A 65,011-nucleotide genomic window follows, 5' to 3' on the forward strand; every position below is an offset into this window, starting at 1 on the left:
TCTGGATAGGGTTTACAGAAAAGAGAATAATGGCAAAAAGTGCAGAACAAAGGGAAAAAAATATATAGAATAGAGAAAACTAGACAAAAAATAGAAAGAATAGAAAATAATGAGGTGCTAAAATATAGAGAATAAATTGCTTCGCTGAGCGCAGCTGGATACGACCACAGATGTCCAACCCTGAAAACTTGAGGCCAAAATGGACACAATATATATGCTTGATACAGGTCTGAATTTAGATTGTAACTAAATTTTTGACACATAATAGGTTTCTGACACAGAATAACTGTAGTCAAAGAACTTCAAATTGGTTATATGATTTGAATTTATATTCAATTTTTTGCTTTTGTGCAATACACTATGCTGTTGCGAATTGACCCCCCCCCCCCCCCCCCAAAAAAAAAAAAAAAATTTTACCCCAGTTTTTTGCTTTTGTGCAATTCACTATGCTGTTGAATATTAACCCCCAAAAAATAATATTTGAAGAAATTTTCTTTTAATTTCTGAAATCTGAAATGAGAAAAATTGTCCCCCCTCCAATTTTTTTTACCTCCCCCCTTTCCCTTATTCCCCCCAAAAAAAATCTTTCCCTCAAGATATGGTCAGTATCTCAATTTAAATTTCTAATGAAGTTTGCAACCATAATTACCCATTTAAATACATCATAAAAGTTTTAAAATATAAAATGACATACATAGTCATGGCTAAAATTAATATTAATTAATAGTAACTGCTAAAAATAAATTGACAGCTAATCACCTCAAGACAATCTTCATTTCTTAATACATAATTTACAAGCAGTGTAAGGGAGTTAATCAAACAGTGTTCTTTTAATTGATTTGGATTACCTCCCTTACACTGCTTTTAAATTGTCTCAATTGTCCTTTAACCAGAAAAACCCTTGTTTTTGCCCCTTTTTTGCCCCTAATTACTAATTGGTTTGAGCCATAACCCCCAAAAGTCAATACTAACCATCCCTTTGTGGTATGGAAACTTTTGGTATAATTTAAGAGAGATTCATACACTTTAACACAAGTTATTGTCTGGAAACTACAAAAATTCTTATTTGGGCCCCTTTTTGGCCCCTAATTCCTAAACAGTAGGGACCATAACCCCCAAAATCAACCCCAAACTTCCTTTAGTGGTTATAAACCTGGTGTTAAAATTCTATTGATTTCTATTTACTTATACTAAAGTTATTATCCGGAAACCATCTGTCTTCGGACGACGCTGACGAATATGCCAGACGACGACAACGTGATACCAATATACGACCAAAAAATGATCTAAAAAGCTAAAAGAATATAGAAATGAAGGACCCCCCATCCAGACCCTCATACATGTATTCTGTGTAAGGCACACTCTACCCATCTCCAAAAAAGTGCTGGAAAACATCAAATCAAGATTTTTTTAATGGCCCTGTACACTGATTGTAGAATTTTGAGAATGAAGAAATGATATTCATTGTCATATAAAAGAAGGCTATTCATTTTATATTTTGTTTTATTTGCTCTGACATGTAAAAATGTATCACCAGTATCATCATAGATTTCAATAACATATTAAAAATTTACCCAAATCATACATTTTTAATATTCAATTCATTTATTTTTAAGTAATAAGGAGTTACTTGCATTTTAATAATGACAGCTTCTTTTTAATACCTGTCAAATTATTTATTTAATAACTATCTACAATATCTTCTTCATTCAATAAACTGTTAACACTGAGATATATTTCGTCGTTTTGTTATTTTGATAGTAAAATGCAAATGTTGAAATTAAAATAGCAATACTTTAACATGTAAATTATGCAAAATGTTTAAAGACAATGAATCATGATTGAAAGTACAGGGCAAAACAAATCCATGGAAATGAGATGTGCCAATGCAAATACATATATTACATACCAAATATCATTGACCTACCTCTAGTGGTTCCCCATAAACAGACATAATCACAAACTAATACATGTAAACAAAGCAAAAGTTTCAAAGTCAATAGACCATGACTGAGACAGAGGGGCAAAACAATCTCCATGGAAATGAGATGTGCCAATGCTAATACATATATTACATACCAAATATCATTGACCTACCACTAGTGGTTCCCCATAAACAGACACAATCACAAACTAATACATGTAAACTTAGCAAAAGTTTCAAAGTCAATAGACCATGACTGAGGGGGCGGGCAAAATAATCACCATAGAAATGAGATGTGACAATGCTTATATAACTGCATACCAAATATCATTGACTTACTACTAGTGATTCCCCATAAACTGACCTAATCACAAACTAATATATGTAAACTATACAAAAGTTTCAAAGCCAATAGACCATGACTGAGGCCTGAGGGGGCGGGGCCAAATAATTTCCATGGAAATGAGATGTACCAATGCTAATACAACTGCATACCAAATATCATAGACCTACCACAAGTGGTTCCCCACAAAACTGACCTAATCACAAACTAATACATTGTTGATGCCGCTGTCAGCACCGATACTGGAAACAGCATACCTATGTCTCGCTTTTTGACTCTGTCAAGGAGAGACAAAAACTGAGATGCTGTATGCATAAAATCTATTTTGCATTGCCTTACTAATGACCGTCGTAGTATGCTAATAATGGATCAGTTAAATTATTACTTTTAGGATGATTGCTATTAATTGAGGTCCAAAATAACATTGTCTAACAGTTTACCATTTTCATAATATCATGGAATATTGAGACTGATTTGTATGTCAAGTGTTTAAAATTATTTGATAAGATCTGAAACTCTCTAGATTTTCAATGTAGAGTTATGGTGAGAAATAATGTAATAATATATAAAAAGGAATGAAAGAATATGTGTTTTTTTTGTTGAATTTTTAATACCATGTTATTTGTTTAGACAATTTCACATGACTAACATTATGTTTTTTATTTCATAACGTCCCATTAATCCCAAAGCATACACAACTAAGTTTAGGTATTGCAAATCATACTTCATAGTCGGTCCCATTGGGGTGTAAGCGTGATGCGGGATGGGCCGATTTTTCATAAGCGTGACACGTGAAAGTCAAATTATTTTGCGTGAAAATGGGAAAGCGGGACACGTGAAATTACAGTCGCTATAATTGCAATGATAAGCGGGATACGGGATTCTGACAAAACAATAAGCAGGATCCGGGATCAGACACCCTTCATAGGCATTTGATGAGTGTATTAATTTTTTTTTAATATTAGGGTTTTCTTTGACATGTTTGATAGTTTTGGAGTTACTCTGGTTAATCATATCACAAAAGAGTTATAAAACAAAAATAATGGTTAAAATTAAAAAGATCAAATATCCTGAACTATTATGACTATGGAAATGCTCAGAATCAATTGTCAATCGAAGGATATCATTTTAATGGACTCTGTGATTAATAGAGACAACAAAACTAATTACAAGAGGCTCTCAAGAGCCTGAATCGCTCACCTGTATTTCAAAGGAGAAGATTTTTAAATGTTAGCAAACTTGATGAACAAATTGTGTAAAATTGTCTTTAAAGGGCAATAACTCCTTAAGGGGTCAATTGACAATTTTGGTCATTTAACTTTTTTGTAGATCTTACTTTGCTGAACATTATTGCTGCTTACAGTTTATATATATCTATAATAATATTCAAAATAATAACAAAAAACTGCAAAATTTTGTTAAAACTACCAATTCGGTGGCAGCAACCCAACAATGGGTTGTTCGATTCGTCTGATAAATTCAGGGCCGATAGATCTTGACCAATTAAACAATTTTACCCCATGTCACATTTGCTCTAAAAGATTTAGTTTTTGAGATATAAGCCAAAAACTGCATTTGACCCTTATGTTCTATTTTTAGCCATGGCAGCCATGTTTGTCGATGGATACAAACTTCAGATACAGTTTATAAACAAGATACCCTAAGAAACATTTAGTTAAAGTTTGAAGGTAATTAGCCCAGTAGTTTCAGAGGAGAAGATTTTTAAATGTTAGCAAACTTGATGAACAAATTGTGTAAAATTGTCTTTAAAGGGCAATAACTCCTTAAGGGGTCAATTGACAATTATGGTCATAATAACTTTTTTGTAGATCTTACTTTGCTGAACATTATTGCTGCTTACAGTTTATATATATCTATAATAATATTCAAAATAATAACAAAAAACTGCAAAATTTTGTTAAAACTACCAATTCGGTGGCAGCAACCCAACAATGGGTTGTTCAATTCGTCTGAAAATTTCAGAGCTGATAGATCTTGACCAAATGAACAATTTACCCTATGTCAGATTTGCTCTAAAAGCTTTAGTTTTTGAGATATAAGCCAAAAACTGCATTTGACCCCTACGTTCTATTTTTAGCCATGGCGGCCATGTTTGTCGATGGATCAAAACTTCGGATACAATTTATAAACTAGATACCCTTGAACATTTAGTTAAAGTTTGAAAATATTTGGCCCAGTAGTTTCAGAGGAGAAGATTTTTGAAATAGTTTACGACGACAGACGACGACGGACGCCAAGTGATGGCATATGCTCACATGGGGCCCTTCGGGCCCCGGTGAGCTAATAAGTTGTCATTTAAAGACTAGATCTTCAGGGGTTTTATGTGCATATATGCAAATGAGAGATCAAATTGTAAAACCATGATTTTAAATTTCCCCAAAACAACTATTCCTTATCAAGTCCCAAAAATTATACCTATAAATCAAATGAATTAACACTCATAATAGAAATATAACAATTCAACAATTAATACATATATATATATATACATGATATATATATATAAGACAATTTTCAACATTGTTAACATGAAATATCTCTGCATAAATTAACAAATGAGAGAGCCATAATACAAATACAATTGTAAAAGTTTTTAAACAACCACTTACCAATTACAACAATATAAGTATACAACTCTCTGTTATATATATTTTGATATAAAAAAAATTGGTTCATACTTTACAAGACATGTTTTATGGTGAGCTGTTCCAGTGATGGTAAGTAAAATACATTGTATTTTCTGATACAGGTTTTTGGTTACATGTTTAAAAGAATATACATTGTCTGTCTAGATACAAGTGTTCTCTTTTGACAAATCTCAAGTTTCATGGTTCTGTGTAGGCATCAAGAACCTCTTTTAAGTGGTTGTTTTTAGCCTTTATCATGTTTTTTCTCTGTTGAAGATATTGTTCTTGATGGCAGATCTTTAATATTCTCTGTTTAGTTTAAACATACTTATTGTTCAAAACGACAAATGGATAATATTCTCTATTAAATTCATTTACAATTTTTTATTTACTTACGGTTTTGTAGAGCATGACGTTTACACATACACTTTTTTTGTTGTGTAATTGGGTTGCTGTCACCTTGATGTATAGAATTAATATTGGAAATGGGGAATGTGTCAAAGCGACAACAACCCAACCATAGAGCAGAAAACAGCCCATATCTCCTAAATTTATTCATATTTTGTATACCTAAAACTTTTGAATATACTTGTCACATAATAAAAGAAGCAATGTGATTCTTTCATGTTATATATGAGGGTCTGGATGGGGGTCCTTAATTTCTGTAGTGTATTCTTTAGATTTTAGGAAATTTTTCTTTATCTTTAAAAATAACAGTTGTTCTATGAAATTCTCATGAAAATGATTTTACAATTTTTCTGTTCATCGTTCATTTCTCTAATCAGTTTATATATAGTATTAACTAATTTTTTTTATTTTTCACAGTCATTCTTTATACTTTTGCACCCCATTATTCTCTATTCTAATATTTTTTACTCATTTTTCTCTTTACATTACTTTTTTGGGGCATTATTCTCTCTTCTGTAAACCCAATCCAGACCCTCATATTTATATGATTCAATATTACAGATTTATATATCACATGATTAACATTTCCACATCGTAAATGTGATACAGTAAAATTATTTTAGTGTGTACTTTCTACATAAAGTTATTTTTGCTCTTGAACCACAAATTCTTTAAAAGCTATCATAAATATAGAAACAAAATGGCCAAACAGGTTTTTCAGTCATCCCTTGTTATCTGTCTCATGATTAGATTGGCTAGTTATAACCATAGTTACTTTACTGGAAGTAAACAATGGTAATACCACCTACCAAACAAGCAAACTTAGCTTGATTGATCTGTGTACAAACTTATGTATATCTGCTATAACAATGTACAATTGGAACATTTTCCTATGAAAATCCCTGTGTACTAGGAGGTTGAAAGTTTCCATGACTTGTCATATTGACTGGCTGATACACATTACCAGCAATAGGAACACTACCAGCTATCGGACCAGTGAAATTTTCAGGATTTCTGTTCAATAAGCCTTCATTTGTTCTTATCAACATTTCAATATTTCTCCTGACGGAACCATCATCTAAATTTTGAGGTTCCAAAACCTGCTGAAATTGTCTTTGGTTGGGTTCATCACTTGGCATAAGTCTAGGAGTGGTTTCAGAAGGGGGTTTTGGAATTTCCTTGGGTTTTGAACTTTCTTCTTTTTCTTGAATCACTATTTCATCTGTTTTCCTAGCATTAAGCAAATCCATATAGCCTTTCCCTGTCTGAAGCATGTTTTGGTGCAACTGGTTTCTTGTTACAACATCCACTTTGTGAACCAGTCTGATATGTTTATGTAAGTTTCCTCTCAGTTTACATGCATAGTCACATAGATTGCATGTGAATGGACGGTCCTCCTTTTGAAAAGAATAGCAAATATAGTATTATTTAAGATAAACATTAACGTAACAATTTGCAATCAAAGAACCATGTTTACTGTTAATACCTTTGTTTTAATGTCCCCTACTTTCTGAAGTTCTAAAATTGTTTCTATAGATGGGTATCCCATTTCAAAATGCCTTCCTTTGGTACCATGTATGATTTAATTGAACAGCTCTTAACCATGATTTCCAAATTAGGCCTTATAATGTATTTTTATATTTAACTTTTTCATTTTCAATATTTCTGACCACAAGAATTTTTGTGAAAAATAAAAGACTTGGTCTACATGGTTACTTACAGAATGTCTGGACTTAATATGGTTGTTAAGTTCCGATTTTCTCTTGCTTACATATGAACAAAGATGGCAGTCAAATGTTCTTGCTGAAATGTGATACAAAATTAAATTTATTAGACTTGCTAAAACATGTAATTAGAAAATTGACTATAATACAAGAGCCCTAGCTGATAGACTATTTGTTAAACTACTGTCTCAGGTTAGGGTGAAGATTGGCACCTGTTAAAACATTTGAACCCGCTGCATTTTTATGCACCTGTCCTAAATCAGGAGCCTGTTGTTCAGTGGTTGTCGTTTGTTGGTGTAGTTCATAGGTGTTTCTCGTTTTTCAAATAGATTAGACTGTTGGTTTTCCTGTTTGCATTGTTACAGCACTAGTTAGTCATTTTAGGGCCCTTTATAGCTTGCTGTTCGGTGCGAGCCAAGGCTCTGTGTTGAAAGCCATACTTTGACCTATTATTGTTAACTTATTATACATTGTGACTTGGATGGAGAGTTGTCTCATTGGCACTCATACCACATCTTCTTATTTATATTGTAAAGTGCAGTATGCTGATAAATGGGCATTTTAAGTTCCCAGTGTAGGCCAATTATGAATTTTTTTTGTCAGAAATCAATATAGTTAATGTTTATTCTTACCTCCATGTGTACTATTGATATGGTTAATGTTTATAATTACCTCCATGTGTACTATTGATATGGTTTATGTTTATAATTACCTCCATGTGTACTATTGATATGGTTTATGTTTATAATTACCTCCATGTGTACTATTGATATGGTTTATGTTTATAATTACCGCCATGTGTACTATTGATATGGTTTATGTTTATAATTACCTCCATGTGTACCATAGATGTGGTTTATGTTTATTCTTACCTCCATGTGTACTATTGATATGGTTTATGTTTATTCTCACCTCTAGGTGTACTATTGTCATGGTGTATGTTTATTCTTACCTCTATGTGTACTATTGATATGGTTAATGCTTATTCTTACCTCCATGTGTACCATAGATGTTGTTTATGTTTATTCTTACCTCCATGTGTTCTATTGATATAGTTTATGTTTATTCTCACCTCTAGGTGTACTATTGGCATGGTGTATGTTTATTCTTACCACTATGTGAACCTCCATGTGTTCTATTGATATGGTGTAGGTATTTTAGTACCTCTTTGTGTACTATTGATATGGTTTATGTTTATTCTAACCTCCATGTGTACTATTGATATGGTTTAAGTTTATTCTTACCTCCATGTGAACTATTGATATGGTTTATGTTTATTTTTACCTCCATGTGTACTATTGATATGGTTTATGTTTATTCTTACCTCCATGTGTACTATTGATATGGTTTATGTTTAGTCTTACCTCCATGTGTACTATTGATATAGCTTATGTTTATACTTACCTCCAGGTGTACTATTGATATAGCTTATGTTTATACTTACCTCCATGTGTTCTATTGATATGGTTTATGTTTATTCTTACCTCTATGTGTACTATTGATATGGTTTATGTTTAGTCTTACCTCCATGTGTACTATTGATATAGCTTATGTTTATACTTACCTCCAGGTGTACTATTGATATAGCTCATGTTTATACTTACCTCCATGTGTTCTATTGATATGGTTTATGTTTATTCTTACCTCTATGTGTTATATTGATATGGTTTATGTTTATTCTCACCTCCATGTGTAGTATTGATATGGCTTATGTTTAGTCTTACCTCCATGTGTACTATTGATATGGTTTATGTTTAGTCTCACCTCCATGTGTACTATTGATATGGTTTATGTTTATTCTTACCTCCATGTGTACTATTGACATGGTTTATGTTTATTCTTACCTCCATGTGAACTATTGTCATAGTTTATATCTATTCTTACCTCCATGTGTATTATTGATATGGCTTATGTTTAGTCTTACCTCCATGTGTACTATTGATATGGTTTATGTTTAGTCTCACCTCCATGTGTACTATTGATATGGTTTATGTTTATTCTTACCTCCATGTGTACTATTGACATGGTTTATGTTTATTCTTACCTCCATGTGAACTATTGTCATAGTTTATATCTATTCTTACCTCAATGTGTACTATTGATATGGTTTATGTTTATACTTACTGCCATGTGTACTATTGATATGCTTTATGTTTATTCTTAACTCAATGTGTACTATTGATATGGTTTATGTTTATACTTACTGCCATGTGTACTATTGATATGCTTTATGTTTATTCTTAACTCCATGTGTACTATTGATATGCTTTATGTTTATTCTTCCCTCCATGTGTACCCACCAGGTGTTCTATTGATATGGTTTGTGTGTATTCTTACCTCCATGTGTACTATTGATATGGTTTTTCAGCTGATGTTGGTTAAGGTAAGATTTTCCACACTGTCCACAGGTATGATTTTTCTCTCCTGTGAAAATATAGAAGAGAATGACTTAAATATAAGATTATGAAAGAACAATGCCTTGTGAGCAATAGCTCACTAATGATATATCCCTCTAAAAGATTTGGTAAGAATAAGCTTATTAGCGATTGATTCAAAAAATGAATCACATGGAATAGCATGCTCATGTGAAGTTAATACCAAATTTCAGGAAGCTCTAACTCATGGTTCCTAAGAAATGGAACAAAAATTTCCTAAAGGCCATAGTGTGTAATTATAAGAAAGTGTATAAATATTTGGTAAACATGATGCATATATCACATTGATGAATAGCATGCCTACATGAAACTTGATACCTTATTTAAGGAATCTCTGACTAGTTAATCCTGATAAAAATGCAATGACAATTTCATACATGGCCTTATGTGTTAGAATACATAAGTATTTCTATAACAAGAAATGAATGATTCATGGATGTGAATGGCCATTGGGCAAAAAGCATGTTCACAAGAAGATACCAATTTTCAGAAATTTCAGCATTGAAAGAAAAAAAATCACAAAATGTCACAGAACACACATAGGATGAGAGGATAGATGAAGCAGGGTATAATTAAGTCCCTGTTTTACTTTCATAGAACATGTCAATCATATGCATGTAATGAAAGAACAAAATGTTATTTCCATTAGACTGTTGTTACTTCTCATTACTTTTGTTTCTGGGCTACATTGATTCCAAAAGTTTTTACTAATTGATAAAATTTACACTTCTGCAGATCTAAAAATCAAAATTTGTGATTCATGTCTTTAAATGTATAGAATATACATGAAAAGCAGCAAAAAATGTGCATTTTTTCACTTTAAATTTGGATTTTATCATTTTAAAATTTCATGTTATAACAGCATAATACCTGAGTGTCTTATTTTATGGAATCTAAGTTTACTACGGTTGATACAGTAAAAGTCACACTGATCACATCTGTGTCTGAAACAATAAACACAGACTTGAGTCAATAAAATATTACGTACAAATACTGCATAAAAATGATAAATATTATACATGTTATACATGCAAGGACAGTTATACAATATTGCCATTAATTCAGAATTTTGTCTTAAAATTATTCATGTTATTAGTCATGTTAGTCATGTTAGTGGTAACATTAAGCAAGATTTTTCCAAATTTTGGGTACAACAAAATAAACAAAAATTTTGACTGACCAACAATATTTTTTAAGACCTGAGGCAGGAAACAGATATTGTTTTGCTTAATGAGACTAATACTCCTAATCGTCACTAAGAACTTGTACATTTACAGTACCCTAAACTATTTAAAATCTTACCCCGGCCAGACCTATACATACACTTTAAATACATTGAATTGACATTTGACATTTAACATTTAACAGTCATGACATTAGTAGAATGATTGATTGATTAGTGTTGATTTTTATTCTATGTTAGGGTTAGGATTTATGGTATGGGCTAAAGTAATGGTCAGCTATGGGTTAGGGTTAGGTTAAGTTTAGTATAGCTCTTCATGGGTTGGGACCCCTAATTAAAAGTATAAAAAAGACCTAATTATACAATCTTATAACTAAAAAGATTTATGCATGAAAAGACATATAATATCATTTTAAAATTTGCCACTGACTTACATCTTCTGATTTGCTGGTAATGGTTGTCCATGTTCGTGATGTAAATGCATGGTTAATTTATCTTTGTATTTTGTCTTGTATGTACAGATTTCACATAATAGATATGTTCCATGTTCCTTCATTTCATGACTCTGAAACAGAATATAAACATGATAAATAGCAAAATTACAAAGTAACAATATATATGTATATGTATAATGAGGGTCTGGATGGGGTTTACAGAATTATATAAAAATAAAGAATAGAGAAAAATGGGGTGCTACATATATAGAATAAAAAAACTTTGCAACAAAAAGCAATAAAGAAAAATGGCCCACAATTTTAAAGAATACAAAAATGAAGACCCCTATACAGTGAGACTTTCATTTATGATCTTTTCTCCTATTTTGTGGCAGAACAGGTAAACTGTATTATGCAATGAATATATATAGTGTTTGTATCCTGCTCTTTTAAAAAGATGCTAAAATATTAAATGTTTATATATCCTCTACGTGTTCTTCACCAAAGTGAACTGTGAATAATTATACCTGTATACATTAACTGTGACTAATTATACCTGTATACATTAACTGTGACTAATTATACCTGTATACATTAACTGTGAATAATTATACCTGTATACATTAACTGTGACTAATTATACCTGTATACATTAACTGTGACTAATTATACCTGTATACATTAACTGTGACTAATTAAACCTGTATACATTAACTTGAGTATTACTATTCACTCATTATACTAATAGTAGCACAATACAAGGAGATGCTATTCATATAGTATTCCGATATCCTCTTAGTACATGTATATAGTAACATGACTTATTGTCAAAAATATTAGAACTTAAAAAAAACACCAGCATACAAAGACACTACAATATGTTACAAAACGTGTTACATGCCTCAATCATAAAACCCTGTTTTTTCCTCCCTCTGCAGTGTATAAAAATGATATCTCTATATAAATTTGGTAAAATTGTTTTCCTAAGCAAGTTTGTAAGTACCAGTTAATGGCATATCAAAATCCTGTGCTTTTTAACAACAAACACATTTCAAAATTTTAAGGGAGATCACTCTTAAATTTTAAGCATTCGTGTGAAACAGAATTAAAGAAACATGTGTAACTTAAGGCAAATAAATCGAAATATTATGAAAATGGTTGACAAAAACATACCAATGATTTTTGAAGAGTTATGTCCCTCAAACTAAATTTGCCTAGGTGTAGTATTTAATCTTAATTATATATATAATAACTTACTTTCAGTTTACATTTCCAACCAAACACAGCATCACAAATATCACATTTATATATAGGATTTTCATCTGCATGTCTTAACGAGTGCTCCTTCAGTCCTCCAGCTGTGGCAAAACTTGATCCACATACATCACACAGATGCCGCACTAATCTATTGTGGCATTCTTTATGTCTGTCTAATGCATAGGAAAACAAAGTTTTAAATGTGCATCCCTGAAAGAATAAAAGTAAGCATCAAACTAATTTTTACTCTTCTTGTCCAATCTGATACAATTTATTTTGAAGAAAATATTGTTTATTCTATGAATCAATACTATCTACAATGTAAATTGAATTACATATTGATGAAAAATTTAAACCTTTCATTGTTAAAAAGGGGAGATTTTTCTATGACAAAACCTAAGCTTCCCAGCACACATGTATATAATCTAAAACATTTTGAACAGATAACATTGCATACAGGCTTATAGCATTTTGCATTCAGCCCGTATGAAATTATAAGGCGTATTACGCCTGGAAATAAGGCGTAAACCAGGCGGAAGTGGTACTTACGTGTCTAGATCCAGGCGTAAGGGAGCAGGAAACGTAAATTTGTAGTCCTTACGGGCGTAGAAAAAAGTGGCAAACCTGGCGTAAATTGAAATAAGCAAGGCGTAAATTTTCTTACGGGCGTAAAACTGTTGGTATGGCGTAAATCATAATACCCATAATGCTTTGTTTAAAGGATCATGGGAATTTTTTTCAAAATTTGGCTCTTTGGTTTTAGTTTGCAAGAGTTGGACTTATGGCAGCTTCATATGTTCAGGGATAATTAGCTTGTTTTGTGCTTTTTGAAAGAATTTGAAATTGGAAATATGGAATCAAATTGATTAATTAAAATTGTGAAAAATGGAAAGTAAAACATGGTAAATAATAATTATGTGAGTATAACCTAAGTTATTAAGTTTTAAGTTCTAACAGTAATTTTGAAATCCCAAAACCTTTAACCTTGGATAATAACATTAAAATCTTTTACATGAAGTTAAATTGCAGTATTATCATTATATTTTAAAGGACATTAATTTATAAAAAACTTAGTTAATTAAAATGCTTAAGTTTTATTTCAAGAAAAATTAATTGTCATAATTCTTATTTAAACTTTAAACTTATTTGAGCCAGTGGCAGTGACTGTCTAAAATGTATTTATTTATATATTAGCTTCTTCAATGGTTAATATTTCCAGTTTTATGTCAAACAATGAGAAATTAAAGCAACAGTACAGAAGTTTGTATTAAATACACAAAAGAACACAGCTAGGGTAATACACTGATTTGAAATAAGTGTACTATTATGTAAGGATATTACGCCTGGTTTATTTATTGACCAGGCGTACTCATTTGCATATTACGCCTGGTTTTCTCTGGACCAGGCGTACTCATTTAAATATTACGCCTAATTTTACGCCTGGTTTCCGCCTCAGTTACGCTTGGTTTCCGCCTGGTTTACGCCTGGTTGACGCCTGGACATGCATTCCTTAAACACTGCAATGACGCCCGGATAAAGTATGATTTTTACGCCTGGTTTCCGTGTCATATACGGGCGTCACAGTTCGTACAGGCTGTCTACAAATACAAATGTCTTGTAAATATGTTTTTTTTTATTATGAGCCTATCAATATTGTTCAGATAGTACATTGATTGTCAATGCATTATTTCCTCAGTTTACTATTTTATACTATATAGATATAAGAAGATGTGGTATGAGTGCCAATGAGACAACTCTCCATCCAAGTCACAATTTGTAAAAGTAAACCATTATAGGTCAAAGTACAGCCTTCAACATGGAGCCTTGCAATTGGCTCACACCAAACAGCAAGCTATAAAGGGCTCCAAAAATGACTAGTGTAAAACCATTCAAACAGGAAAACGTATACATATATAGTCCTATATGTTTAAGAATGGACTGCAATTAACATACATGTACCTGTTCAATATACTTACTGCATTGTCACATTGCAAGAGAGGATATTTATCTGGCATGATAAACATACATGTACCTGTTCAATATACTTACTGCATTGTCACATTGTAAGAGAGGATATTTATCTGGCATGATTAACATACATGTACCTGTTCAATATACTTACTGCATTGTCACATTGTAAGAGATGATATTTATCTGGCATGATAAACATACATGCACTTGTTCAATATACTTACTGCATTGTCACATTGTAAGAGAGGATATTTGTCAGGCATGATTTACATACATGTACCTGTTCAATATACTTACTGCATTGTCACATTGTAAGAGAGGATATTTATCTGGCATGATAAACATACATGTACCTGTTCAATATACTTACTGCATTGTCGCATTGTAAGAGAGGATATTTATCTGGCATGATTAACATACATGTACCTGTTCAATATACTTACTGCATTGTCACATTGTAAGAGAGGATATTTGTCAGGCATGATTTACATACATGTACCTGTTCAATATACTTACTGCATTGTCACATTGTAAGAGAGGATATTTATCTGGCATGATTAACATACATGTACCTGTTCAATATACTTACTGCATTGTCACATTGTAAGAGAGGATATTTTTCAGGCATGATTAACATACAAGTACCAGTTCAATATACTTACTGTATTGTCACATTATAAGAGAGGATATATATCTGGCATGATTAACATACATGTACCTGTTCAATATACTTACTGCATTGTCACATTGTAAGAGAGGATATTTATCAGGCATGATTAACATACAAGTACCAGTTCAATATACTTACTGTTTTGTCACATTATAAGAGAGGATACTTATCTGGCATGATTAACATACATGTACCTGTTCAATATACTTACTGCATTGTCACATTGTAAGAGAGGATATTTATCAGGCATGATTAACTTACATTAACCTGTTCAATATACTTACTGCATTGTCACATTGTAAGAGAGGATATATATCTGGCATGATTAACATACATGTACCTGTTCAATATACTTACTGCATTGTCACATTGTAAGAGAGGATATTTATCAGGCATGATTAACATACAAGTACCAGTTCAATATACTTACTGTTTTGTCACATTATAAGAGAGGATACTTATCTGGCATGATTAACATACATGTACCTGTTCAATATACTTACTGCATTGTCACATTGTAAGAGAGGATATTTATCAGGCATGATTAACTTACATTAACCTGTTCAATATACTTACTGCATTGTCACATTGTAATAGAGGATATTTATCTGGCATGATTAACATACATGTACCTGTTCAATATACTTACTGCATTGTCACATTGTAAGAGAGGATATTTATCAGGCATGATTTACATACATGTACCTGTTCAATATACTTACTGCATTGTCACATTGTAAGAGAGGATATTTATCTGGCATGATTAACATACATGTACCAGTTCAATATACTTAGCATGCTTAGCATTGTCACATTGTAAGAGAAGATATTTATCAGGCATGATTAACATACATGTACCTGTTCAATATACTTACTGCATTGTCACATTGTAAGAGAGGATATTTATCTGGCATTATTAACATCTGATGTTTACTATACATATGTAATGCCAGCTCTCGTTTCAGAAGACCAGTCCAGTCACACATTTTACAGGAGTATGGAGGATGTTTGGTTCTCAGATGTTTACGCAAATCTTTCTCTGGGAATCTGACATCACATTTTCTGCACCAGCGATGTACAACACCCCGTTTTCTTTTGGGTTTCACATTATCTTCCGTTGTTTCTGTATCTTCACTAATTTCTTCATTCTCATCCTGTTCTATCACCTGAACTTTACTTTTTTTAATTTTAATCTTCAAGTTTCCCTTGTTAGATGTTTTCTTCTTGTTCTTAGTCTTTAACCCTGTCCTTGTTGTAGTTTTATTTTTTGACCTGGTTGTAGGTTTCCTTTTTGGTTTGGATGTTGGTATATCTTTAGCACCATCACTTGTTGATTGTGAAGTTCTTCTCCTTGGTCTTTTGATTCTTGTGTCTGGGGCTTCATAATAAGGATTATGCTCTGGAGACATTAAGAACATATTAACATTTCCTTTGGCATTTGTATTTGACTGAGAGATGTTAACTTTAGGATCAAACCCTTCCTGGTTGTCCACTTTTATAATGGCTTGCTGTTTTGGTCCTTTATTCTTTATCAAGGTATCATATTCTGTTAAATCTACTGTATTTTCATCATCATCATCTTCAAAACAAGGGGGTGAATCCTGCATACTTTGATCACATGGTTTTTCATTCCCTGTATGTTCTATTATCAATTCCTTTTCCTCACATTCTGATGCTTTCAATGTTGTGAAAGATTTATTAGATTTCATTGAAAGATCGAGAGATGTTCCTGATGAGACCATATCTGCTGCATCTGACAATGTTGACAAATTATCACATGTACCCATGGAAACAGATAACTGGCTGCCATCTTGTCTTGCACTATTTAAAATGTTCTGTTGTATCATATGACTAACAAATGCATCAACAGCTTTGTCCAGTTGGAATGATTGACAGAGCTTGGTAAATGCTTTAACATTTCTTTCTTCCACTTTTATCTCCCCTGTATATAAATACCTTACAAGTGACTCAACAACTTCTTTCGAGTAATCGCTGCAGTTAATATTGGTTTTTCCGAAAAATGAAACTTTGTCTGCTACATTTACCGACTCATGAAGTGCAGGACTTTCACAAACGGCTAATATGACTTTATGTACATAAACTGTATTACTGTTTGTTGTAATTTCTACATCACAAAAACAGTTCTTACGCTGAAGTTGGTATAATGAATTTATAATGCTATCTCTGTATGAAGACACTACACACTTAGGCTCTTTACTTGTCATCATCCTTCTTATTTATATCATCCTAGAAAACACAGAAAGAGTTGATTACTGGTTGAATCATGTATACTAGCTAGCGCTGCTATGGTAGGTTGTATTCTTATTTGTGAAGGGATACATAAATGACTTGTAAGTTTTTACGTCATTCTACCTTCAATTATTGTAAGGGACATATTGTACAGACACCTGTCTATTGTTTAAGAATTTATGTCATTTTGTTATTTTTGTCTCATTGATGTTTACCCCACATCTCCTTTCATCATGTTCAATCACATCTACAATGTATAAACATGATAAAGGTGAAATATGGTTTTTTTTAACCGCTAGCAGAGTTTGGTATTTTGCAATAGAAATAATAGTGAGGACCAACAGATTTTCTTCAACATGATCATTAGGACCACCTGGGAATCTCTGCGCTTAATATTAATACATATTAAGGTAGAAAAGAAAAAAAAAACATTCCATTCATTATGCTAATGTTCATTATCATTTTTTGTTTCAGAAAGATAAAATCTTTATCTACACTACATTAGATGATTTAAACGGTGCCACATGTTGAGCAGGATCTGCTTATCCTTCCGGAGCACTGAGATCAGCCCCAGGTTTTGGTGGGGTTCGTGTTGCTCAGTCTTTGGTTTTCTATGTTGTGTTTTGTGTTCTGTTGTTTGTCTTTTTCTTTTTTAGCCATGGCGTTGTCAATCAGTCAGGGGTACTACTTATACAAGTGTTTTTTATCTACTTGTACAGGTAAAAATTTTTGGAGGTTAAGAGTTATATATTTTCTTCTACTCTTGAATTTCTCTTGACTACATTGCTCTAATAGAGTGTTTAATTGTCTGTCATCAATAGTTGTCTTTACTATTCATTTAAATTTAATTTCATGGACAATGAAAATCTCATTTGTGTGTTATCTTCAAAAATACTGCTCATTTACAAGCCTTCAGGGAGCAATTTTTGAAGGCCTTGCACAGTTACTTAACATCTTTGCGCAATGGGTTTCTTTGCTTAGTTCTTGAGAAAAAAGGTTGAACTCTAATTTAAAACTAATTAACAAACCAGAAAAATTCTATTTAGGTATGTTTTGACCTTCCAAAACTTGAGAATTTAAGGGGTTGTAAAAAAAAATTCTTGTATTTATAAGTAATTAAATTTTTGGAGAAGATTAAGGGGAGATAATTCAAAGCTTGAAAATAAAATAAAATCTAACAAATTTACTTATACAAGTAAATATATTACTTACATCTTCAAGTAAATAAAAATGACTTGTATCAGTATTACCCCTGACTGTCAGTTTATTTTCAATTTATGAGTTTGAATATGTCCCTTTGGTTTCCAATTGGTAGTCCTTCGAATTCGCCTCTCTTTTAACAATGTTTAAAGGGTGTAACTGAGTGGACAATAACAGATGTAATTCACGTGTTTGTTTATTTTTCATGTTTTGACACATACAGCGGGAACAAAAAAATTGCTAATCAAAATCTAAAAAAGATTTTATCTTTCTGAAACACAAAATGCATATAACTTTTAAATATCTAGTGGAAACTAGACCTTAAAACTTTCCAACTGCACAGGTAAGTCTGTACTCAAGAAATAATCCCTTTTGGGATTCTGAGTTTGGAGCAATTTTCTGATTTGGCAGCCTCAGAATCCCTCATCTGAAGCCATAATCAAGTCTATTCTGGAAAATTTTTGCCAACTTCCTCATCTCAATCCCTAGTCCAAATAATTATGACGTCTTGAAAGGCTATTTTAATTTTTTGCTGTGACTCCTTCTACTCAGAATCCAAAAAGGGATTATCAATCAGAGTTGTAGACTAAGTTTTTGAGGTGTAAACAGTTAGTTTGTCCATTTCTTATGATGAACCTTAAATGGTCATTTGTGGTGGGAATGATATTCACCACATGGGAGTACAGATCCACTTGTGTTAACCCAATTTGTGATATTATTTAGACATATTGCAAATGTTCGATTGTCATGCTATCTATAAATATATGTAAAAAAAATGGTGCCTTGCTTCAGTACTTCAGTCTAATCTGACATTTTTCACGTTCTCAGAAAAAAATCGCAGTTTGCATACACTTTGACACGCCTTACAAAGGCCATGGGTTATTGGGGAACCTCGGCTGCTTATGTTTATAACTTAAATCGTTATACCCAGAAGTATATATGAAAATAAACTCAACAAAAAACAGAAAAATGTAAAATGTTTGGATATTTGCCGGAAGTTAGTCCACATAGAATGGCTCTGCAAAGATTATATTCTGACAGGACCACTAAAAATAAAGTTATGTACCATAATGTTTTAAAGAAACCAACGCACAACAAGTAAAATTTCTGATCTATAATCTTCAAATGTTGTGACAGCAACAGATCACTAAAATATTTTTTTTCAATTACAGCAACAACAAAAAAACCATCTAAATGACTGGGAATACGATCTTCAGTATTTCGTGTTCAGTCATTTAGTATAACGCTCAGATACTGCTACCTTTTTCATTATGATGCATTGACTGCCTGAAAGTTTTATACTTAACAAAATCAAAAAGATGTAGTATGATTGACAATAATTAACGACGATGATTGTTTATTTATTGTAATTTACACCAGTTGATCTTAGCAAATTTGCCAATTCATACCAAAGGAACCGAGAATTGTACATCATGGAGTCGACTTTTCATTGAGACAACTTACTATTCAACAGAGACCAAAGAACGTGAATGCATTAAGCAACAGTGACTATAGTTCACCGCAAGCCTTCAACATGAGCAAACCCCATACCCTATAATGAGCTTTAAAAGCCCCCAGACATGACAAAACAAGTTTTCCAACCAATTCATTTCAAGTTCTTTTGAATAAATATGTATAAAGATAACTATCTTGCATGCTGTATGCTTTAAAGCAGTTTTTATAACTGAAAAATTCACATTTTCTCCTGTTATTGTACCCTTCTCAATAAGTGAAAGTATTAAACGCAATACTTCTAAACACTAAAATATCATAAAACAATACAAGAAGACCTATCATGTACAAGATGGAAGCATGGAGTGACAAATGGCTACTAAAATTTTACCCTGAAAAATGTAAATACATGAAAATATGTAAGAAATCAAATAGCACTGACCACTCAACAAATTACAGTCTACTTAATCTTTCAATAGCAAAGGTTCAAGAGGGAAAATATATAGGAGTCCTAATTGACTCAGAACTCACTTTTGAAAATCACATAACTTGGCGAAAAAGTGATTAAGGCCAACTCCATATTTCCATATTTCGAGCCCCCCTTTTATTGTACGATCAATGCTTTTGAATGGGGACATAAGGTTGGAACCCCCACCCCTGTTTTTAAAAAGGCACTGGCTACGGTTACATTGAAATGTAACAATAATAAAAAAGTTATTGTTACATTGGAGACTAATTGCCGGAATGCAGGGTTGAGTAAGGAACCGATTAATTACGAATGTAACAATAATATTTGCGTTAATGCACTTCATTGTATGCTGGGACTAGTAATATGTATTCAAATAAAACTTGAAAACTTTAATTTGAATTTTACAATTTTGCATACAATTTTTTTAAAATTTTTATTTACAATGGCAGTTTCTACATATCCAGTATGTTGTTTTGGGAGCATCATTCTGTCCGACGCTTTTTTTGGTGAAACCACTCTGCCGGCAGCCATCACAAACGAGTGATGCAGCAATGTGCACGTCAGTTTTACTCTCTTTACAATTCCACTCTGAAATATCCCTTTTTGAAGTTATAGACACTTTCAATGTCTGCCGTGCTTCAGGTGAAAAATATTTTTCTTAACATCGAACCATTGAACTATATTTTTCGCCTTTGACACTACTAAACTGTAGTAGTATCTTGAAGAACATTAAACTATGATAATTAATACTTAAAACTATTTAAACACTATTTGAATAATAATAATAATAATAATAATAATAATAATAATAATAATAATAATAATAATAATAATAATAATAATAATAATAATATTTGTATTATTACTATTATTATTAAGTACATATCGAAGAATTAAGTAACAAAACTATAGAAGGTTAAAGTTTGATAAATTTAACATAACATTAACATAACGTAACCGTAGACATTATATTATTGTTGCATTCGTAATTAATCAATTCCTTACCCAACCGTGCATTTCAACAATTAGTCTCTAATGTAACAATAACTTTTTTATTATTTTTACATTTCAATGTTACCGTAGCCAGTGCCTTTTAAAAATGGCTGGATCCGGCCACGTTCGGTATTCGAACTCACAACCTTTGCGTTGACAGGCTAGTGATATAGTAGTTATATACATATACACAGAAGTCCATTACTAGTCTGGTAATGGACTTCTGATATATATGTTAACATTTAAGGTGAGTTAGGATATATTGTTATTTAAAGATATATTTTAGTAACTAGTTGTATCTTATACAATCCCCACGAGGGAAAACCTGTGTATAAACATGCTTTATTTTGAACAAAAAGTAAACCCTCTACGGTCTCGTACCTGTAAAAATATAAAGAAATTATTTGCTCGTTTACACTTACCATGTGTCATATATAAAAGGTATAATAAAATCAAAGCATCAAATTGTCAAAGGGGGGCCTACAAATTTATCAACTTTTCAATGCAGATCAGTAGAAGTCCATTAGGAAAATATTATAACAGCTGTATAAGGAAAACAGGAAAAGCGCACAGGCATTTGACTTGTCTTTGTAAAACAATGCTTTCAAGTTCAAAGTTCAAAAGCTTTATTTATAGACGAATATTAGAATACAGAAAACATAATCTCTATTGTCAGTATGATTGAGCTTTTATATCGTCTTATTTATTCAAACAGAACATTTAAAACAAGCATGTTTATTAAAGGGCCTTTATTAAAAACAAAAAAAAAGCACTACAGTACAACACACACGAATTCTAGTCACTTTGGCACCTGGTTAAATTGGCACCTTGTCAAATTGGCACCCAGTATAGTCAATTCGGCACCTAATCACTTCGACACCTGGTTAAATCGGCACCCGAAGTAGTCATTTTGGCAACCATCACTACCCATGTTAAATATGTTGAATATATATCTTTTGCAATATTTTAACCCTCTTGCTGCCAAAGGGACATTTATGGCTTCTACACACAAATCTTGTTGATTGTGTAGAACGTCAAAGGTCCATGGTAACGTCACAAAACTGAGGGGCACTGACAACGTCAAAAGACGGCGCCAAAAGGACGATTTTGGCGGGAATGAAGCAAACTGAATAAAATGCATTATTTGTATACTTAAGACGGATGTCAAAAATTGATACAGGATCATAAGCTTGTTAGTACTAAAATACCAACTTATTTAACGTGTTTACTAGTTCGTCATTTTCATGTAAAATGTTGCATACTTTCGAGAAATTTGTTAAACGTTTTTTTCATACATCTTTCAATCAGAATATCTCATATAATAATCGCATTCCTAATAAATAATCATAGAAAAGGTAACTGTTATACTTGATTACGCAAAATATTAATATTCACAATACACGCTTTATTTAAGAGAACTGGAAAATTTCTTTAGGGCTCAAATGCCGCGATTGAATTCTCAGTGAAGATTTTTTTTGTAAAAGTACACAAATGTTACCCAATATACTTGTATTGCCATACGATATTTCAATACATTTTATACCCGTTTCATCATTGAAGCACTAATCTAAAAATATTTATTTTCATTCGAAATGGGGGTGTTAAATTAGTAGGTGACCCAATGATTTCTTTTCCTATCCTACATATCATCATTTCCCAGTGGCAACCTCAATTTTCAGCCATTCATCACAGATCTTTTACTTTGTAGGACCCACTGAGCAACAGATTTTTTGTACATTAAATTTCAGACGTCCTTAATATTGCATGAAACACTTGCCACTGAAAGTTGAGAAGAGAACAATTTATCAATCAACAGATTTTAAAAGATATTTCGTGTATGCCAATTACAGTGTGTACTTCATCATAGAAAATGAAAAGGAATTATTATTGATTCAGGTTCATTTGTAGACAATAGAAATTAATTTTAGAGATTTTTTTCCCTCGCTTTTCTGGGGTTTTTTTTAATTCGTATTTTCAAACATTGCTCTAAAATTTTGAGCAATAAGTGTTCAACAAAATAATAATAAACATGATTAAAAAATAAACAAAATGAATATGGATAATAACGTCTATAAAAATTATTTTCTCGCCTACCGAAACAATGCTCCGTGTTGAAGGCCGTACCTTGACCTATAATGGTTTACTTTTATAAATTGTAACTTGGATGGAGAGTTGTCTCATTGGCACTCATACCACGTCTTCCTATATCTATTGGAATGAAAATTTAATTCTGACACGTTTGATACTTTACAACAAGAAGTAGTTCATAGAATCGGCTGCTCGGAGTTTTTATTTATTTTTATTTGTACACGCATTGTTTTTATTTTAATTTTTATTGGGGGCCGTTGTTTTGTTTATATAATTATTTGAGAGATTTTTTTTACTGTATTTATCAATTATAACAAGTTATACTAAGCTAATCGGATAACAAGTATAAATATATTTTAATATTTTAGAGGTGGTTAAGAATCAGTTATGCATTTCACTTGACAAAGATAAAACAAAAGCGCTTATAAAGCTAGTAGCAATGGGTATATTATTTGCATTTTTTTAAAGACAAGAAAGATAAAAAAAAACTTTATTGCAAGGTTATTTTTAAATAATATTGTATTAAAAACATCGTTTATAACAATCTTAGAGCAATAGTTTTCATAAAATTACTTTTACATCGCTTTTCATAATTACGGCTACATTGACGCGGGAAAAATTATGGACGGCGGGAAAGCGCTGTTCTACAGAGAGGCACAAGTTTTGCAACGTCACAGATATGAAACGTCAAGATGCTTTTGGCGCGACAAAGCAATAAAAAAAACTCGGCAGCAAGAGGGTTAAACAAAAATATTGAAATAAAGAAGGGGACAGGAATGGCCAGAATTATTGTTTATTATCAATTTCTTTTCCTGGTAACGACCTTAATTGCTGATTCGTCATTCAAACACTGTAGCAACTTCATGAATACTATACAATACAATACAGGTATAGGGGGAGGGTTGAGATCTCAAAAAACATGTTTAACCCCGCCGCATTTTTGCGCCTGTCCCAAGTCAGGAGCCTCTGGCCTTTGTTAGTCTTGTATCATTTTTAATTTTAGTTTCTTGTGTATAATGTGGAGTTTAGTATGACGTCCATTATCACTGAACTAGTATACATATTTGTTTAGGGGCCAGCTGAAGGACGCCTACGGGTGCGGGAGTTTCTCGCTGCATTGAAGACCCATTGGTGGCCTTCGGCTGTTGTCTGCTCTATGGTCGGGTTGTTGTCTCTTTGACACATTCCCCATTTCCATTCTCAATTTTAATATTTTATTTTTCCAAATTAAAGGGCCCATTAAGAGCATAACATTAATAACAACATGACATAAACATTACAGAGTGATTAAAGAAACATAAAATAATAGTTCAAATGCACAAGGAAAAGGTCAGTGGTCAAGGGGAGATAATTTTGCTATCTATTTAACTAATTTTCTGATTTTCTAAGTTGCAGGCCTTTATCAAGGTATGCACAAAAAAAAAGATAAAAAAAAGTTCTGCTTTCTTCATTACTCATGATCCATGTAAAAAGATCATTTCTGTTTAAATTAACTAAACTGGGGTATTTTTTGATATAATCAGTCATATCTCTTCTGAGGTTATTGTAAAGAGGGCATTCCAGAAGAAAGTGCATTTCATTTTCAATAGAATTTGAATTACAATATAAACATATCCTCTCATGTCGAGGTAATATTTCATATTTACCACATACATTGATAAAACGTTCATGTCTGCCAGTTTCTATTCTTAAACAGTGATTGCTGAGTCTGTATTTTGTTAACAAATGTTTTTGGGGGTGCTTTAAATCTAAATAATTTTCATAGTCAAATGACCTCTTGAATGAAAAATAAGTGTCCAATTTGCCTTGATTCTGTAAATAAAAATCTCGCATTTTCTCCCAATCATTTTGAAAATTTAATTTGAGCTGTTTTTTTCAGTAAATTTTTTAATTTATTTTTGCCTAAATTTTACATATATTTAGGTTAATACCCAATTTTTCGCTGTAGAAAATGATATTAGAGAGCCTGGTACATGTGCATTTTAATACAGTAGATAAGATAAATTTTCTTTTCTATATTTAAACATATACCTTCACTATTTGTGTTCACTGTAAAACTGAAGCCAATATTGTTTTTTATTTAAGTTTTTGAAGAAAAACCACCAATAACTACCTGTATAGAGGTTCAAACATCAAACATGTTAATTATTTAATTGATGTAAGTTATGAATTAATTAATTGAAAAGAAAACAAATCAAAACATCAGTCATAGAATGTTGAGAAAACTACAAATAATTAACTTATGTATTCTAACTGCTTAATAACATGTGATGATTTTTAACTGGATTTTCGAAGGAAGGAAAATCGGTTATTGATTTGGGGATGTACGGCGGCCATGTGGGCAGGTGGCTGCCAAACAGTGTACGCTCATTAACATGAAAACCCTTTGACGAAGTTTTTTCAAATTTAGATATGTTGTTTCCTGTGACTAAATGAAGGTCAAGTTCAATTTTCACAATTTTAGCTTTTCTGGTTTTTGAGTTATTTCCCTTTCCAATAGTTAAAAGTGGTAATTTTTATGTGATTGAGTTTTCCCTTTGAACAGAAATGGTTAATTATACATATAAAGTTTGATTACACTTATAGATAAGTTTTATAGATTTTTAAAAGACATTGTATTAATGATAAATGACATTTTCGATTGTTTTTCTTTTCTTTGGTAAAATGTTTGAGGAATTTTGTGGTAGGTTTGTTTGTTTGTTCTGTATAAACTAATTTTCTGAATGCTATATATATATATATATATATATATATATTTTTTGATGAAGTGAACTTTAAAAACTAAGCTTAAATTGTCAATTAATAAACATATATTTTGGTTTAATTTCATCAAAAATTGAATTCTTGGGGTTCTTTGATACAATGTTAGTAGTTAAATCATATCTAATTTTATTGATTATAATTTGAAAATAGATATATATAACATCATATCTAATTTTAGAGAACTATTTTGTAGTGGTTAAATCATATCTAATTTTAGAGAACTATGTGTTCATTATTTATTCAGTTTGAGTTATTTCCCTTTGAACAGAAAATTATATGGATAATATTAAACTGTGTTTCATTTCAACATAAATTAAATATATATAGGGTACTTTCAAATGCTGAATCTAAACCTGTATTTAAATATTAGATTTTTGGGCCCAGTTTTCAAGTTGGTCCAAATCGTAGTCCAAAATTAAACTTTGTTTGATTCAACAAAAATTGAATTTATGGGGTTCTTTGAAATGCTGACTCTAACCATGTATTTAGAGATTTTGGATTGTGGGCTCCTTTATCAAATTAGTCCACATTGAGGCCCAAAGGGTCCTAAATTAAACTTTTGTTTGATTTCATCAAAAATTGAATTCTTGGGGTTCTTTGATATGCTGATTCTAACAATGTACTTAGATTTTGGATATTGGACGGTAAATGTCCAATTTCAAATTTTTCAGTTCTTTGACCACATTCATTTTTAAAGATGTACTAAACAAAATAAAATTCAACCCCCAAATTTTTTTAAATAATTAAAAAAATTATATACCTTTGCTGTTTGAATACATTAGTGGCACGGGGGATATAAAAATACCTAGCTTCTGTCCATCCTTCCTTATGGTCCTGTAAGCATTCTCACATATAATTCTTGACTGCATAGTGCATAACAATTTCAATATAAAATTAACTGGCTGAGGACTTGAAATTGAAGTAGCCCAGATTAAATAAGTTATCTTAAGAACAAATTGTGATAATATGACTCTTACAAAAATATATAGATGACTGAAACCAACAGTTGACTCCTTATAGCATGTATAGATATTTTTTGCAAAAAATAAGAATTTTAGCCAATTTTATCGTCTGTCCATTATCTTGAAAACTATACAATAGCTAGATAAACAGAAATGTTATTAAAAAAAAAAATTATCAGCAAAATAAGATCCACAAAAATGACAGTATGACTGAAACCATCAATTGACCCCTCATACATTTCATATGAGCAATTACCATTTGAAGACATGTTTACCAACTTAAGCATTCTGCCCATAATTAGAACTATTGTTGATTATCCAACTATTAAGACTTTAAACAGCAAAATTGAACATTGAGGCATATCCCATTTTATCTGAAATTTAAGACAAACCATTGATAGATCAGGTCCAGTTTGCTTTGAATTGGCTCTAAGTACATTGTAGTATCTGAGCAGAAAACCTTGCAAATGCAAAAAAAAATAAAACAGGCAAAGATAGTCACTGAAGGATTATAACCATGATAACTCCAATTCTAATGCAACATCGTTTGTAACGTTCATTTTGATTGAATAAAGTCACCAATTTTCATGGCATCAATTCACAATGGATGCTATGAAAACGTACGCGCAAGCGCAGACAATGTATGACAGATTTTAAATGTATGATTTGACATGGTTTTCTGTCAGTTTTAATAGAATGGAGATAACAATATTGTATTTTAAGCTCCGACGGCATACAATTGGTGATTTGATGGTTGCAAATACCCATTTACTGTCTCCGCATATGCACCTCCAGTAAACTTACTTTGCGACCATCAAATCACCAATTGATGTGTCGGAGCTAAAAATACAATACAGTTATCTCCTAATTAACTAACAATTGACAGTTTCCATCATCTGAATTTGAAAAATCATTATTAATCATGTTAATTGTGGGGTACCTTAGTCATTGTCAATGATTTTGAACAGTCAGGGGTAATACTTATACCAGTGTTTTTTATTTACTGGTACAGGTAAATTAATTTGGAGGTAGAGACTTATATCCCTTAGACATTCAAATTTTTTTTTTACTTATATAAGTAAAAAAGTCTTATTTCTTCTACTCTTGAATTTTTCTTGACTACATTACTCAAATAGTGTGTTTAGTTGTCTGTCATTAATAGTTGTCTAAAAAATCCATAAAAAGTATAATGTCATGGACAATGAAAATCCCATTCAATGTCTGTTATCTTCAAATACTGCTCATTTACAACCAGGGAGCAATTTTTGAAGGCTTTGCACAGTTACTTAACATCTTTGTGCAATGGATTTCTTTGCTTAGTTCTTGCGATAAAAGGTTGAACTCTTAATTATAAATTAATGAGCAAACCAGAAAAATTATGTTTAGATATGTTTTGACCCCCCAAAACTTGAGAATTAAAAGGGATTGTAAAAAAAATTTACTTGTATAAGTAAATTTTCGGAGAAGATTAATGGGAGATAATTCAAACCTTGAAAATAGAATAAAAATCTTACAAATTTACTTATACAAGTAAATATTACTTACATCTTCAAGTAAATAAGAATGACTTGTATTACCCATTGTTACCCCTGACTGTTGAAGGTGTAGATAAACAACAAATTGGAATGTAGAACAAAGTATAAATTTTCTATACATACTTATCATGCTTATCATCATGAAATCAAATATCCACAAAATACAATTTTTCCTCAATCCACATAAATATGAAACTACAGAAATAAATGATTATCAGTAATACATACATATAATAGGTATGGTTTTATCTTTCACTTTTTGATAGATCTTCATTTTAATTCTATCTACAAACATCTCTAATATAATGCCTTGAAATAAAACAGAAAAACAACATCTAATATAAAGCCTTGAAATAAAACTTACAGGAAAACAAGGAATTATTTGAATCTGGAATCATTTTGAATTCTGGAAAATTAATAAGAAATGTATGATGAAAACTTAAACCCAATTAAGGAGGGTTATCCATACATGCATGTCTAAGTGGGGTCAGTTAGTTCTTAAGTACTACAATGTACTAAAATATCAGTGAAAGCAACCAAAACCTTAGCTATGCAAGCATGGCTAATCCTCCTGAATTGGGTTAGTTCTATGATACATTTCTTATCAATTTTTCAAAATTCAAAATTATTCCAGATTCAAATAAATCTTTGTTGATAGAATTAAAAAATTAAATACTGTAAATTCAGAAATTATTGCGATGTTTTTATTATTGCGAAAAATGTGACAAGGTTATATTCGCAATGATTTAAACTCGCATTTTGAAATTTTTTATATGAATTAAACAAGATTTTTCTCAATATCGCAAAAATTAAAATCACATTTTAGTCTCAAATGACAAAATCGCAATAATTTCTGAATTTACAGTACTTTGTTGAACATATTGAACAACTCAAAATTAAAAGGATTCTTTTCTTAATGGACACATATTTTCTTATTTCAGGTAATATGTTAATTGGAGTGACATGAACATGCTTATGGAACCCATCATGAAAATAGAAATTCATCACTACCAAAACCAATTACTGCATTCACTATATGAACTTCAAAAGAAGAATGTTATATGTGATGTGGCATTAGAATCTAACAGAGGGGAAATTTATGTCCACAGACTTGTGTTGATAGCCAATCAATTTATGTGTGCCAATTTAAATTCATATTACACAGAACTACAAAAATTAGAAAAGAAAAAAGAAAGAATTGATTGTACCAAATTTTCGCCTGAAATGGTTGAAGCTTTAGTTACTTTGGTGTATACAGGGAAAATTGATATAGAATACAAACATGTTAATGATTTATTCCTTTTATGTGATGATTTAAATTTTAAAACGGCATGTCAGGCAATAAGACAACAGATCGACATGATTGATAAGAATCGTAGTAATTATGATAGATTTGATGGTTATTTGTTGTCACATGACACATGTGTTATGCCTGTTACGTCACTTGAACATTGTTGTAGTGCAAACATACCTATTTCAGTTTTAGATATAAAGAAGGAATGCACGGATGATTCTGATTGTGAAAGTGTAGATATATCAGAACAAACTGAATCTTGTAAACTACCAGTTCAGGTTGAAAGCATCAAACATGAGACATCATCCCACAAAAAATCCATGTTTTCTATTGGGGATACGACATCTGAAAGTTGTTCTGGTGATCAGAATGTGAAACTTCCAGAAAATTTAGACTTGCATGCAATTGACAATACAGGACTGTCATTCAAGACGAGTTTATCAAATGAAACACTAGAAAGTGTGTATCCTATTGCTGCTTATAAAACTTCTGAATCTGGGTTGCAGTTGTTATCACAAAGCGATACATGTATCTTACATTTATCAGATCATAGTACAAACTCAGAAAGTAACCAAACACAACAGTTAAATAACGTCCTCTTACATGAGGATCAGGCAAAACTAGTAAAAGCAATGATAAGACAAAAAATTTTGACTAAAAGGCGATCTGGAAGTAAAAGAAAGTGCAAAAATGGTAGAATTAAAACGAGAAAAACTCTAAGACAGATTCATGATCATAGTGAAGATAAAAACAAATCATTTAAAGAAACTTCTAATTCTGGCACTCAAGATTGTGAAACTGAAGACACAAACTATGTCCCTGTTGGTTCTGATGAAAGAGGAGACGAATTTAAGGAGGGTATGCACAATTCATGTGAAAAGAAAGATAGCTATAGTAGACAGTGCCAAAGATGCCCCAAATCTGCACCACCATTTGATTCCCTCAGTGAATACAACAAACGTCTAAAAGAGATACACAGGACTATTTGTCCAGACAAGTATCCAGTTGTGCCATGTGATGAAGAGGTAAAGTACTTAATTATACACATCTGTATATGATACCAACAGTTACCATAAAGTTCCTCCCCCATCAAAAGTTTTTAGTCATAAGTATGAACCTTGTATGTGTATTGTCACTTAAATAGAAGTCAGGGGTACTACTTGTACAAGTAATTTTTATTTTCTTGAAGAAGTAAATATTAATATACTTGTAAAAGTAAATTTGTAAGATACTGATACAAGTGTATTTTATTTACTTGTATAGGTAAATTATTTTATTGGCTAAGTTAATATGTCCCTTCATTTGTCCCTTAGACATTCAGATTTTTTTACTTGTATATTTTACTTATACAAGTAAAAAAGTCATACTATCTGCTTTTCTTGAATTTCTCAGGACTTCTTTGCTCTAATAGAATTTTTAATTGTCTGTCCTTTGCAGATGTCTTTACTAATCATTTAAGTGCAATTTCATGGACAATGAAAATCTCATTTGTCTGTTATCTTCAGAACACTGGTCATTTACAAGCCCCCAAGAGGCAATTTTTGAAGGCCTTGTGCAATTAAGCTCTTTTTGCAATTAGTTTCTTTGTTGAATTAATGAGATGAAACATTGAACTCTAATCAAAAATTATGAACGAACCTGAGAAGAATTGTTAAAGGCATGTTTTTACATCTCAAAACTTGAGAATTTTAGGGATTTTAAACAAAAATTACTTGTACAAGTAAATTTTTCAGAAAATTAAGGGGAGATTATTCAAACATTATAAGAAGAAATGAACATAACAAATTTACTTATACAAGTACATGTATATTATTATTTACATCAAGTAAATAAAGATTACTTGTACAAGTAGTACCCCTGACTGAATAGAGTGGCTGTGTTTTGACAACTTAAAGTTTCGATTGAAATGGGAAATGGGGAATGTGTTAACATGGTTAAAGAGACAACAACCCGACCAAAGAGCAGTAAACAGCCGAAGGCCACCAATGAAAATTAGAGACTAACAAAGGGCAGAGGGACCTGACTTGGGACAGGCGCCAAAATGCGGCAGGGTTAAACATGTTTAGCCTTTATTATAGCTGACTGTGTGGTATGGGCTTTGCTCATTGTTGAAGGCCGTACGGTGACCTATAGTTGTTTTAAATTTCTGTGTCATTTGGTCACTTGTGGAGAGTTGTCTCATTGGCAATCATACCACATCTTCTTTTTTTATATTAGCAAGATCTGAGTCTGATGTCAAAATAGGCAACAAAAGATACTAAGCAAAATGGCAATGATACATAAATTAACAAAGGACTACTAGCAGTTACTGACATGCCAGCTCCAGACCTCAATTAAACTGATTCAAAGATTATGTCTTCATCATATGAATATCAAGCACAATCCCTCCCATTAGGGGTTTAGTATCATACCATCATAATATATATGAGAAGAACATAACCCGTATCATGTAGTTGATGTACTGTTATGACTAGAACACAATCTTAGAAAGGAAAAAATCCTGATCAAACTTTTAAAATGGGAGATACTCAAATTTTCAGGACTGGGGTTACCCTTTTGTGAGTTCGCTGACAGTTCCAGTTAGCCTTGCCACCTGGGCACAGGAAATACAATTTAAGAAATATATAAGACATATAAGTCTCACTGTCAAAATCTGTGCTATTGAAATATATTTTTATAACCAAAGACAGACTATTTGAAAGAGTGATATAAGCATGATAAGCAATTTAAATTTTTGAGTAAATCCACATTAGTGATCAGGTGATAAATAATTAAATTGAGAAAAAAACATCAGTAATCAATTAAAAAGATGTTAAACAGTTATGATGAAGGATACATATATAGATTCTACCACTGCATTGAGTGTGATACGATATTTATCCACTCGAGACAGTTAAATTTTCAAATTTAAAACGCAAGGCTTGCTGAGTGTTTTAAATATTTAAAATTTAACTGTCGAGAGTGGATAAATATCATATTACACGAGATCAGTCAGGGATATTACTCTATAGGGTTATTACAGAAAATAACTTGCATGTGTTATTACAGATACTTTTATGAGTTGTCTACTCTTTAATCCTTAAATTTACTAAATCTGTAATAACATATGTTTGTTATTTGTAAAATAAATCAAAAATATTTTTATTTTTAGTGGGCTCTAGGAAACTCTTGAAACTTTGCGCAGAAACTAAATGCATAGCCTTGATAACTAACTATAAATTTAGATTAATACATTTTTCATTAACCATGGTAAATCAATGAGACAAGGCTTTTAAGTGATTAACTTAGCTGTAATAACAAGGCTTAGTTATTAAAGGCATGTAACTTATTAAATGAGACACTTGGGAATTACTGGGAAGCTTGCGCAGAACCACATTACATGCTCTGATCATTACTTCTTACAATAAATTAAAATACATTGTAATTGAGCATGATCTATGTCTGATCAAATGCTTTGAAGTGATGTAGAGAAGCTATAATAACACCCTTTAGTTATTGCAGGCATATTTGTTCTGTAATAACATAGGTGTGATATGCATGATTGGCAAAATATGAACTGTTATATATCTTTCTATAGTTAAGTATACATAAAGACAGTAGCAATATCAATAGAACTTGTATACATTTTAACAAAACTAATGATGTATATTGTCCCTTAAAAACATGTAACATACATATGTTATCACAGTTCTTTGATTTTTTTGTCCACAATAACAAGCGTATGTTATTTTTCTCTAATAACCCTATAGAGTTATATCCTTGACTGGAGATTTGGTGGTGGAATCTGTTTCTCTAATGATTTTCAAACAATACGCAGGCAAATTTATTCCTTCTTTTCGAATGATCTGCAAAAAGATGTGTTCTTTCTATGTGACGTCATCAGGCATGGTCGCCTTTTTTCATGCCGTCACAATAGGAAATTCAGGGGAAAGCAAGAAAATTCGACGTCATAATCGGATTTTAACCAATGAAGAACTGAGATCAAACGTACCACACGTTGATTAAAGATTGTTTATACAATGGGTGCAGAGAAGGGATAAATTGACGAAGAATTAGAGAAATATATATATATGTTTATGTTACAACTTAAACAAGTAATAGTTGTGATGTCATCAGTGGTTGTCGTTATTTGCTGTGTATCATATTTGTTTTTCATTTATTGTTTTGTACATAAATCATGCCATTAGTTTTCCTGTTTGAATTTTCTAACATTTGTCAATTTGGGGCCTTTTATAGCTTGTTATGTGGTATGGATTTTGCTCATTGTTGAAGGCCAAACGGTGACCTACAGTTGCACAATTCTACATCATTTGGTCTCTGGTGGAGAGTTGTCTCATTGGCAATCATACCACATCTTCTTATTTTTTATACAACAGTTTAGATATCTACCTTACTTGTCTATATGATCATGACTGTCAGGGTTTTTTGGTGGATGGAGCTTTAAAAGAACCCAACCTTTGGCAGGAAAACTGTCAATCTTAGTTAATGAAGTTCAAAATTGAACACATCTTGCTGAAGCAGATTCCTAACATCATCAATTTTAACAGGCTATCGATCACTGTAGATCAACTACATTTTGTACTTAGACCCTTCCTCAACAGAGGCCACTTAATTGTTTGTTAAAATGTTAGGCTATTAAACCATTGAATTGTTAAACCAACATTTTGAACAGCATAATTGGAGAATCCTATACTGTTAGATGATGTTAATATTTGGAATCATAGTGTGATTGTGTTAAACATGTTGGCAGGCGCCTAACCCTCACTCTGAGCACTGAAGGGTAAAGATTGCTTTTATTTTGCTAGTTGGTGAATTTAGAATAAAACATTATAGATCATTATATTGTAATTAGATAGGCAAATTATAAATTTGAGTTGGGAGTTATCTTTCTTTGTTCATGATTCTGTATTTGTAGTTGAGTTTATTTTTATAGCTGATTCCTACACACTCAATGGATTACTTATTTTAAATTTTCAAAAAAGAAAGGCTTTTTTAACAAGTATGGTAATTCCAATACACATCATATGGTAACTTGAAGTATAACATTTCATTAATAAATTGCATGATCACTTCAGCCTTGTCAAAACTGAAAATAAAGTACTTTGTACAGACAGGTCAAAAATGGATATTCTGCAACATAGAATGCAGGGTAGTTTAAAAATGTGTACTAAAGTGAATTTCAAAATAGATTTATGCACAAAGCCGCTGGGAAAAAAACATGAATAGCAATTAACAGATTAAAAAAAAATTAATAAAAAAAATCCTTCTGGCTGCTGAGAATATCAAATGGTCATCCTGTAAGCTTAGGAAATTTGAATTTCTATGGTTATTGTTTTTTGGGAGGGTGGGGTGGGCAGATTTAATTGGTCTAAACTTAACTTGGTTAAAATATTATGATTCCTCAAGAATATATTAACCATACATGCCATAATGTTTAACCTTAATAACAACTTCCAAAAAAATCTTTTTTAATTATTTCAGATGACAAAACACATGAAAATTGAGGCAGAAGATGAATCATTTCATGACAGCTCATCTGCTATTACAGCTTTAAACAACACCAATGATCAGCCGGGATATATTTGCTGTTTTTGTGGAAAAAATATTAAAACTAAAAGTGGTCACAGACGTCATGAAATTAGTCACTCTGATAATGACAAGAAGAGACGGGAATGCCACATCTGCAACAAAAAGTTTGTCGATAACGCCCACTTTCTTGGTCACATGCACACGCATATGGGATATAAGCCTTACAAGTGTGAGAAATGTAAATTGCAGTACACATATAAAGCTACATACAAGAGACACTTGAAAGTTTGTAAGACTCCTACTGCAAAAACTTTCAAGTGTCCAATGTGTCCTCAGATATTTGAGAGGAAAGATGTTCTATCAGACCATATGATAGGAAAGCATAAAAAAGGTGTTGACCAATATCGATGTCAAATATGTAATAAAGGATTCCGATACCGATCAAGCAAATCTAAACATAATAGGAAATATCATCAGTGAGACTGAACAGCCTGTCTATGGTCATAATATTGTTGTTTTCAGTTATTGGATGATTGGCCTTAATTATTTTAAAGCAATTTTAAAATTGATTTTTAGAGAACTATTATACTATTTACAATCTGTTGGAATCTTTTTTATACAAATTTCATTGCGTACAACTGAGAAAAAACACTTTCTCTTTTCTAGCTACATGTACAAATGGCAACTGTTTATACATTATTTTTTATTATTATTTTTCATTACCATGATTACTATGATTATTATTTGTTAAATGAATTGGATACTTCATTTATCGTTTGAAACAGACAAACACACTTGTTACCATATGATGTTAGGATTTTAACACATAAATTTAACTTCGACATATGGATGAGATAAAACACTACATAGTAAATATATATGGTAAAGCCTTGATTTGTATTTTCTGAGAAAAATGCTTCGAAAATATCATACATAGCCATTTTGTGTAGGATCGGTAAATATAAAGTCTATGATCGATGAATCTGCATCACACAGTATAACATTCTCATATCTCACATAAAGCTTGATATCAAATTGATGACTTGATTCCTTAGAAAAATTATATGAGACAGAAGGAAGGAAACACCAACAAAAGCTACTTGTTGGTTTTTTATTCTGTCAGTTTCGACATTCAACATTTCAATCTCTTTCACTAGATAGACTTTGTCCTTTGATGTTTGCATGTAGAATCTCCTAAAATGTATAAACCACATAAATCAAGAAAAAAGATGATCATGATGATATAAGTATGATATAAGTATTAGATATATATTAAACAACATGTACGTTTGAAAAAAGACCAGTCATATGTTTGTAGGACAATGTGACTATGGGATTTGGAAATGCATATGATTCTTTAATTTGGTTTGATAATTTATTCTCTCTGAACTGACCACATCAATTAAAATTATCATTGTGTAGAACCCATTGACATTATTCCTGTATTCGTTCAATTTATTGTTTAGGATATTGTCTCCCTTAGAACAAAAATTTGTGTAGACAATGCCAAAGTTTGTGATATATACTTTAAGGTTAACAACTAATGATAAGTCAATGATATTAGTATGCAGTTGTATAAACTTGTGGCTTACATTATTATACCCCCACGCAATTTATTGCGTCAGGTATAATGTTTAAACCACACAACAGAAATTCATGAAACTTTGTAGATAATAAGGACATACTATATAGATGTGCATATCGACAGGAAATTATGATTCAATATTTATTCTAGGAGTTATGCCCCTTTGCACTTATTGGCCTCAATATACTACTGCACAGTTTGTCATCACAACTCCTCTGAAACCACACAACAGAATTTCATGAAACTTTGTAGATAATAAGGACATACTATGTAGATGTGCATATCGACAGGAAATTATGATTCAATTTTTTTTCTAGGAGTTATATGTAAACCCCTTTGAACTTATTAGCCTCAATATACTACAGTCCGTCAGTCCTGTTTTGGTCATCGCAACTTCTCTGAAACCACACAACAGAATTTCATGAAACTTTGTAGACAATAAGGACATACTATGTAGACGTGCATATCGACAGGAAATTATGATTCAATTTTTTTTCTAGGAGTTATGCCCCTTTGCACTTATTGGCCTCAATATACTACTGTAACAGTTTGTCATCGCAACTCCTCTGAAACAGAATTTCATGAAACTTTGTAGGTTATAAGGACATAATATGGAAATGTGCATATTCACAAGAAATTTTTATCAGTTGACTATTGTTGGAGTTATGAGTCTTTGAACTTAGGAATCTGGTGAGATTTTGTTTACCCAGTGACAATGTGGTGGCGTGGGGTATGTGAGCGTGCTCACTAAGGTTCTTTTATTTTAATAGAGATTATTTACCCCACTCCCTCAATGTTTTGCCTCTCAAACCCTTGCATAGTTTCTACGTTCAAGTTTGTGATTAGACTAGTATGTTTAAGGTGAACCCCTTAAGATAGGTCAACGATATTTGGTATGCAGTTGTATTAGCATCTTCTACAAAAATCATTTGGCATTTTGACCTCAGTCATAGCTCATCAAATTTTCAATTTTTTCACATAAACATTTTTAATTTAATCATTTGCATTACACCATTGAAATTACATATTCAAATATTAGCGAGACATCTCTGTGTCAACAGTTTAATCTATATTTAATTTGTGTTCTTCTCTCTGGGTTCAGCCTGGCATCTGATAGTTCAATGACCATACTAACAGCTCTTGGAATGTCTTGTGGTGCCACCACGCCCGTCCCTCGAGGATTTATTTCCTGGAATGTGCCCAAAAAAATTCTGTATCCACACTCCTTATTGCTCGATAATTATAGCACTGTCGCTTCACAAATGAAAAAAGCTGTTTTTTTTCAATAAGAATTTAGTTAGAAGATCTTCTTTCAGCACAATATATGAATCATACGGCGGAAACTTTGAAAAACTACATCCTCTAAAAGCCAGTCTGGAAATGCAAGATGGAAAAACCAATTTTACACAAAACCCCTATTGCCTGCTGTACTAGTCATTCATATTCTTCCACAATAGTAAAGGTCTATTTCTATCTTCATTTGCAGATTCAGCAACTGATGTTGATGTATATTGTTTTAGAATAGGTCTCAAAATCATAGTTATATCTGTACTTGGCAATATGTATTTTCAGAGCATTACTTGTACAGTCCGTTTGTATTGTGTGCCCGCGCCCTTTAAAGTGTCAGGAATAATGTTAAGATTACGGCTCCTGTAACCATATTGTCACATTGATGAATTCAGTTCTAGATGTTTAAATTTAGAATGAATAAGCTGTGATTTTCCGTTGAGTATTTTATCATCTCTTCAAAAAGTATGAAGGTTGTTGAGCAGTAATAACAGTGGTACAAATCAGCTTCCTTGTGGTGTTTTATAAAGTCATAGAACTGTGGAAAAGTTGCATGGCAGTATAACAATGAGATAGATGGACTTCCGTTGAGTTTTTTGTCTTTGTATCACGACGCGAAAAGTTTGCATTGCAGTAAATGCAGAGATAAAGTAAATAATATCCATTTGTATGCTGCACACAGAACAAAATATACAAATGACTTGTACATCAGTAAAAGAACATTATATAGTTACATATATATGGCAAGCCGTTTTTATATTTATTCCATTTTCAAGATATCTTATAAAGTTAAAAAGACATCTTTAAAGCTAAATAAGATATCTTATTAAGTAATTGACTTTTTAATTTAATAAGATATCTTATGAAGTATATAAGATATCTTGTATTCTTTATAAGATATCTTATTTATTTGCAGTTATTCAGATATCTTGTATTCTTTATAAGATATCTTATATATTGAAGAAGATATCTTATATATTAAATAAGAAATCTTATTTATCAAATAAGATATCTTATAAACTATAAAGATATCTTATAAAACTAATAGAGATATCTTTAAAGCTAAATAAGATATCTTTATAACTAAATAAGATATCTTTAAAACTAAATAAGATATCTTATATATTAAAGAAGATATCTTATAAACCAAATAAGATATCTTATTAATCAATTCTATAAGATATCATGTATTGCTTATTAGATATCTTATAAAGTATATAAGATATCTTATATACTTTTAAAGATATCTTATAAACTATACAAGATATCTCATAAAGTTTTTGTTTAAAAGATATTTTTAAAAAGATATAAGATATCTTATAAACTATACAAGATATCTTATTAAGTTTAAAAGATATCATTTTAAGTTGATAAGATATCTTTTAAGGTTAATAAGATATCTTATAAAGTATATAAAATATCTTATTAACTTCAAATTAGATAAGATATCTCATATAGAATGCAAGATATCTTATATAGTTTATCAGATATCTTACTTACTTTCTAAGATATCTTGAAATTGAATTAATATAAAAACGGCTTGCCATACATATAGACATACACATTACGACTCTGTGTCTTAAGGCTATCATTCATAGTGTGTCTTTTCTTTTTCACTTTTCATTGCATGTAAAGTAAGTTTGATTTGTTTTGAAAGGAAAAGTATTTCGAAATGTCTCGTCATCAAATTCGATACTTCCGATTCCCTTGTAGGCACATTGTCAGTTAAGTATGCCTTTAAACAACAATAAATGCAAACAACAACGCATCGGAATTTACTTAAATTATATAAAACAAGATTTATTCAAAAACCTATCAATCATTCCAAACAATATTACATTATAAATTTCTGAAATTTAAAAACAAATGGTCTTAAAATTAGAAATTGAGTCTTACACAAATGGGATAACGTAATCGGACATGGCAAAAAACTTCACTTGCGTCTTTCACCACGAATATATACTACATATTTCATCGTACATGAGTGCACACTGAAATGTCTCGCCTGCTTAAGTGATCATGATTAAGTTTATATTGAGATCTTTAAGATAAAGGTTTCACTAAAAGTCTCCCAAAACTTAACATTGTCCAATGAACCATGATAAAAGGTCAAGGTCAGATGAAACCTTCCAGACGGAGATGTACACCTTCCAATACTTGCATACAAATATACAGCTGGTGTTTTGCTTATTGCACCTGAAAAACAAACCAAATTCAAAAACTAAACATTGACCAATGAATCATGAAAATGAGGTCAAGGTCAGATCGATGAACCATGACAAAAAGACGTGCACCATACACCAACTATATTTTACTTATTACTTATTGTACTTACAAGTAGAACATGGAAGGATCCCATATGCATAAATAAAATATCGTTATCCTATCAATCACAATTTACTTGACAAAAAACAACTATGCATTTTAGGAAGTCGATGAACCATGAAAATGAGATCAAAGGCAATGGACATATGACAGATAAAAACTTCATAACATATTAGGGATATGTATGCAAGGTATGATGCATTCAGGCCTTCTAGCTTCTGAAATACGAAGCTTTGTAAAAATAGTTCACACCGCCGCCTAATCTGCAATCCTTTGATTTCGCATTCTGACGAGACTAAAATACCAATGTGAATTTTGAGAATGAACATGATAACCCAATTCACATGCATCTAATTTGGCTGATGTCTGTGTTTTCTTGATTAAATAATTTGTGATGACAAAATGGATTTGAATACTTTAAATTTGACAATTTCCCCTTATCCTGTGTAATCTATCCTATCCAGGAGTAACAGCCATCGATTATTCCAACAATTCAGTGTTGGTAAAACCCATATTGCTGTCAATTTATATTTGTTAAATTTGACATTTAGACAGTTTTACCTGCGTCGTAAAAGGCGAACGCATATCTGGTAACTGCTCGACTCCAACCATCCGTCCATCCGAAAAAATGTTCAGTTTTAGCGAGTAAGCAATTTTTTACATCCGCCGTAATGCAAATTCTAGTTTGCCGATCTTTTAAAGTTTTACAACACTCATTGTATAAGGAAAATTTTCGTCAAAATTTTCTTGGCTTGTAGCATAGGGCATGGTTTAATATTTGGTCTGCAGCTTAATAAGGTTGAGTTGCAGCGAGTAAGAAAGGCAACAGAAGTATACCGGTGTCCAAAGTCATAAATCGATTGAGAGGAAACGAATCCGGGTTACAAACTAAAACCGAGGGAAACACATCAACTATAAGAGGAAAACAAAGGAACAACAGGAACACTGAAGTGCAACAAAAACAAACGCCAACATACATAGAAACGAACTATTTGATAACAACCGCCATATTCCTGACTTGGTACAGGACATTTTAAGAAAAAATGGTGGGTTGAACCTGGTTTAATGGCTAGCCAAACCTCCCGCTTTATGACAATGTTAAAAAATATCGCTAAAATGACAACACTACGTGACAGAAATAGTCGACACAACATGCAAACCGCAGAACAACGAACATATTCCATTGCAATTTTGACATCAGCCGTGCATTCAATTCATGTTTTCCGATAGTTTGAAATTTAACAACACTCATATTGTATAAGGAACATTTTCGTCAAACTTTTGTAGGGAATGAATAAATATGTGGTCTGCAGCTTAATAATGTTGAGTTGTGGCGAGTAAGCATTTTGACATCCGCCCTGTTGCCATTTCTTGTTTGCCAATCGTTTAAAATTTTACTACACTCATTGTACAAGGAAAATTTTCGTCAAACATTTCTTGCTTCTATCACGGGAAATGGTTTACTATTTTGCCTGCAGCTTGATAATGTTAAGTTGTAGTGAGTAACCAAGTTTTACATCAGTCTTGCATTCAATTCCTGTTTGCCGATAGTTTGAATAAACGTATCATATATACCAGGACCCGTGGTTCGTCTTCAAAGACTCTTCAGTGAGACTCGAATAAAAAGTTTAAAAGGCCAAAGTACGAAGTTGAAAAGAATTGCGGACCCGAAATTCCGAAAGCTTATGTCAGATACAGCTAAGGTAAATTTTACAACACTCATTGTATTAGGAAAATTTTCGTCAAACTTTTCTTGGCTCCTATTGAAGGGAATGATTTGATATTTGATCTGTAGCTTCATGATGTTGAGTTGTGGCGATTAAGAAATTTTACATTCACTGGCCATCAACTTCCTGTTCAGTGATAGTTTAAAATGTTAAAGCACTCGTTGTTCAAGCAAAATGTTCGTCAGCCTGTTCTTGGCTCGTACCGACGGGAATAATTCTTTTTTTGTCTGCAGCTTGATTATGTTCAGTTGTGTCACGTTATCAATTTTTACATCCGCCAACCAACTACGTGTTTTTTGCCGATGTTTTAAAATTTTACAACAATCATTGTACATGGAAAATTTTGTCTTTTTTGTCTTTAATAGAAGGGAATGATTAGTTTTGCTTGAGTATACATGTTACGTAAATCAATTGCATGCAGGGACGCAAGTCAAGACCCGGTTTTGGTCTTGTTCATATATGTACCAGAATCAACTTTTGTCTTGAAGAAGTATGAAGGTGACGCTTTAGTTGTTCTGTTTCCTGTGGATGGGGCATCAAATTATTAGTTTGTGATTATGTCAATTTCAGAGTGGTCAATACTATTTGGTTTGCGGTTGTTTTAGCATTTGCACATCTCAATTCCATGGGAATATTTGGCACTGCCCATTCAGTCATGATATACATATATATATATATATACTTTGAAAGTTTTGCATAGGTCACATGTGAAATGTTTGTCATTTAAGGCCACTTTAAAATGAACCAGTAATTGTAAGTCAAGGAAACTTTATATGCAGTTGAATATGTATTTAAATAAAATAAAATTGAAAATGGAAATGGGGAATAAGTCAAAGAGACAACAACCCAATCAAAGAGCAGAAAACAGCCGAAGGCCACCAATGGGTCTTCAACACAGCGAGAAAATCCCGCAAACGGAGGCGGGCTTCAGCTGTCCTTAAATAAAAATGTATACTAGTTACACAGTGAAAATGGACGTCATACTAAACTCCAAAACATATAAATGAACTAAAACTAAAAAAAACCATACAAGACTAACAAAGGCCAGAGGCTCCTGACTTGGGACAGGCGCAACAATGCGGCGGGGTTAAACATGTTTTGTGAGATCTCAACCCTCCCCCTATACCCCTAGCAGATGTAGAATAAACAAACACACAGCAATACGCACAGTAACACTCAGTTTAAAAGAAGTCCGAGTCTGATGTCAGAATAGATAACAAAAGAAACTAAGCAAAATGACAATGATACATAAATTAACAAAGGACTACTAGCAGCTGCCAGCTCCAGATCTCAATTAAACTGATTGAAAGATTATGTCTTCATCATATGAAAATCAAGCACAATCCCTCCCGTTAGGGGTTTAGTATCATACCATCATCAAATATATGAGAAGAACATAACCCGTATCATGCCAACAACTGGTTTTAGAACAAATGTGTTTACTTCCGATTCAAAGACCCTATGAGTGAATCAATATTAATATCAAAATATGCCATCTCCAATGACCTGACAACAGTATCGTAACTATATCCCTTCTGAATAAATCTGTTTAAATGTTTGGTTAGCTTTTGAGGTGAATGCCGACATTTTTTTGCTTTGTAAAGAATATTACCATAGAAGATTGGATGTGAAATACCTGAACGTATAAGATGTCTGCATGTTGATTTATATTTACGAATAATGACCTTGTACCGATGTTAAAATTTAGTAAATGTTTTGACTAGTTTCTGATATCGAACACCCTGGTGTAATAATTTTTCAGTAATACAGAGATTTCTTTCGTTAAAATCAAATACGTTGTTACATACGAGCGTATCGAACAAGTTGAGATATATAAACAACATAAGATGGTGACAAGGGAACGTCACCATCTAAAAATGGATAATTAACAATAGGAAATGAAAAAGCATCTCTTTTATCATAAATTTTGGTATTAAGCTTCCCGTTAAAGATATAAATATCAAGATCCAGGAAAGGGCAGTGTTCATTGTTAGTATTAGCTTTATTTAAAGTCGTCAGTTCAGCAGGATAAATCTCTATTGTTTACATACTGAAGTCGTCATTATTGAGAGCCAATATATCATCCAAATATCTAAAAGTGTTATGAAATTTTTGTATCAGATGTTGTTTCGATGGGTCTTTGCTGACTTTAGTCAAAAATTGTAACTCATAGCAATACAGAAACAGGTCCGCAATAAGTGGTGCACAGCTAGTCCCCATTGGAATTCCGATAACTTGACGATATACGGAATCTCCATAGCGAACAAAAATATTATCTAGTAAAAATTCAAGGGCAGTTATAGTATCAAAGCAGGTCCAATTGACATTGTTCTTTTGTTTGTTGTTACTAAAAAATGACCCAAAAGAGTTTGAACATATATATTCGACTTTTTAGATGCCTATTTAATAAGGTGTGTGAATTTTTTCTTAATAAGATTATGAGGCAAAGTGGTATACAGGGTAGAAAAATCAAAACTTTGAACAGATTCGAAATCACCAATATAAGCATGCAATTCATCAAGTATTTCCAAAGACTTTTTGACACTCCAAAAGTAATTAATTCCACTATTTTCAAAGGCCTTATTTGAACAATTTACTACCAGGTTTTTGATTGTACTAATTGTACTTGTAGGTAAAATAGACAGTTTAGTAGTGGAACAATGGCTTGAAGACGAAATAAATCTATATTTGTATGTTACATTTCAATGAAAATTATATTGGCCTCACCCTCTCAGTCATGATTCATTGACATTTTCATAGATTACATGTTTCAGTTTGTATTTAGGTCAGTTTTTTATTAAACGTGTGTTAGCAATGACAATTCTCAAGATTGCCTTTCTTCAAAAGCAAGGATTTTTTTTTTTAATTTTCTGCCGATTTACTTAATGGTGTGATAGCAGTATGGATGCCACCTAGGTTACCATTGAATCAATTCGGAAAGCACTTTTTCGCTATTTGTCCGCAGTGGCAATGAATATAGGAAGACTGGGAAATGAAAAAGTGAGGTATACATCAATATGTTTATCCATGAGCTTTTCAATCCTCTTTCTACTTGCCTGTACCTTTCGCGTGCTTATAGAATTTTGATAGATATTTAATGAAGTTTATATCAACAATATCTCGAATTGATTTATTTTAAACGATACCGTTTTGCAGTATTAATAATCTTAAAAATTACATTGTTTGATGACTCTCATTTCTTCAGGCTTGGATTATTTATACTCCACACTTCAGGTAATTCAGGGTATATAATGTTGACCTGTCTGTCAATCGTTTGCTCCTTCACCGTCTGTCGGTTATCTTGCTTTCTGATGCTAAAGCAGTTGCTATTCATGGAATTTCAAACATACCTGTTCATATGGTCATATATGATGAAAAGAAAATCTCTATAGATTCAGATGTCACTATGTCTGAGTTCAAGGTAAAAGTTACAGACCGATATTTTACTTTTAAGAATGAAATTCAAGAGTGGGATGAGACACCATAGATATTCATATGACAATGAAGAGGGTATGAAATATAAATGTAAAGACTGTTATAAAATGTTTGGGCGGAGATATCATCTAGCAGCAAGTATTTGGACATTGGTTGGCAATAAAAGCTATCTTGTTTAGAACTTATTATATCTTGAAAAGAAAAATTATATAGTATTAAATAAAGACCCGGTCGAGAATTCGAAAATAACAATGTACCAAAAGTTTTTCCTTTTACCCATCAATGAACACCATAAGACACGCATTTTTTTTGTACTCTAGCAGATTTGCAGAGTGACATGTATTTACATAATATGCAGTCATATACAGCTATCATTTTGAATAACTGAACTTTTCGCTTAACCTAGGACTAGCCAAATTAGGCTCGAAGCTTTAAAAAGCAAAATAACAAAAATACCGAGCTCCAAGGAAAATTCAAAACGGAAAGTCCCTTACCAAATGGCAAAATTAAAAGCTCAAACACATCAAACGAATGGAAAACAACTGTCATATTCCTGACTTGGTACAGGCATTTCCTTATGTAAAAATTGGTGGATTGAACCTGTGGTTTTATAGCTAGCTAAACCTCTCACTAGTATGACAGTCGCATAAAATTCCATTATATTGACAACAATGTGTGACTAATACAAACAGACATAAGAGGTGAAATTGTCAAAAATAGGGGTACAGCAGTCAACATTGTGTTATAGTCTTAATCACTATAAAAACAAACAAATATTTCAACAAAGAAAATCAAAATGGTATATATCCAAAGCACATAAGCAAAAATGAAATACAAAACAATTACGATAGCACAATAACATAATGGCGGGATGTATAAGTACCGAGCCACGCCAAGAGGATATTACCAAAAATGGACTAAACAGTAAAGTAAATAATTTACAAAGACGAATAAAAGAACACTATAACACGTAATTAAGATGATAAACAACGTCAGTACCTAGAATCTATACTTCAAGACCATCGTGTATTATTTGTGAAGTTGATACGGAATATTTATCAACAAGGTCTTGGTATCTTCCGATGAACTTTTTTTAGAAAAAGGACGATTGAGATCTTTGACATAACCCTGGTTCATCAACTTTCTGCTGAAACACTGGTGACGTTTTATAAAGTCTGAGTAGCAGCTGCAATACCGAATGTGTTTGGAAATGTATATCCCATATGCAGGTGCAGTTGGTACATTGCTAATTAGGTGGGGGAAATTGATAATTTCGAGATTAGAATCGTCTCGTTTGTCATAGATTCTGGTACTGAAATGACCGCTTATGTCAAATTCGAGGTAAAAGTCTACAATTGAGGCCGATGATACAAATTAGAATCTAAAATAAAGGTAATTAAACGAAAAACTATTGTTTTATTTTAGAAGAATCATAAGCTGAGAGAACATCACAGAGTCACACAGCTGTGTCACTTTTAAGTGTTTACATTTAAGATGCAGACATAAACTTCATATGTATAAAAACATAGTATACCGTTAAGGGATAATATGGAGGTGTAAGTAATAAGTTAATTTCAATACATTTGAAAACATTTGCTTATAATATATGCTTACTATTTCACCATATAAAAAATCTCTAAAAACGAACAGACTATAACACTGTCTTAATTTGATCTATACACTATATATCATGTATATTAGTAATTTAACCTTGACTTAACTAAATGTATTAGTTGATAAAGTAATTAATTATTTTCCTGCTTTAACAGTAAAATGCTTTGACGTTCAATTATTGAAAATCCTTTAGAGTTAAGTAGGAAATATCCATTTTGATAAATACCTTGGAGTCAAGTACTATAATTGTTTCAAATAGTTTAAATTTTTATGAATTCATCGATGTAGTAATTTTATTAATGCTATTTAATTCTATTGATCACAGATCCCTATCTACAAAATGTGATATATATGCCTTAGAGAAACGACGACTTGACGGTCATATGTGCATTCACTTAGGTTACTCAATGTACAAAAGTGATGGATTGCTTGTTGGTGTAAAACGCCACAATCAACACTATTTGCTATAACATGGCGGTAAGTTTTATTGGTTGAGGGTTCCGAAGTGCCTAGAGAGAACATAGTTTTCGGCAGGAAAACTGATAATCTAGTCAATAAAGATAAGAGTCGAACTCACCTACAACATGCGGGGTTTGAACTCATAATCTCAGTGTTGATATGCTAGTGATACAGTAGATAAACTACTTAGACCACTCGACTACGGAGCCCATGTACCAAAGTTTCTTTGGTTTACTGGAACTTTGTCTATTCAATAGTAATATTATTTAGCATTGCAGAATTACATTGATGTGGAACTTTAACGTCAAATTACCAAACTTGTACTTTATTCTATCATGTACAATGCCAAAAACAGACTTTAAATGAGCTTCATTTTTGTGTTCTTCAAATTGGCTAGACGAATGGCATATGTCACTAAGGACCAGGGATGGGGTAATCGTAATCTGTAATCGTAATCAATTGTAATCAATTGTAATTGATTACATTTTTTTCAAGTAATTGACATATCTGTAATCGTTTAAATTAATCGATTACAGCCAAAAATATGATGTAATCATCGATTACTTTTCAATTACATTTTGATTACTGTAGTACAATAGTTTGATGAAATAGAATCTAGATTTTAATGAAAATAGACAACTACATGTATTCTTCAGTTTATAGAACAGATAAAATGGAATGCTAAATTTGACTTGAGAGTTCTATCAAATGCCTTATTTAGATTTGTTGTTGTCTCAAGGTACCTTATCAGATTTCATGACAAATCTTACTGTATTTGCAGATAGGTGACTTAGTAAGGACTCTGTGGATAATGAAAATAATACTTTATGATTTACCTTCACGAGGAACGCTCAAACTCCAAGAATTAAAAACTACTTTAAATTAATACTTGAAGCATTTTATGACCAAAAGAGACATAAACAGAACGGCCAAAATCCACTTGAGGTTAACCTTGGTTGAGGGAAAACATTATAGATTTAGGTGAAGTAAGATGAATCTTTTCAATATATGTAAGAAAAAATACGACAATACTTAAAGGACTTATATAAAACGTACTAGTCCTGTGACAACTACATAACTGCTATTTAGCTAAGTTAAAAAACATGTTTAACCCCGCAACATTCTTTATGTGACTGTTACAAGTGAAAAGCCTTGATTTCAGTGTTTGTCATTGGTTGATGTCCGTGTATTTGCCGTCAAAGTATTATAGCTATGTTTTCTGTTAAACCTAGGCTTATGATATGGAATAACAGTTGCACAAAATTTAAAAGACATTTATTCTAAAATCACAATTGGTGATTACAAACTGCTGATGTCCAAAGCCAAATGATTCATATAAGAGTTGGAGAGAAACTTTAGAAAGCAAAACAAAAGGAAATGGCTTTACAATATACCACATACATGTACCCCAGTGATGCATAATAAAAAACAATGTAATGGACAATCCTAAAGTTCAATAACAGATTTTTGCTACAAATCGTAGCTGAACTGAATCATATTGGGACTTTTAAATAGCAAAAGACTGTTTAGAATGTATTGTTATTAATGTAGACTGCCCTAGAGAAACAAGAAAAATCCTGTATGACTTAGGCTGTACTATACAAATAAAGTATCAGAATAAGAATTTTATTCATCTCTAATTTGAATGAAGTAGTTTCCACTGAATATCAGGCAAACGTTAGTAGAATAATAAATCTCAAAAAGTAAGGGTACAAAAAAAAAAGAAGCTCCCAAGAGCATGAATCGCTCATGTGGTTTAAAGATGTCATTTTGATATCTTTTTCCCTTTAATGCAATCTGTTATGTTTGCTTATTTGTAGATCGTATTTATTTGCATTTTTTATTTGTATATTTTGTATTGATGATAATTTTTTTACTGTTTACAATTTATACGTTTCAAAAGTTTTATATCAAACTATTTAGACTTAATTGAGATCTTATTTTGCTGATCTTTTTTTGCTTTTTAAAAGTTCTCTCCAACTCCTGGTGTATTAAAAAAAATGACAAAAATCGCTTAAAACAATCACTCAGGGTAAATAACTTCTATAAGGAGATTGACAATTTTGGCCATGATGACTGATGAGTAAATATTATTGTGTTGAACGTTTTTTTTTTTTCTTGGTTTTTTACTGTTACTCGCTTTCTAATTTGGTTTGTGCAAATTGGGAAAAAAATCATCTTTCAAGGGCAGTAAATCCTCTCAAGGATCGATTGAGGAATTCAACCATGTTGATAAATTTATAATTTAGTTTTGGATGTAACACGTCTTCTGATTGGCTGAAAGTTTTTTGTTTATCAGCTCATAGACATAATGTTGTCATATGACCGTGATTTACTCTTTAAAAATGGAATTTAAAATTAAATTATAAGGACTGACTGTAGTATTTTCTGTCTATTCGAAATAACCTAAAAAAATGTGGTGCACACTTTTAAATAATCCGCTACGCGGGTTAATCAGTGTGCACCACATTTTCGATTTATTTCTTCATAGACAGAAAAAAATATTACAGTCATTCCTTAAATAGATCTTATTTTTTGGTGAACATTTTTGCTACATATTGTTGCTCTCTATTTAGCTTTATTAGTGTAAAAACATTAAATGGGTAAAAATGGCCATTCAGGGGCAATAACCCCCAAAAGGAATCAGTTGACAATTTTGCCATGTAATTAAGCTTAAGATCTTTGTTATCTACAATTTGCATCTATTTATCATGTTTTCGGCACAAAATATAATTTTTTTTTATAAAAATCCTCTTTTAAGGGTAAGAACACTTATTGCAGAACCGATTTTACTATATTAACTTCTGCATACTTAATTTTAATGCTGTGATCTATTTTAGCAAAGAAAAACCTACGAAGCTTTTGTACAAATACTATTTGACTGAATACAAGCTCAAATTAGACTGGTAGTGACATATATGTTATACAATGAAAACTGCATATGGATGATAACAATGACCAATATGAGACTCTTTCCATTATTTCCAGCTTTAATTTGTTGTTATCTACTCGAATAACAATGTTCCTACTTATGTGTCTTATTTTTATCAGAGAATATAAATATAGGAATCCAAATGATACAACAAGAACATGAGGAAACCCAATAAAACATAAAAACTCGCAGGATGAATTGACTGAAAGCTATCTTTTCACATTTAAACATTAGAATTTCAGGTCAGTTGTCATATTAACTGTATACATACTAAATGATCACAAAAGGCTGCAAGACCCTATTATAGCAGTTTGAGGTCTGTAATTCGACACCAACATAATTCTTCATAAAAAAGTTGATTTAACAGGAACAAAACTTATTTTTTTTTATAATGGGTATAATTTCTAAAATTTGGATTTCTTATGCTTTTCGGTAATAGGAATAAAACCACTTATTTATAGCCTGATTGCTTTCGTTGCTAAATTCTGTTATTTCATGCATCCATATCTTTGTGTTTTAAGTTCAAATAAAGTGACAATCATTGCATGTCGAAACTTTACCTTACCTTGACTTGAGATAAAAAATTCAACATACATTTAACTGTATATTAGAGGGCACTGCTTCCCGGAAGTTTGGAATTACAAAAAACAAGTACTTCTGATATTCTCTTCTATTCAATATTAATATATATTTTTATTCTTCAAAAGAAACTTGCAACAACTGTTCTACAGTAACCTCGACTACTTAAGCTTTTCATTTGATACAAAAATTACTCAAATATTTTACTAATTGACAACATTCGATTTCAATATTCAACATTCGATTTCAACATTCAACATTCGTTTTCAACATTCAACATTCGATTTCAACATTCAACATTCGTTTTCAGCATTCAACATTCGTTTTCAACATTCAACATTCGTTTTCAACATTCAACATTCGTTTTCAACAATCAACATTCGTCTTTAAACATTCAACATTCGTTTTCAACATTCAACATTCGTTTTTCAACATTCGATTTCAACATTCAACATTCGATTTCAACATTCGATTCCAATATTCAACATTCGTTTTCATCATTTAACATTCGTTTCCAACATTTAACATTCGTTTTTCAACATTCAATTTCAACATACAACATTCGATTTCAACATTCAACATTGTTTCCAACATTCAACATTCGTTTTCAACATTCAACATTCGATTTCAACATTCAACATTCGATTTCAACATTCAACATTCGTTTTTAACATTCAACATTCGTTTTCAACATTCAACATTCGTTTTTCAATATTCGATTTCACCATACGTTTTTCAACATTCGATTTCAACATTCAACATTCGATTTCAACATTCAATATTCGTTTTCAACATTCAACATTCGTTTTCAACATTCAACATTCGATTTCAGCATTCAGCATTCGTTTTCAACATTCAACATTCAATTTCAACATTCAACATTCAAAAACATTTTAAAAATGTTTTTTTTTTAATTTTTTTTACAACATTCGATTTCACATTCAACTTTCGTTTTCAACATTCGTTTTAAATATTCAACATTCGATTTCAACATTCAACATTCATAATTTTTTTTTTAAACATTTGATTTCAACATTCAACATTCGATTTCAACATTCAACATTCGATTTTAAAAATTCAACATTTGATTTCAACATTCAATTTCAACATTCGATTTCAACATTCAACATTCGATTTCAACATTCAACATTCGTTTTCAACATTTAACATTCGTTATTCAACATTCGATTTCAACATTCAACATTCGTTTTGAACATTGAACATTAGTTTTCAACATTCAACATTCGATTTCAACATTCAACATTCGTTTTCAACATTCAACATTCGTTTTTCAACATTCGATTTCAACATTCAACATTTGATTTCAACATTCAACATTCGTTATGAACATTGAACATTCGTTTTCAACATTCAACATTCGATTCCAATATTCAACATTCGTTTTCAACATTCAACAGTCGTTTTCAACATTTAACATTCGTTTTTCAACATTCGATTTCAACATACAACATTCGATTTCAACATTCAACATTCTTTTTCAACATTCAACATTCGTTTTCAACATTCAACATTCGATTTCAACATTCAACATTCAAAAAAAAAATTCAATTTTTTTTTTTTCATTTATTTTTTTTCAACATTCGATTTCAACATTCAACATTCGTTTTCAACATTCAACATTCAACATTCGATTTCAACATTCAACATTCGTTTTCAACATTCAACATTCAACATTCGATTTCAACATTCAACATTCGTTTTCAACATTCAACCTTCCGATTTCAACATTCAACATTCGATTCCAACATTCAACATTCGATTTCAAAATTCAACATTCGATTTCATCATTCAATTTCAACATTCGATTTCAACATTCAGCATTCGATTTCAAGATTCGATTTCAACATTCAACATTCGTTTTCAACATTTAACATTGGTTTATTCGTTTTCAACATTTAACATTGGTTTATTCGTTTTTCAACTTTCGATTTCATTATTCAACAATCGATTTCAACATTCAACATTCGATTTCAACATTCAACATTTGTTTTCAACATTCAACATTCGATTTTAACATTCAACATTCAAAACATTTTTCCAATTCTTTTTTTTTTAAATTTTTTAAAATTAAAAAAAAAATGAATTTTCAACATTCGATTCCATTATTTAACATTCGTTTTCAATATTTAACATTCGTTTTTCAACATTCGATTTCAACATTTCACATTCGATTTCAACATTCGATTCCATTATTCAACATTCGTTTTCAACATTCAACATTCGTTTTAAATTTTTTTTTTTCAACATTTGATTTCAACATTCAACAATCGATTTCAACATTCAATTTCAACTTTCGATTTCAACATTCAATTTCAACTTTCGATTTCAACATTCAACATTCGATTTCAACATTCGATTTCAACATTCAACATTCGTTTTCAACATTTAACATTCGTTTTTCAACAATCGATTTCAACATTCAACATTCGATTTCAACATTCAACATTCGTTTTCAACATTGAATATTTGTTTCCAACATTCAACATTCGATTTCAACATTCAACATTCGTTTTCAACATTCAACATTCGTTTTTCAACATTCGATTTCAACATTCAACATTTGATTTCAACATTCAACATTCGTTGTGAACATTGAACATTCGTTTTCAACATTCAACATTCGATTCCAATATTCAACATTCGTTTTCAACATTCAACATTCTTTTTCAACATTTAACATTCGTTTTTCAATATTCGATTTCAACATACAACATTCGATTTCAACATTCAACATTCGTTTTCAACATTCAACATTCGTTTTCAACATTCAACATTTGATTTCAACATTCAACATTCAAAAAAATATTTTCAAAACATTTTTTTTTTCATTTTTTTTTTTCAACATTCGATTTCAACATTCAACATTCGTTTTCAACATTCAACATTCGTTTTGAACATTCAACATTCGATTTCAACATTCAACATTCGATGTTAACATTCAACATTCGTTTTCAACAGTCAACATTCGATTTCAACATTTAACATTCAAAATAAATTGAAAATTGTTTTTTTTTTTATTTTTTTTTTTTTTTTTTTTTTTTTTTTTTTTTTTTTACAACATTCGATCTCAACATTCAACATTCGTTTCAACATCCGTTTTAAATATTCAACATTCGATTTAAACAATAAACATTAATAATTTCTTTTTCAACATTTGATTTCAACATTTAACCTTTCGATTTCAACATTCAACATTCGATTCCAACATTCAACATTTGTTTTCAACATTCAACATTCGTTTTGAACATTCAACATTCGTTTTCAACACTCAACATTAGTTTTCAACATTCAACATAGGTTTTTCAACATTCAACATTTTACATTCAAAAACAATTTGAAATTTTTTTTTTTTTTAATTTTTAATTTTTGAATTTTTTTTTTTTTACAACATTCGATTATAACATTCAACATTCGTTTCAACATCCGTTTTCAATATTCAACATTCGATTACAACAATCAACATTAATATTTTTTTTTTCAACATTTGATTTGAACATTCAACCTTTCGATTTCAACATTCAACATTCGATTCCAACATTCAACATTTGTTTTCAACATTCAACATTCGTTTCGAACATTCAACATTCGTTTTCAACATTCAACATTCGTTTTCAACATTCAACATTCGATTTCAACATTCAACATTCAAAAAAATTTGAAATTTTTTTTTTTTTTAATTTTTTTAAATTTTTTCTTTTTTATTTTTTTACAACATTCGATTTCAACATTCAACATTCGTTTTGAATAATCAACACTCGATTTTAACAATCAACATTAATAATTTTTTTTTTAAACATTTGATTTCAACATTCAACCTTCCGATTTCAACATTCAACATTCGATTCCAACATTCAACATTCGATTTCAAAATTCAACATTCGATTTCATCATTCAATTTCAACATTCGATTTCAACATTCAACATTCGATTTCAAGATTCGATTTCAACATTCAACATTCGTTTTCAACATTTAACATTCGTTTATTCGTTTTTCAACATTTCTTTTCAACATTCAACATTCCATTTTAACATTCAACATTCAAAACATTTTTCCAATTCCTTTTTTTTTAAATTTTTTAAAAATTAAAAAAAAAAAAAAAATTTCAGCATTCGATTCCAACATTTAACATTCGTTTTTAATATTTAACATTCGTTTTTCAACATTCGATTTCAACATTCGATTCCAATATTCAACATTCGTTTTCAACATTCAACATTCGTTTTCAATAATTTTTTTTCAACATGATTTCAACATGCAACATTCGATTTCAACATTCAATTTCAAATTTCGATTTCAACATTCAACATTCGATTTCAACATTCAACATTCGTTTTCAACATTTAACATTCGTTTTTCAACATTCGATTTCAACATTCAACATTCGATTTCAACATTCAACATTTGTTTTCAACATTGAATATTCGTTTCCAACATTCAACATTCGATTTCAACATTCAACATTCGATTTCAACATTCAACATTCGTTTTCAACATTCAACATTTGTTTTTCAACATTTGATTTCAACATTCAACATTTGATTTGAACATTCAACATTCGTTATGAACATTGAACATTCGTTTTCAACATTCAACATTCGATTCCAATATTCAACATTCGTTTTCAACATTCAACATTCGTTTTCAACATTTAACATTCGTTTTTCAACATTCGATTTCAACATACAATATTTTTTTTAACATTTGATTTGAACATTCAACCTTTCGATTTCAACATTCAACATTCGATTCCAACATTCAACATTTGTTTTCAACATTCAACATTCGTTTTGAACATTGAACATTCGTTTTCAACATTCAACATTGGTTTTCAACATTCAACATTCGTTTTTCAACATTCAACATTCGTTTTCAACATTCAACATTCGTTTTAAACATTCAACATTCGTTTTTCAACATTCGATTTCAACATTCAACATTCGAATTCAACATTCGAGATTCGTTTCCAACATTCAACACTCGTTTTCAACATTCGATTTCAACATTCTACATTCAAAATGTTTTTTGAAATTTTTTTTTTTTTTTTTTTTTTTTTTTCAGCATTCGATTTCAATTTTCAGCATTCGTTTTCAACATTCAATGTTCGTTTTTCAACATTCGTTTTTCAACATTCGTTTTTCAACATTCGGTTTAAACATTCAACATTCGTTTTCAACATTCAACTTTCGTTTTTAACATACAACATTCGATTTCAACATTCAACACTCATTTTTTTTTTTTCATTTTTTTTTTCAAAAGTCGATTTCAACATTCAACATTCGTTATCAGCATGAAAATGTCATCCCGCCTGACCTGGGGAAAACGTTTTTTTTTTGTCGAGGAGCTTCGTTATTTAAACCTACAACGAATGTTGAATGTTGAAAACGAATGTTGAATGTTGAAAACGAATGTAGTATGTTGAAATCGAATGTTGAAAACGAATGTTAAATGTTGAAAACGAATGTTGAATGTTGAAAACAAATGTTGAATATTGGAATCGAATGTCGAATGTTGAAAACGAATGTTCAATGTTCAAAACGAATGTTGAATGTTGAAATCGAATGTTGAATGTTGAAATCGAATGTTGAAAAACGAATGTTGAATGTTGAAAACGAATAAACTCATAATTTCATAGAAATTGATCCAATATCCACCCATTTAGGTGCGAAAACCATATTGTAAATACAGAACTGGTCAATAGTCATTTAAAGACTTAACCAATTAAAATCTTTCTAATACTAAACCACGCCCATCTAAATAACAGTGGTCAAAGACAGTATTAAAGGTTGCTGCAATTTTAAAAGCTTAAAACTTTTGAAAATTTCACTAGCTCAAGTATAACCAACGCAAAGCAACACACCATGGCTGAAAAAATGGATTTTAGTATTTCCACAGAAAATCTGTACTCTGATGAAAATCTGGATTTAAACGATGACTATACCATACCTTGCAGTCAAATCCCTAACAGTCAAAAACCTAAAGATGAAATCGAAATAGCTGAAAAGGGAGTGCAAACTATTACAGAACTTAGTAGGAGAAGATATCATCTTTTAACAATGAAAACCTTGTTGGAGTTCCAAAAGAAACACTCCATTAAATCTGGAATAATATCCGTGCATTTCAATGGAAACGTAGGAACAAAGACCAACAATGATGTCAATGCAGATATCAATAAAACCTTGAAACCTGCAATAGCCAATCTCCAGTATTCTATCATATAAGTGTTGAAAGAACATATTGATAAACTGAATGTAATGTTAAATGGTGCATATACTGAAACAATAGAATCTATTGGCGTTATTACGGAAAAAAGTGGTGAAGCAAGAAACCTTATAAATAGAAAGTCTAGGGAAATTAATGATGAATTCGAAAAACGTCTAAGGAAATACTCTAAAAGCTTGAAACATGAAACTAAAAAGAATACTACTAGCAGAAGGAAACCCGATACTAAGAAGAATGGAAATGGACAAGTACTGAATGAACTAGCCAAACTGTTAGCCAAACACAAGTAACTGATTATATGCATAACGTGAACACTAATTATGAATAAACAAGGATAATATATCATTCCTATACATATGGATTTAAACGAATATTAATGAACCATAAATTTCATAATTATTTCATGTGAGATAAACCTGTAATCATTACTTATTAAATTATATTAAATTATATAGAATCGACATTAAACTTTTGTCTTTTATCAAGTGATTACTTAAATACCTAAACTCTACTTTTGCTTTTACTTCGATTGTTGATATATTGCAAATTAATGACAGTAAATCAATAAACCTGGGAATATTATATCCCTAGGTTTGTTTATTTATTGCCTACTGCGTATCCACGATTGATCTAGATAGCAATTATAGATACTAACCAAAACAATGATGAAAAGGACACACCCCTTGTGGTCATTACAAAATTAAAAACATCCAATGAGAATAATGATACAGAATTATATTTAAGTATATGAAATAATACAAAATAACATTCTTAACAAATACAAAAAGAAAAGCATGGGAAAACATAGAAGACTTAATAAAAACAAGAAAAAGTCTAAAAACATTGAAAAATTCAAAGCCGTCAAAAATAAAATAAAATTACATAAACAAAAAATCAAGCTGAAAATTGCAAAACAATTTGTGCTGAACCTATCATCAAAAACATTATCACAACCAGAAACACTAGTTCTTGCTAAAGGACTAAACTTTGTTCGAACAACAAAAACATCCATAAAACAAATAATGAAAAACTGAAAGGAATTTGAGACTCTCATACTTTTTCCTAGAAAATCCAAATATACAAAGTAAAATTCATCCCTTCAAGGAGAAATCAAAATTTTCGGTGCCGGCGTTTGCCGATAACCCTATTGAAAAATATATTTTCTATACGAAAATGGAATTATCTAAATATATCCCTAAAACACAATTTAACCTTTCACTACAAGAAAGGAACTGCCTGAAGAATCTAAAACACGATGAAAATATCATCATTCATAAAGCAGATAAAAACAATGTAACAATTATTCAAAATCTTTCCGACTACCTGAAAGAAGGTGAAAAACAATTGAATGATAACATACATTATAAACAAATCCAAGAGATAAATCTTAAAAACACTCAGAAAAAAGTATATGAAGTAATTTACAGAATGAAAGAAGAAAACTGTATTGATGAAATATCTTTCAAATACATTAAAAATGAACAAAATTAAATAAAAACACCTTTTGCATACTTCCTCCCTAAAATTCGCAAACTAGACAGTGAAGTTTTACAAAACATTGAAAACGAGAACAATCAAATAACAACTATAAATGTCCCTGGTAGACCAATAATATCACAATGTAATGGACCACTTGAAAGGTTAGGGAGATATTTAGATTATTTCTTACTTCCCTTAGTGAAAACACAAAAAACATACATTTCTGATACAGGTGACTTAATCAGAAATATTGAAAACTGTACATTTGATAATAATGTACTACTTGTTACATATGATATAACATCACTGTATACCAATCTCAGATTTGAAGAAATCACAGAAGCCTTACAAAAAGCGCTTGATGAACATGAACAAATTGAATCTTCTATAACAAAACCTACCAACAAATTTTTGATTGAAATAACAAAACTCATCCTTTCCAATAATGAATTTACCTTTTATGGAAATTCATATCGACAAATCATTGGAGCATCAATGGGAGCAACAGCTTCCCCTGAAATATGTGACATTGCTATTTACAATCACATAAACTCAATCCTTGAAAACTCTCCAATCTCTGAAAAAAATATTTTTCATAAAAGAATGAGAGATGACGGACTACTGATGGTAAAAGCAAAAGAGTCTGAAATTGATTTTCTGTTTGAAAATGCAAATAAACAACATGACCTGCTAAAGTTCACTTATGAATGCAATAATCATTCCATAAAATTTCTAGACCTTGAAATCTTCAAGGGCGAACACTTCAAAAATACTGGTGGTTTAGACCTGAAATGTTTTACAAAGAAAACCGAAAAATTCCAATATCTTCATAAAAACTCAAACCACCCCATTTCAAACTTTAAATCCTTTATTAAAGGCGAAGGCATTCGTATACTTAGAAACACCAACACTGACAGTGAATTTCAAATCAGAAAAAATCTCTTTATTGAAAAACTATTAATTAGAGGATATCAACTGAAATTGGTAGAACAAATTCTATCAAAAATCAAATTCCAAGACAGACAAGATAAATTAAAGAAAAAGAACAAAGTTGAAAATAAATATAATATATCATTCATTACAAATTATCATCCTCAAGCAGAAAAACTTCAAAAAGTATTCAGGAAATACTGGCATCTTATTAAAACGGATTCTACAATAGGTGCTAAATTCCATAAAAACCTATCAATAGGATTCAAAAGAAACAGAAACATTGGTGAATTACTTAAACGAGCTATAAAATAATTTATCTAAACCTCACAGTTCCTACTAAACATTTAACTGTGCGGAACTAATTAATGACCATCATGTAAACAACACATGTAAACTGATATTCTTATGAGGACAAGTTCGTACTATGAAACGCGTAATTAATTCAACATTGGTTGAAAAAGTTAAGAAAACCAAAATAAAAGTAAAACAAATTTAAAAGTGTAATTATTAAAAACACAATTCAAAAACTTTTTAAAAAATTAAAAAAATTAAAAATTAAAAATTAAAACTTTGATAAATTAAAGAAAAAATAGTAATAATAAAAAAGAAATAAATGATAAAACAAAACAAAACAAAACAAAACAAAACAAAAACAATAGGGGTGGTCTCTGATGAAGGTTTCCCTGGAATAAAAACATTTCCGAAATAACCCGAAACATTGCGTACATAGCACAGTATCAATGTAAGGCCAGAGATTTGATTCGCACCTAAATGGGTGGATATTGGATCAATTTCTATGAAATAATAAAAAAGAAATAAATGAAAAAACTAAACAAAACAAAACAAAACAAAACAAAAACAATAGGGGTGGTCTCTGATGAAGGTTTTCCCTGGAATAAAAACATTTCCGAAATATCCGAAACATTGCGTACATAGCACAGTATCAATGTAAGGCCAGAGATATGATTCGCACCTAAATGGGTGGATATTGGATCAGTTTCTATGAAATTAAGAAATATTTTTTTCAAATATTAATTTTTTGGAAGGGGGGTGGGGTGGGGGGGTTAAACAAATTTTTTGGGGGGGATCATTTTTTTCCCTCAAGATTTAAGAAATTATCAATTTTCCCCCCAAAAAAATTGGGGGTCACAATTTATTTTGCTAATTCTTTGTATATAGTCTGAAAACAGATTTACTAAGTATTGCGCAACAGCACATTGTATTGCACAACAGCAAGAAATCTTCAATTGAATATAAATTCAAATCATATAACCAATTTCAAGTTCTTAGACTACATTTATTCTGTATCAGAAACCTATAATGTGTCAAATATTTAATTACAATCCAAATTCAGACCTGTATCAAGCCTGAATATGTTTTTAATTTTGCCCCAACTGTTCAGGGTTGGACCTCTGCGGTCGTATCCAGCTGCGCTCGGCGAAGCAGTTTATTAATGATTTCTTTTTTATTTCTTTTCATGTCTCTGGTTTAAGTCCTGGTTTCCTGATGTTGAAACATCCCCATTAGCGAATATGTACCAGTATCTGTACCTTTTGAATGCTTTTTTTTTCTTTTCTATTCTCTGGTGTTAGCTATGGGTTCGGTGAGTTAAAATTACCCTGCTAGTGCATATGTCCCCGTCTCTGCTCTCGACTGAATCCTGCTACTTATTCGCTACTTATTTGCTCCTCATTCGATTTTCATACGTTGTACCTTTTTAATGCTTTATTTTCTTTTATTTAAATTGTTCTTTAATTGTTAGTTATTGGGTCCCTGTAATATGTATGTACCAGTGTCTGTGCTCGACTGATACCCTGTTACTAACTTGTTCCTTATTTGATTTCATACATTGCCCCTTTTTTAATGATTTCTTTTTATTTCTTTTCATGTCTCTGGTGTAAGTTTTGGCTTCCTTGTGTTGAACCATCCCCATTAACGCATATATACCAGTTTCTGCGCTCGACTGATACCCTTTTACTTATTCGCTATTTATTCGTTCCTCATTTGCTTTTTATAAGCTCCACATTTTTAATGTTTTTTTTCTTTTCTCGTCTTTGGTGTTGGCTATTGGTTCGGTGAGTTGGAACTACCCCGTTACGCATATGGCCCTGTCTCCGCGCTTGACTAAATTCTCTTTTTAATGATTTCTTTTTTGTTATTTTCCTGTCTCGGGTGTAAACTGTGGGTTCGTAGAGGTGAAGTAACTCTGTTGGTGCATAAGTCCCCGTCTCCGCGCTTAACTGATACCTTGTCACATTCTGGCTAATTATTTATTCCTTATACGATGTCCCTTTTTAATTGCTATAGGCCATTTAAGAGGCATTTCCTAACTCTACTTGGTTCCAAAGATCACCTGGATAATCTCTTAGTTTGTCCAGCCAGCAATAGTAAAATTGGAATACGAGACATATAGGGTACCCCCACTATATGGTGACAAACTGGTACGGATCTAAGTTATAAGTGCTATGGGCAATTATAAAAGCCATGTCCACCTTTACCTCTACCTCTGGTACAATGGCCACCGTGGAGAATCTCTTTGTTTAGACAGCCGGCATTAGTTAAGTTGGTATATGTAACATACTGAGGTACCCCCATCGTATGCTGATAAACTCGTACGGGTCTACACCATAAGTGCTATGGGCAATTTCAAAGGCCACGTTTACCTCTACCTCTGGTAAAATGGCCCATGTTGATAATCTCTTAATTTGGCTAGTCCGTTAAAAGGGTAATTTCATTTCCAAGAACTCAGAACGCATAGCAGGGACATGAAAAAAAAAGAAATAATTAAAGAGGGACAAAGTATAAAACGAATAAGGAACGAATAAGTAGCAAATAAGTAACAAATAAGTAGCCAATAAGTAACAGTGTATCGAACAAGCGCAGAAACGGGTACATGTGAACTAACAGGGTTATTTCAACTCCACGAAACCAAAACTAACACCAGAGACATGACAAGAAATAAATAGAAATCATTAAAAAGAGGCAACGTATTAAAGCAAATTAGTAATGACTTAGTAACAGGGTATCAGTTGAGCCAAGCAACAGGTACATTCGCGGAAATACGGTTATTTCACCTCAGTCTATGAACCAAGAACAAACACAAGAGACAAGAAAAAAAAATTAAGCCTTAAAAAGGTGCAATGTATACAAATCGAATAAGGAACAAATAGGTAGCGAATTAGTAACAAGGTATCAGTGGAGCGCAAAGACGGGGAAATATGCGCTAACAAGGTGATTTAAACTCACTGAACACAAGGCTAACACCAGAGACAAGAAAATAAAAGAAAAGAAAGCATTAAAAAAGTTGCAATGTATAAAAAGTGAATAAGGAACAAAAAGTAGCGAATAAGTAACAGGGTATCAGTCGAGCGCGATATCAGGTACATATGTGCTAACAGGAAAATTTTACCACTACGAAAAATAACTTTCAACAGAGACAATAAAGAAAAGAAAAGAAATTATTAAAAGAGAGCAACATTTTTAAAGCGAATGAGGAACGAGTAAGTAGCGAATAATTAACAGGGTATCAGTCGAGCGCAGAAACGGGTACATACGCGCTAACGTGGTAGTTTCAACTCACCGAACCCATAGCTAACATCAGAGACAAGAAAATAAAAGAAAAAAGCAATACAAATTTGAAACGTATAAAAGCGATTAAGTAGCAGGGTATCAGTCAAGGGCAGAAACTGGTACATATACGCTAACGGTTTTTTTTTTAACTCAACGAATCAGAACTGACACCAGAGACATGAAAAGAAATAAAAAGAAATCCTTAAAGAATGCGCAACGTATGAAAAGCGGGAAAGAACTTACACCAGAGACAAGAAAATAAAAAAAGATAAAGCCTTAAATATAAAAATCGAATAAGGAACAATCTAGTAGCGAATAAGTAACAGGGAATCAGTCGAGCATGGTATCGGGTACATACGCGATAACAGGGTAATTCCAGCTCACTGAACCCATAGCTAACACCAGAGACAAGAAAATAAAAGAAAAAAGCAATACAAATTTGAAACGTATAAAAGCGATTAAGTAGCAGGGTATCAGTCAAGGGCAGAAACTGGTACATATACGCTAACGGGTTTTTTTTTAACTCAACGAATCAGAACTGACACCAGAGACATGAAAAGAAATAAAAAGAAATCCTTAAAGAATGCGCAACGTATGAAAAGCGGGAAAGAACTTACACCAGAGACAAGAAAATAAAAAAAGATAAAGCCTTAAATATAAAAATCGAATAAGGAACAATCTAGTAGCGAATAAGTAACAGGGATTCAGTCGAGCATGGTATCGGGTACATACGCGATAACAGGGTAATTCCAGCTCACTGAACCCATAGCTAACACCAGAGACAAGAAAATAAAAGAAAAGAAATTATTAAAAGGGAGCAACACATTAAAAGCGAATAAGTAGCAGGGCGCTGAAACGTGTACACACGCGCTAACAGGATAATTTCACCTCCTCGAACCAATATTGTACAGCAGAGTCAAGAAAAGAAAAGAAAGCATTAAAAGGGGAAAACATAGTAAAGGCGAATAAGGAGTAAGGAATAAGTAACGAGTAGGTAATGTATATGAAATTAGGAACATTAACGAATAAGGAATATGGAATAAGTAACCAACTTGACGATCCTCTCAAAATCTGCATCTTACTCCAATGTTCTATTTTTAGCAACAGTAGCCATGTTTGAGAATGTTTATGACGACGGATGGACAACCAGACGACGACGGATACAAAGTTATGGCAAAAGCTTGCATGGCCTTTTAGATTCAATTTTCGTGCAAAAATTGTGATATCATGGCTGTTTGTTTTCGTGGTTTTGCAGAAGTCTGCATATAAGTCTATAGAACATACTTCTAAATTTGTGGTTCACCTTTACCAAC

The 65,011-nt window shown here is 31.5% G+C and overlaps 2 protein-coding genes across 2 annotated transcripts; one reads left to right on the top strand and one right to left on the bottom strand.

Annotated features, from left to right (window-relative positions):
• Positions 1-1,485: 1,485 nt before the first annotated feature.
• On the bottom strand, positions 1,486-19,449 carry LOC127710502 (zinc finger and BTB domain-containing protein 17-like). The gene is made up of 8 exons (XM_052216396.1): positions 19,375-19,449; positions 15,873-17,244; positions 12,357-12,566; positions 11,100-11,230; positions 10,353-10,426; positions 9,385-9,471; positions 7,044-7,126; positions 1,486-6,720 (listed from the first exon to the last, which is right to left on the bottom strand). Exons 2-8 carry the CDS (start codon positions 17,223-17,225, stop codon positions 6,214-6,216), a joined length of 2,445 nt encoding a protein of 814 aa, XP_052072356.1. The 5' UTR covers positions 17,226-17,244; positions 19,375-19,449; the 3' UTR covers positions 1,486-6,213.
• Positions 19,450-21,719: 2,270 nt separating this feature from the next.
• LOC127711218 (zinc finger protein 37-like) lies at positions 21,720-36,300 on the top strand. Its single transcript, XM_052217186.1, has 3 exons — positions 21,720-21,802; positions 29,651-31,028; positions 35,485-36,300. Exons 2-3 carry the CDS (start codon positions 29,673-29,675, stop codon positions 36,010-36,012), a joined length of 1,884 nt encoding a protein of 627 aa, XP_052073146.1. The 5' UTR covers positions 21,720-21,802; positions 29,651-29,672; the 3' UTR covers positions 36,013-36,300.
• Positions 36,301-65,011: the final 28,711 nt, after the last annotated feature.

This window comes from Mytilus californianus, unplaced genomic scaffold (genome assembly GCF_021869535.1).
Source record: "Mytilus californianus isolate M0D057914Y unplaced genomic scaffold, xbMytCali1.0.p SCAF_8, whole genome shotgun sequence".
Lineage (NCBI taxonomy): Eukaryota > Metazoa > Mollusca > Bivalvia > Mytilida > Mytilidae > Mytilus > Mytilus californianus.

Coding starts and splice junctions, on each gene's coding strand:
- LOC127710502 (XM_052216396.1), bottom strand. CDS start 17,225: ATGATGACAAGTAAAGAGCCTAAGTGTGTAGTGTCTTCATACAGAGAT. Junction 10,427..11,099: donor TTACCAGCAAATCAGAAGAT/GTAAGTCAGTGG, acceptor TTATTGTTTCAG/ACACAGATGTGATCAGTGTG. Junction 7,127..9,384: donor TATCAATAGTACACATGGAG/GTAAGAATACAC, acceptor ATCACATTTCAG/CAAGAACATTTGACTGCCAT.
- LOC127711218 (XM_052217186.1), top strand. CDS start 29,673: ATGAACATGCTTATGGAACCCATCATGAAAATAGAAATTCATCACTAC. Junction 31,029..35,484: donor TTGTGCCATGTGATGAAGAG/GTAAAGTACTTA, acceptor TAATTATTTCAG/ATGACAAAACACATGAAAAT.